The sequence below is a fragment of the Triticum aestivum genome, chromosome 7A (assembly GCF_018294505.1).
Source record: "Triticum aestivum cultivar Chinese Spring chromosome 7A, IWGSC CS RefSeq v2.1, whole genome shotgun sequence".
Lineage (NCBI taxonomy): Eukaryota > Viridiplantae > Streptophyta > Magnoliopsida > Poales > Poaceae > Triticum > Triticum aestivum.
In genome coordinates, this window is record NC_057812.1 from 94,383,444 (window position 1) to 94,455,532 (window position 72,089).

Genomic DNA, 72,089 nt, shown 5'->3' on the forward strand with positions numbered 1-72,089 from the left:
AGGAAGTCGTACTCGACGTGATCCAAATCACCGGAGATCCTAGCGCCAAACGGACGGCACCTCCGTGTTCAACACACGTACGGTCAGCGTGACGTCTCCTCCTTCTTGATCCAGCAAGGGGGGAGGAGAGGTTGATGAAGATCCAGCAGCACGACGGCGTGGTGGTGGATGCAGGGGTCACCGTAGCAGGGCTTCGCCGTTCTACTACGAGAGGGAGAGGTGTTGCAGGGGAAAGGGAGGCGCCAAGACTCAAGGGTGTGGCTGCCCCCTCCCTCCCCCCTTTATATAGGCCCCCTAGGGGGTGCGCCGGCCCTAGGAGATGGGATCTCCTGGGGGGGCGGCGGCCAAGGGGTGGAGTGCCCCCCAAGCCAGGTGGGGCGCCCCCCCCCCACCCTAGGGTTCCCAACCCTAGGCGCATGGGGTGGGCCAAGGGGGGCGCACCAGCCCATTATGGGCTGGTTCCCCTCCCCACTTTGTCCCATGGGGCCCTCCGGGATGGGTGGCCCCACCCGGTGGACCCCCGGGACCCTTCCGGTGGTCCTGGTACAATACCGGTGACCCCCGAAACTCTCCCGATGGCCGAAACTGCACTTCCTATATATAATTCTTCACCTCCGGACCATTCCGAAACTCCTCGTGACGTCCAGGATCTCATCCGGGACTCTGAACAACTTTAGGGTTACTGCATATTCATATCTCTACAACCCTAGCGTCACCGAACCTTAAGTGTGTAGACCCTACGGGTTCGGGAGACATGTAGACATGACCGAGATGGCTCTCCGGTCAATAACCAACAGCGGGATCTGGATACCCATGTTGGCTCCCACATGCTCCTCAATGATCTCATCGGATGAACCACGATGTCGAGGATTCAAGCAACCCCGTATACAATTCCCTTTGTCAATCGGTACGTTACTTGCCCGAGATTCGATCGTCGGTATCCCAATACCTCGTTCAATCTCGTTACCGGCAAGTCACTTTACTCGTATCGTAATGCATGATCCCGTGACCAGACACTTGGTCACTTTGAGCTCATTGTGATGATGCATTACCGAGTGGGCCCAGAGATATCTCTCCGTCATACGGAGTGATAAATCCCAGTCTTGATCCGTGTCAATCCAACAGACACTTTCGGAGATACCCGCAGTATACCTTTATAGTCACCCAGTTACGTTGTGACGTTTGGTACACCCAAAGCACTCCTACGGTATCCGGGAGTTACACGATCTCATGGTCTAAGGAAAAGATACTTGACATTGGAAAAACTCTAGCAAACGAACTATACGATCTTGTGCTATGTTTAGGATTGGGTCTTGTCCATCACACCATTCTCCTAATGATGTGATCTCGTTATCAATGACATCCCCATGTCCATAGCCAGGAAACCATGACTATCTGTTGATCAACGAGCTAGTCAACTAGAGGCTCACTAGGTACACATTGTGGTCTATGTATTCACACATGTATTACGATTTCCGGATAATAAAATTATAGCATGAATAATAGACAATTATCATGAACAAGAAAATATAATAATAATCCTTTTATTATTGCCTCTAGGGCATATTTCCAACAGTATCCCACTTGCACTAGAGTCAATAATCTAGTTACATTGTGATGAATCGAACACCCATGGAATTCTGGTGTTGATCATGTTTTGCTCTAGGGAGAGGTATAGTCAACGGATCTGCTACATTCAGGTCCGTATGTACTTTACAAATCTCTATGTCTCCATTTTGAACACTTTCATGAATGGAGTTGAAGCGACGCTTGATATGCCTGGTCTTCCTGTGAAACCTGGGCTCCTTGGCAAGGGCAATAGCTCTAGTGTTGTCACAGAAGAGAGTCATCGGGCCCGACGCATTGGGTATGACTCCTAGGTCGGTAATGAACTCCTTCACCCAGACTGCTTCGTGTGCTGCCTCCGAGGCTGCCATGTACTCCGCTTCACATGTAGATCCCACCACAACGCTTTGCTTGCAACTGCACCAGCTTACTGCCCCACCATTCAAAATATACACGTATCCGGTTTGTGACTTAGAGTCATCCAGATCTGTGTCGAAGCTAGCGTCGACGTAACCCTTTACGACGAGCTCTTCGTCATCTCCATAAACGAGAAACATTTCCTTAGTCCTTTTCAGGTACCTCAGGATATTCTTGACCGTTGTCCAGTGTTCCTTGCCGGGATTACTTTGGTACCTACCTACCAAACTTACGGCAAGATTTACATCAGGTCTGGTACACAGCATGGCATACATAATAGAACCTATGGCTGAGGCATAGGGGATGACACTCATGTCTTCTATATCTTCTGCCGTGGTCGGACATTGAGCTGAGCTCAATTTCACACCTTGCAACACAGGCAAGAACCCCTTCTTAGACTGATCCATATTGAACTTCTTCAATATCTTATCAAGGAATGTGCTTTGTGAAAGACCTATGAGGCGTCTTGATCTATCTCTATAGATCTTGATGCCTAATATATAAGCAGCTTCTCCAAGGTCCTTCATTGAAAAACTCTTATTCAAGTAGGCCTTAATGCTGTCCAAAAGTTCTATATCATTTCCCATCAAAAGTATGTGTAACGCCCCGAGACCGATGTGCCAGGTGTCGTTCAGTTATTCGCTGGTGTTGCCTTGTCATTGCTTGCGTCTCATGCATTGCATATCATGTCATCATGTGCATTTCATCTGCATACGTGTTCGTCTCATGCATCCGAGCATTTTCCCCGTTATCCGTTTTGCATTCCGGCGCTTCGTTCTCCTCCGGTGGTCATTTCTACCTTTCTTTCGTGTGTGGGCATTAAACATTTCTGGATTGGACCGAGACTTGTCATGCGGCCTTGGTTTACTACCGGTAGACCGCCTGTCAAGTTTCGTATCATTTGGACTTCGTTTGATACTCCAACGGTTAACCGAGGGACCGAGAAGGCCTCGTGTGTGTTGCAGCCTAACACCCCTCCAATTTGGCCCAAAACCCACCTTACTCTGCTCCATCATCTAGAGCGTTCGATCACGATCGCGTGGCCGCAAACCGCACCTCATTTGGACTCTCCTAGCTCCCTCTACCTATATATATATGTCTCCCTCCAAAATCCTCGCGCAGATCTAACCCAAGCTTCTTCCCACTCCGCCGCCGGACATGTCCGCGCCAGCCGGACGCGTCCAGCCTCCACCTCACGCTATCCAATCAGAAGCCGCCACATCGCCCCGCCGCCACTCTCCTCCAACCACAGCGCGCCATGTCAGCGCCCGCGCCGTCCCACTTCACCGTCGGCCCGCGGAGCCCATCCGGGGCCCGCGCGGGCCCAGTTTCGCCGCCGCCGCACAGGAGCGCACGGCTCCCCTTCGCCTTGCCGGATCGGGGCGCCGCCGCCGCCCCTTTGCCGGCCATCGCCGGAGCTTCGCCCAGCCGCTTCGCCAGGTCACCAGCCCCGCCATCCTCTTCCTCTCTGCTTCTCTCTCTCATGAGCGTCCTCTCTCTGTTCTCCCCAGGGGTCCTCGCCGGAGTCCCATGCCTCGTGCTCGTTGCCGAAGTGGACGGGTCTCGCCGGAGCTGCCGCCCTCTCGTCGTACCCGGCCTCCCCGTCGTCCTTGGGCGTCCTCCGCCCCAGATCCGGTTGCCCCGCCGCCGATCTACCCGTTTCCGGCGCCTCCCGCGCGCCCCCGGCCTTCGCAGCCCTCGCCGAAGTCCCTGTATCGCCGCGCCGCTGCCATGGCCACCACGGCTTCGAGCTCAGGAGGAGCACGACGGGGCTCTCGCTCACCTGTGCCTCGTGGGCCGGCCCATCTCTCCAGCTTCCCCGGCCCAGCTCCAGATCCGCGCCGCCCTTCCGGCCTGCCTTCTCTTCCTTCACGGGCCGCAGCCCAGGGATGAGACACCCCCAGCGCCCCGCCTCTTTTTTTCCTTCCTGCTGTTGGGCTAGTCCATTTCGGCCCGTGATGTTTTTTTTTCAGCGCCTGGGATTTTTCCTAATTATTCCAGAGATTGCCAGTTTTGCAAAATAGTCCCCCTAGTTCATGCATTTAATAACTCACTAATCGTGCATCGGATTAAAATGATTTATATATGAAACTTGTTCAGAATTTTGTGTAGATTAATAATATCCAACTTTCATCCATGTTTAAAATATTTAAAATGTTGTTTGCATTAATTTGCTCCTATGTCATGCTAAATGGTTTAATTCATAACTAAATAACCGTAACTCGGAATTTAATAAATTTTATATGTAATTGGGGTAGAATTTTGTCTAGTTTAATATGGTGCACTAATCTTGCATGCTTAACAACTCGAAAATTATGTTTAGGGCAGAACAGTACCAAATCTAATTTATGCTCATGAGGAGTTTCCGGATTTGTTGTTCGTTGCTCCCGGCCTCATTTAAACTTGCCTAGATAGGTAGTTTTGTTGTGCTTCACCCTCTTGCCATGTTTAACAACATTTAATATTGTTGGGTACATAAACGGGATCAAAATAAATAACTTATCGTGGTGTTCCGTCAATATTCAACTCGTTGCATATTTGAGCTCCACTTAATTTGTAGGATTGTTTGTGCACTTTGCCATGCCATGCATACTTAAACCGGACATGCATCATACTTGTTTGCGCATCATGCGATGATTATGTTGTGGTTGTTTACTATGTTGTCTGCTTCTTTCCGGTGTGCTTCTTCGGGTTGGTTCCGATAACGTCGTGTTGTGAGGATTCGTTCGTCTACGTTCCGTTTGTCTTCTTCATGGACTCGTTCTTCTTCCTTGCGGGATCTCAGGCAAGATGATCATACCCTCGAAATCACTACTATCTTTGCTATGCTAGTTTGCTCGCTCTTGCTATGCCAATGCTTCGATGCCTACCATTTGCTTGTCAGCCTTCCAATTGCCATGTCAAACCTCTAACCCACCATGTCCTAGCAAACCGTTGATTGGCTATGTTACCGCTTTGCTCAGCCCCTCTTATAGCGTTGTTAGTTGCAGGTGAAGATTGAAGTTTGTTCCTTGTTGGAACATGGAGATGTTGTTCCTTGTTGGAATATTGTTTACTTGTTGGGATATCACGATATATCTTATTTAATTAATGCATCTATATACTTGGTAAAGGGTGGAAGGCTCGGCCTTATGCCTGGTGTTTTGTTCCACTCTTGCCGCCCTAGTTTCCGTCATATCGGTGTTATGTTCCCGGATTTTGTGTCCCTTACGCGGTTGGGCTATTATGGGAACCCCTTGACAGTTCGCCTTAAGTAAAGCTCCTCCAGCAATGCCCAACATTGGTTTTACCATTTGCCACCTAGCCCTTTTCTTTTCCCTTGGGAGTCGCGCTCCCGAGGGTCATCATTATTTTACCCCCCCCCCCCGGCCAGTGCTCCTCTGAGTGTTGGTCCAACTGAGCGATGTCCGAGGCTACCAGGGGCAACTCTGGGCTGGCTTACCCGACGTCTGGCTCATCTGAGTGCGCCCTGAGAAAGAGATATGTGCAGCTCCTATCGGGATTTGCCGACACATTCGGGCGGTGTTGCTGGTTTAGTTTTACCCTGTCGAAATGTCTTGTTGTACCGGGATACCGAGTCTGATCGGAACGTCTCGGGTGGAGGTCTATTCCTTCTATGACCATGAGAGCTTGTGATGGGCTAAGTTGGGACACCCCTGCAGGGATTTGAACTTTCGAAAGCCGTGCCCACGGTTATGGGCAGATGGGAATTTGTTAACGTCTGGTTGTAGAAAACCTGAAGTTGACCTTAATTGAAATGAATCAACAGCGTGTGTAACCGTGATGGTCTCTTTCCGGCGGAGTCCGGGAAGTGAACACGGTTGTTGGAGTTATGCTTGACGTAGGTTGTCTAGGATCACTTCTTGATCATACTTTTATCGACCGTGCTTTGCCTTCTCTTCTCGCTCTCATTTGCGTATAGTTAGCCACCATATATGCTAGTCGCTTGCTGCAGCTCCACCTCATTACCTTACCCATAAGCTTAAATAGTCTTGATCGCGAGGGTGCGAGATTGCTGAGTCCCTGTGGCTCACAGATACTTCCAAAACCAGCTTGCAGGTGCCGATGAGTCCGTGCAGATGACGCAACCAAGCTCAGGAGGAGCTCGATGAAGATCTTGTCCTTTGTGTTGTTTCGTTCTAGTTGATCAGTAGTGGAGCCCAGTTGGGGTCGATCGGGGACCTTTGTCGCATTTGGGGTTCTTCTTTTATTTTGGTTCCGTAGTCGGACCTTGATTGTATTTGGATGATGTAATGCTTTATTCATGTATTGTGTGAAGTGGCGATTGTAAGCCAACTATGTATCTTTTCCTTATGTATTACATGGGTTGTGTGAAGATTACCTCACTTGCGACATTGCTTTCAATGCGGTTATGCCTCTAAGTCGTGCTTCGACACGTGGGAGATATAGCTGCATCGAGGGCGTTACAAGTTGGTATCAGTGCCTTCCCCGACCTTAGGAGCCCCACTGCTTGATCGAATTAGCGGACGAGTTGAGTCTAGAAAAATGTTTTGAGTCATTTAGGAATTATATATCGGAGAGTTTAGGAATTCTTTTTACTTCCCAGTCTCCTCATCGCTCTGGTAAGGCATCCTTACGTAGAGTTTTGACTCTTCTCTTCTCAAATTTCACTAAAAAAATTTAGGATCACGCGGGTATCTTGGAATCGTTCCGATGGTTTTATGATGAGAACATTGTCTTGGTGCCTCCTGTCAGGGGTTTTGTGGAAGTGTCCCGGGGAGTTGAGCTCTGAGGTGTTGTCATCATAATTTTATCGTTGCAATTCTGAAATACCTGAGATATTTTCGCCGACATCGAAAATCTCTTGTATGCAGTTCGTTGGTGAGATAACCTCGACGCCACCCAGTACTGGGGCGGGAGTTCGGGAGTATGGCCATAACTTGTATAACGGATGCTTTTCGAAGGTTGAGGTAGATGATTTCCGAAGGTTTCTTGGTTATGTGTTGAAGGATGGATACAGCTGGATGTAGGATTTGCTAGTTTGGGTGAGATATTATGCTTCCCCTGTATCCCCAACACCTGATTGCATAACCAGAAAATTTCGGGAGTTTCATAAGTGGGAATTCAAGTAGCTCTTAGGATATCTTTCCGACGGATGTATGATATGAAATTGGGGTTCGACGTCTAGTGGTCCGCCTATTCACGGTCGGTTTTACAGTGGTCTCGTTGTGTCTTAAAGAGTCCTTGGCTATGCGGACTCGGGGACGCTTCGTATGTCATGTGCACTGCCTTGTACATGATGGTGCTGTACGATCGAGCCCGTGTAGGCCCCACCACGAAAACTTCGGACGAAATCTCTATCATATGTTTGTTCCGGCTTATTTTGCAAGCCAATCCTTTGTTTTGTTTTTGAGATGTGGTTTTCGAGTTGCTTCAATGTCAAGTGTTGATTCCATACCTTTCCTAAACAGTGTTCTCATATTCCTATGTGGATACTAATACTTCATGATAATCGAGATTGCCTTGTCAATCCTTTTTCAACCGGCGTGTTTTCTCTTCAAGTGGATCCGATCATTTCAACATCAGCAAGATCAATTATCAGTCCTTCTCGACGTTGTTTGTTTCATCTGTCCTCAAGTTGCCTTTATTTTTCCCACCCACCCACCCCCTTTTTCTTCAAGGGTTCAGATTTCTTAATCACTATCCATCTTATTCATGTGAAGCCTCTTCTTTCTTTTCAATCAATATTCTTATCCGGTGATTCTCATGAAGATCCTAACGGAGCTTTCAGTTATCGTTCTTTGTTTCTTCTCTTCTCCGGTGGTTTCAAGTCAAGCTTTGTTGATCATATCCTTTCCTCGTTTTAATGTTTTCTCCTTCACCTCTCGCTATTCTATTGTTCCGGAGTGCTCAAGGTATCTCAGAAGATTTGTTTCCATTCTCAATCCTTTCAAGCTCTTTCAAGATTGTTATCTCAGTCAAGCCATGTAATTCAACCGGTGCAATCTCTCTCTTTAAATCTTTTTCAACAGTGTTTCTTTTGAGTGGGCCCTCACCCACAGGTCTTTTTCCAGGATCTTACCTGACTCTTCTTATTTTCCTGGAGCTATCCTCAGATTTCCTTTTGAACTTTGACGTAAGAATGAGTTATCATCAGTCAAATGTATTTCTCCAAGTTCTTTCAAATTCTTTTCATCATTGGCTCAACCTCTTCATTTGATTCTTACGGAGTGTCTAAATAATTCTTGGTGGTGTTTCTCGTTGTCATTCTCATCATTTGAAGACCGAAGAAGAGTTTCTCTTTAATCTTGCTCTATTCTCTTCAAGATTCGTGATTCTAGCTTGTTGTCATCCTCTCGTAATTGTTTTGATCGTGAGAATTCTTTTCCCCTTCCGGAGCAATTTAAGAGTCTTCTCAGTTTGTTATCCGGAGTACATCAAGTCAGGTTTATTCTTTCTCAGCTCTCAGTTATCATTCTCCGATCTTACCGGTGCAGCGTTCAAGTGATCTCTAATCGATCCATGATCTATTATATTAAATTCCATCTAAATTCTCTCAAGTACCTTCGTTCATTTGCTAATTCTTACCGGTGATGCACCCCTACTTCGATCATTTTCAATTCTTACGGTGGTCCGTTTAAGAGTTCTCTTCCTTGGTCACCATATCAATTTATTCGTTGTTTCAACCCTACCGGTGGTTCGTTCGATATTTTCTCAAGTTGGCGCCGTATCTATCCTAATCCTTTCTTCGAGAATAAGTAGTATGCCAAATCCGTTGATTGTCATCAATTTAATTGGTGAAGGATAAGCATAATGTAATTCTAATTCTTGTTCTATCCAAGTGGTTAATTCCCTATACCGGAGGCTCATCAAATTCTTGTTTCCATTTTTTCATCTTTCTTTACCGGAGTGCCAAGTTTTCTCTTTATCTCGTTGCTAAGCTTCATCTAATCATTGCAAGGCTTCAACCTTACTCTTCTCATCTTCCTTTCCGTTTGATCATTCTTTTGTTACCGGAGTTCGTCATGAAGGTTCTACATGATGGTTCATCAAGGATTTAATTCTTTCTCGAAGCGTTCATCGAGATTCTTTTCAAAGGAGCTCAAGCTTTCTTCATATTGTAATCCGGAGTGCTTTCTTTAGTCCGTATCATTGGAGTGGTATTATGTCATTCTTGATAATGGGAATTCATGTTTCATGATTAACATGTTGTCAAGAATGAGGTATTTTAAATCCACCAATCTATTCATTGGAGTTATCTTGGGCTATATTTCACCTAAAGCTTTCCTTTAAGGATTGTCGCTCTTATGGTGTTTATCAAGGATCCAAGTTCTTCATCTATCCTTCCCGGTGAAATTACTTTCTCGTCAATTGGTTCATATCAATCCAATTCTTTTTCCGTGAATGGCAGGTTGTCACCTCATAATTTTGAGATGTATTCCATAAGACCATATCAAGATTATTTTTTTCATTGTTGGTTTTCCAACAACTCCGTTCGACCCTTCTCTAAAAATGCCTTGTCGAGTTCTTTTGTGGCAGAAGTTGGCATTTTCTTCTCCATTCTTTTATTTCAATTATCTATATTCTATTTGTTTCTTCCGGAGGCATTGTGATGTTGCTCTCTTCAACTCATCTTCTTGTTTCCTCAGGATCATGTTTTTTTCCTTTGATTATCCGTTTAACCGGAGTGTTGTGTCATCTCTTCTAGTTCTTTTCGCCTTATCAAAGTTTTTCATCTCTTTTAAACCGGAGTGCTGTCCGAGATCTTTCTTACCCCTTGTTTCAATTCATTCAATAGTTACAGAGGCAGTGTATTGTGATTTCATCAAGTATCTTCTCATCTTATCAAGTTATTATTCAATTCCTTTTCTTTTCAACCGGAGTGTTGCCCGAATTTTGGTTTTTCCTTGATCCCCTTCCTTAACCGGAGTGTTTTTCTATATATATCTTCCCTTCAACCTCAAGGTTTCGCAATGCTCTTTGTCCCTCGTTTCTAACGGAGTGTTTTCGACCTAGTTCACCTTCGTTGCACTCTTTTCTTGAATTTTTTCAACCTCGCAAGGTCCTTGGTTTCACTCGTTTATCAAAGAAGCAACTTAGTGTACCTATTCTCTTTCTCCTCCGTTTTCCCTCCGGTGCCATTCTAGATCTCGGGACGAGATCCTCTCGTAGTGGTGGGTGTTGTAACGCCCCGAGACCGATGTGCCAGGTGTCGTTCAGTTATTCGCTGGTGTTGCCTTGTCATTGCTTGCGTGTCATGCATTGCATATCATGTCATCATGTGCATTTCATCTCCATACGTGTTCGTCTCATGCATCCGAGCATTTTCCCCGTTATCCGTCTTGCATTCCGGCGCTTCGTTCTCCTCCGGTGGTCATTTCTACCTTTCTTTCGTGTGTGGGTATTAAACATTTCTGGATTGGACCGAGACTTGTCATGCGGCCTTGGTTTACTACCGGTAGACCGCCTGTCAAGTTTCGTATCATTTGGACTTCGTTTGATACTCCAACGGTTAACCGAGGGACCGAGAAGGCCTCGTGTGTGTTGCAGCCCAACACCCCTCCAATTTGGCCCAAAACCCACCTTACTCTGCTCCATCATCTAGAGCATTCGATCACGATCGTGTGGCCGCAAACCGCACCTCATTTGGACTCTCCTAGCTCCCTCTACCTATATATATATGTGTGTGTCTCCCTCCGAAATCCTCGCGCAGATCTAACCCTAGCTTCTTCCCACTCCGCCGCCGGACATGTCCGCGCCCGCCGGACGCGTCCAGCCTCCACCTCACGCTATCCAATCAGAAGCCGCCAGATCGCCCCGCCGCCACTCTCCTCCAACCACAGCGCGCCATGTCAGCGCCCGCGCCGCCGCACTTCGCCGTCGGCCCGCGGAGCCCATCTGGGGCCCGCGCGGGCCCAGTTTCGCCGCCCCCGCACAGGAGCGCCCGGCTCCCCTTCGCCTTGCCGGATCGGCGTGCCGCCGCCGCCCCTTTGCCGGCCATCGCCGGAGCTTCGCCCAGCCGCTTCGCCAGGTCACCAGCCCCGCCATCCTCTTCCTCTCTGCTTCTCTCTCTCATGAGCGTCCTCTCTCTGTTCTCCCCAGGGGTCCTCGCCGGAGTCCCATGCCTCGTGCTCGTCGCCGGAGTGGACGGGTCTCGCCAGAGCTGCCGCCCTCTTGTCGAACCTGGCCTCCCCGTCGTCCTTGGGCGTCCTCCGCCCCAGATCCGGTTGCCCCGCCGCTGATCTACCCGTTTCCGGCGCCTCCCGCGCGCCCCCGGCCTTCGCAGCCCTCGCCGGAGTCCCTGTACCGCCGCGCCGCCGCCATGGCCATCCTCGGCTTCGAGCTCAGGAGGAGCACGACGGGGCTCTCGCTCACCTGTGCCTCATGGGCCGGCCCATCTCTCCAGCTTCCCCGGCCCAGCTCCAGATCCGCGCCGCCCTTCCGGCCTGCCTCCTCTTCCTTCACGGGCCGCAGCCCAGGGATGAGACACCCCCAGCGCCCCGCCTCTTTTTTTCCTTCCTGCTGTTGGGCTAGTCCATTTCGGCCCGTGATGTTTTTTTAGCGCCTGGGATTTTTCCTAATTATTCCAGAGATTGCCAGTTTTGCAAAATAGTCCCCCTAGTTCATGCATTTAATAACTCACTAACCGTGCATCGGATTAAAATGATTTATATATGAAACTTGTTCAGAATTTTGTGTAGATTAATAATATCCAACTTTCATCCATGTTTAAAATATTTAAAATGTTGTTTGCATTAATTTGCTCCTATGTCATGCTAAAATGGTTTAATTCATAACTAAATAACCGTAACTCGGAATTTAATAAATTTTATATGTAATTGGGGTAGAATTTTGTCTAGTTTAACATGGTGCACTCATCTTGCATGCTTAACAACTCTAAAATTATGTTTAAGGCAGAACAGTACCAAACCTAATTTATGCTCATGAGGAGTTTCCGGATTTGTTCTTCGTTGCTCCCGGCCTCATTTAAACTTGCCTAGATAGGTAGTTTTGTTGTGCTTCACCCTCTTGCCATGTTTAACAACATTTAATATTGTTGGGTACATAAACGGGATCAAACTAAATAACTTATCGTGGTGTTCCATCGATATGCAACTCGTTGCATATTTGAGCTCCACTTAATTTGTAGGATTGTTTGTGCACTTTGCCATGCCATGCATACTTAAACCGGACATGCATCATACTTGTTTGCGCATCATGCGATGATTATGTCGTGGTTGTTTACTATGTTGTCTGCTTCTTTCCGGTGTGCTTCTTCGGGTTGGTTCCGATAACGTCGTGTTGTGAGGATTCGTTCGTCTACGTTCCGTTTGTCTTCTTCATGGACTCGTTCTTCTTCCTTGCGGGATCTCAGGCAAGATGATCATACCCTCGAAATCACTACTATCTTTGCTATGCTAGTTTGCTCGCTCTTGCTATGCCAATGCTTCGATGCCTACCATTTGCTTGTCAGCCTCCCAATTGCCATGTCAAACCTCTAACCCACCATGTCCTAGCAAACCGTTGATTGGCTATGTTACCGCTTTGCTCAGCCCCTCTTATAGCGTTGTTAGTTGCAGGTGAAGATTGAAGTTTGTTCCTTGTTGGAACATGGAGATGTTGTTCCTTGTTGGAATATTGTTTACTTGTTGGGATATCACGATATATCTTATTTAATTAATGCATCTATATACTTGGTAAAGGGTGGAAGGCTCGGCCTTATGCCTGGTGTTTTGTTCCACTCTTGCCGCCCTAGTTTCCGTCATATCGGTGTTATGTTCCCGGATTTTGTGTCCCTTACGCGGTTGGGCTATTATGGGAACCCCTTGACAGTTCGCCTTAAGTAAAGCTCCTCCAGCAATGCCCAACATTGGTTTTACCATTTGCCACCTAGCCCTTTTCTTTTCCCTTGGGAGTCGCGCTCTCGAGGGTCATCATTATTTTACCCCCCCCGGGCCAGTGCTCCTCTGAGTGTTGGTCCAACTGAGCGATGTCCGAGGCTACCAGGGGCAACTCTGGGCTGGCTTACCCGACGTCTGGCTCATCTGAGTGTGCCTTGAGAAAGAGATATGTGCAGCTCCTATCGGGATTTGCCGACACATTCGGGCGGTGTTGCTGGTTTAGTTTTACCCTGTCGAAATATCTTGTTGTACCGGGATACCGAGTCTGATCGGAACGTCTCGGGTGGAGGTCTATTCCTTCTATGACCATGAGAGCTTGTGATGGGCTAAGTTGGGACACCCCTGCAGGGATTTGAACTTTCGAAAGTCGTGCCCACGGTTATGGGCAGATGGGAATTTGTTAACGTCTGGTTGTAGAAAACCTGAAGTTGACCTTAATTGAAATGAATCAACAGCGTGTGTAACCGTGATGGTCTCTTTCCGGCGGAGTCCGGGAAGTGAACACGGTTGTTGGAGTTATGCTTGACGTAGGTTGCTATAGGATCACTTCTTGATCATACTTTTATCGACCGTGCTTTGCCTTCTCTTCTCGCTCTCATTTGCGTATGTTAGCCACCATATATGCTAGTCGCTTGCTGCAGCTCCACCTCATTACCTTACCCATAAGCTTAAATAGTCTTGATCGCGAGGGTGCGAGATTGCTGAGTCCCTGTGGCTCACAGATACTTCCAAAACCAGCTTGCAGGTGCCGATGAGTCCGTGCAGATGACGCAACCAAGCTCAGGAGGAGCTCGATGAAGACCTTGTCCTTTGTGTTGTTTCGTTCTAGTTGATTAGTAGTGGAGCCCAGTTGGGGTCGATCGGGGACCTTTGTCGCATTTGGGGTTCTTCTTTTATTTTGGTTCCGTAGTCGGACCTTGATTGTATTTGGATGATGTAATGCTTTATTCATGTATTGTGTGAAGTGGCGATTGTAAGCCAACTATGTATCTTTTTCCTTATGTATTACATGGGTTGTGTGAAGATTACCTCACTTGCGACATTGCTTTCAATGCGGTTATGCCTCTAAGTCGTGCTTCGACACGTGGGAGATATAGCTGCATCGAGGGCGTTACAGTATGTCATCTACATATAATATGAGAAATGCTACAGAGCTCCCACTCACTTTCTTGTAAACGCAAGCTTCTCCATAAGTCTACATAAACCCAAACGCTTTGATCATCTCATCAAAGCGAATGTTCCAACTCCGAGATGCTTGCACCAGCCCATAGATTGAGCGTTGGAGCTTACACACCTTGTTAGCACTCTTAGGATCGACAAAACCTTTCGGCTGCATCATATACAATTCTTCCTTAAGAAAGCCGTTAAGGAATGCCATTTTGACGTCCATTTCCATATCTCATAATCATAGAATGTGGCAATTGCTAACATGATTCGGACGGACTTCAGCTTCGCTACGGGTGAGAAAGTCTCATTGTAGTCAACCCCTTGAACTTGTCGATAACCCTTAGCGACAAGTCGAGCCTTATAGATGGTCACATTACCATCCGCGTCTGTCTTCTTCTTAAAGATCCATTTATTTTCTATGGCTCGCCGATCTTCGGGCAAGTCAGTCAAAGTCCATACTTTGTTTTCATACATGGATTCTATCTCGGATTTCATGGCTTCTAGCCATTTGTCAGAATCTGGGCCCGCCATCGCTTCTTCATAGTTCGAAGGTTCACCGTTGTCCAACAACATGATTTCCAAGACAGGGTTGCTGTACCACTCTGGTGCGGAACGTGTCCTTGTGGACCTACGAAGTTCAGTAGGAGCTTGATCCGAAGTATCTTGATCATCATCATTAACTTTCTCTCTAATCGGTGCAGGCACCACAGGAACATTTCCCTGAGCTGCGCCACTTACCGGTTCAAGAGGTAATACTTCATCAAGTTCTACTTTCCTCCCACTTATTTCTTTCGAGAGAAACTCTTTCTCTAGAAAGGACCCATTCTTGGCAACAAAGATCTTGCCTTCGGATCTGAGGTAGAAGGTATACCCAACAGTTTCTTTTGGGTATCCTATGAAGACGCATTTTTCTGACTTGGGTTCGAGCTTTTCAGGTTGAAGTTTCTTGACATAAGCATCGCATCCCCAAAATTTTAGAAACGACAACTTAGGTTTCTTCCCAAACCATAATTCATACGGTGTCGTCTCAACGGATTTCGACGGAGCCCTATTTAAAGTGAATGCGGCAGTCTCTAAAGCATAGCCCCAAAATGATAGCGGTAAATCGGTAAGAGACATCATAGATCGCACCATATCTAATAGAGTGCGATTACGACGTTCGGACACACCATTACGCTGAGGTGTTCCAGGCGGCATTAGTTGTGAAACTATTCCACATTTTCTTAAGTGTGTGCCAAATTCGTGACTAAAGTATTCTCCCCCACGATCTGATCGCAAGAACTTGATTTTCCTGTCACGTTGATTCTCAACCTCACTCTGAAATTCCTTGAACTTTTCAAAGGTTTCAGACTTGTGTTTCATTAAGTAGACATACCCATATCTACTCAAGTCATCAGTGAGGGTGAGAACATAACGATAGCCACCACGAGCCTCAACACTCATTGGACCGCACACATCAGTATGTATGATTTCCAATAGGTTGGTTGCTCGCTCCATTGTTCCTGAGAACGGAGTCTTGGTCATCTTACCCATGAGGCATGGTTCGCACGTGTCAAATGATTCGTAATCAAGAGACTCTAAAAGTCCATCTGCATGGAGCTTCTTCATGCGTTTGACACCTATGTGACCAAGGCGGCAGTGCCACAAGTATGTGGGACTATCATTATCAACCTTACATCTTTTGGTATTCACACTATGAATATGTGTAGCATTACGCTCGAGATTCATTAAGAATAAACCATTCACCATAGGAGCGTGACCATAAAACATATCTCTCATATAAATAGAACAACCATTATTCTCGGATTTAAATGAGTAGCCATCTCGAATTAAACGAGATCCTGATACATTGTTCATGCTCAAAGCTGGTACTAAATAAAAATTATTGAGGTTTAAAACTAATACCGTGGGTAAATATAGAGGTAGCGTGCCGACGGCGGTCACATCGACCTTGGAACCATTCCCGACGCGCATCGTCACCTCGTTCTTCTCCAGTCTTCGTTTATTCCGCAGCTCCTGCTTTGAGTTACAAATGTGAGCAACCGCATCGGTATCAAATATCCAGGAGCTACTACGAATACTGGTAAGGTACACATCAATTACATGTATATCACATATACCTTTTGTGTTGCCGGCCTTCTTGTCCGCTAAGTATTTGGGGCAGTTCCGCTTCCAGTGACCACTTCCCTTGCAATAAAAGCACCCAGTCTCGGGCTTGGGTCCATTCTTTGGCTTCTTCCCGGCAGCTTGCTTACCGGGCGCGGCAACTCCCTTGTCGTCCTTCTTGAAGTTCTTTTTACCCTTGCCTTTCTTGAACTTGGTGGTTTTATTGACCATCAACACTTGATGTTCCTTTTTGACTTCTACCTCTACTGATTTTAGCATTGAAAATACCTCAGGAATGGTCTTTTCCATCCCCTGCATATTGAAGTTCATCACAAAGCTCTTGTAGCTCGGTAGAAGCGACTGAAGGATTCTGTCAATGACCGCGTCATCCGGGAGATTAACTCCCAGCTGAGTTAAGCGGTTATGTAATCCAGACATAGTGAGTATGTGCTCACTGACAGAACTATTTTCCTCCATCTTACAGCTGAAGAACTTGTCGGAGACTTCATATCTCTCGACCCGGGCATGAGCTTGAAAAACCATTTTCAGCTCTTCGAACATCTCATATGCTCCGTGTCTCTCAAAACGCTTTTGGAGCCCCGGTTCTAAGCTGTAAAGCATGCCGCACTGAACGAGGGAGTAGTCATCAGCACGTGTCTGCCAAGCGTTCATAACGTCTTGGTTCTGTGGGATGGGTGCATCACCTAGCGGTGCGTCTAAGACACAATCTTTCTTGGCAGCTATGAGGATGATCCTCAGGTTTCGGACCCAGTCCGTATAATTGCTGCCATCGTCTTTCAGCTTGGTTTTCTCTAGGAACGCGTTGAAGTTGAGGACAACGTGGGCCATTTGATCTACAAGACATATTGTAAAGATTTTAGACTAAGTTCATGATAATTAAGTTCATCTAATCAAATTATATAATGAACTCCCACTCAGATAGACATCCCTCCCATCATCTAAGTATAACATGATCCGAGTTAACTAGGACGTGTCCGATCATCACGTGAGACGGACTAGTCAACATCGGTGAACATCTTCATGTTGATCGTATCTTCTATACGACTCATGCTCGACCTTTCGGTTTTCTGTGTTCCGAGGCCATGTCTGTACATGCTAGGCTCGTCAAGTCAACCTAAGTGTTTGCATGTGTAAATCTGTCTTACACCCGTTGTATGTGAACGTTGGAATCTATCACACCCGATCATCACGTGGTGCTTCGAAACAACGAACTGTCGTAACGGTGCACAGTTAGGGGAAACACTTTCTTGAAATTATTATGAGGGATCATCTTATTTACTACCGTCGTTCTAAGTAAACAAGATGCAAAAACATGATAAACATCACATGCAATCAAATAATAATAGTGACATGATATGGCCAATATCACATGGTTAAAAATAGTTTAAAGGCTAATTAGGTATTTTTCTAATGCTTGTTTTTAGAGAAGTAGCAATAATGCCCCCAAATTGGCCTTTTGGACTTCAATCCTTAAGGCTAATGGTATGTACTGGATTAATGAATGGTTGGGCGATATCTGAAACTTCGAAACAACAACTTTGTTTATGCACCCCACAAAAAAATTGATTATGCAATTGTTACCAAAGACTTACCGAACTCTGTCTAAAACTTGGAGTCGTCTGCTTTTTAGTTGTGCCTGTGTGATTTTCATCAGGACTTCTTAATCATCAGTGGACTGTTTGGATTTTTTTTTCCAGGTTTACTGCATTAACTAGATCAATTCTCTTCTTCGCAATGTAATGTGGGAGCAACCCGTCCCATGACGAGGTTTTATGAAAAGAAAACAGACTTCTATTTATCAAGCTCAACATGAAGATGTTTTAGCATATGTATGTCTCAGTGTTTATAGACTTTTCTTTGTTCGAAATCACAATTATACATCCTTCAGATTTGTAAAGCGGCTCTTAACTCAAAACTAAGAAGAAAAGGAAGTTCATGCGAGAGCTCGAAAGTTTGATTGTTAGGAGGACCTATTCCAACAGGTACGAGAGCTTTTGTCGCAGGTCAACCCACCTGAACAAAGAATGCATAATAAACAATGATGATGAGTCAGATTATCACTCACTTTTTCTCTTGCAATTTTGCAAAAGAACCGCAAACCCCTGCAGGTTATCTATGCAGCACAGACGATGATGTAGACCGAAGAGACACAAATCAACCAAGAGGTTCAGCAACAATCTCGACACGTATACCATCTTAATGCAAGATTGGAAGAGGGAGAACACAAAACACAAATTGCCATGAGCATCGGTCATACATATTCCAGGCTTCACTCAGCAAAGCACATCAGCAATATTTGAAGATCTCAAAGTCAAAAGAGACCTACCTGCCTTTTTTTTTTTGAGGGAAAGACCTACCTGGCTCTGAAACCCGTTTTTGGAATGTGTTGTCCAAACCGCGGGGTGCTGAATTGCACTCTCTAGTTTCTTTTCTTGGCCTGCTGTACAGCTGTAATAAGAACCCGTTTTAGTCAATAAAGTTCCCGAGTGAAAGAAAAATTTTACAGTCAAACCCCCACGTCCCGTCCTGTTCGTCTCTCCCGTCCAAGACCCCGGCGGCCAAGCCCCAGCGCCCGGCCGCCCGCCCCTCGCCGTCCCTCTCCGCCGTGCCCCTGCCTCCGCCCCACTCCGTCCGTGGGCTCGGCAGGCGACGCCGGCGTCCAAGCCCCGGCGCCCGCGCCTCTCTCCGCCCCTCTCCGCCGTGCCCCTGATCCGCCTCGCTCCGCCCGCCCTCCCGTTCCCTGCCACGGCTCCCCTCCACCCTCGACCCCGCCTCCGCCGAGAGTAGGCCATCCCGTCAGCGACCGAGAACGGCGCCAGCGGGGCGTCTCAAGGCGAGCCTTCTCCACTATTTACTCCCCTCCCCCTCCTCATTTGCTTCTCTGGTATATTTCTGTTCCCCATTTCGGTAAAACCCTAGAAACTAGCACCTGAGGTTCATGTGAATTCGAAATCTCGGTTTTATTAAATAAACCGAACTTGCCGAGTAAACTGTGCATCTGGGCGGCTGTTTCTTGCTGGTATGTCTTTTATCATATTTGATTTTGCATCTTAAATATGTAGTGTGGAGCTTGTTTAGTGAAATATATAAGGCAAATCTGATTCATGATAAGCACGTGTTTATCACCCTAGAAACTAGCACCTGAGGTTCATGATTCTGGAGTGAGATTACAAGTAAGATAAAAGTGTATTTGCATTTTAAGATGAAATTCAAATAAATGTTATAATTCATAAATTTATATAGCCCTTAATTTTGTCTGTCCTTTTATGCAGCAAGCCCATTTTCCAGGTCAAGAAGCAAACACATACTTGCTTTATTATTCACTTATGTGCGGTCGTGCAAACTCTCTTATCATATTTGTTCCTTCACTTGACATAAAATTACCGAACCACCGTTGCTAGAAATTAGAAGAATCTCACATATTGTATGTAGAGCATGTATGATGAGTGTATTTTTAGAAGATCCATTAACATATCTTTCATGCCGGTCAAAGCGAAAAGGATTCAGATATTTAAAATATATGAATGAGGCAAATCATTTTTATATTAACACCCTTCAAGCCTTTGCAAAAGCTTTATCACTCATTAGCTTTCGACTTCTCAAAAGTGTATTGGCAGATGAATTATTGTCTCAGAGATCGGCAATCGATTATCATACTTTTAATCTCACTTCAGATCATAGTATTTATTTTGTCTGATAATAGCCATGTCACCATGTGTCACCTGTCTGGGCAAAGGAAATTGATGTCAGTTATTTTTGGCTTAAACTACTACAAGTACATGCTAATAACTTGTTTGGAGTTCTTTCTTAACCTTAATGGCTTCATTTGAGATCCCTGTTCTACCTTCATTGAGATGTTTAGCTGTAGATTGTAGGAGGTGTTCAATTTTGTCATATATTCTCACTAGCCTGATTGCAGAATTGTTCTTGTATTACTTGATTTGCTATTGGATAGAATATTTGGACTATGCCTCACCACCTAGAAATTAATCATGGACGTGCCTAGGGAAATAAATATAGATAAGTCACACAAATCATGAATGGTCTCATTTCTGCACATGAATTCAGATAGTCTTGGCACTTGTTTTCCAGAGCAGTTTTTCTGTTAGTCCCCTATCAACATTGTGCATCACATCATGCTTCACATTTATTAGTTGTAGACTCCCTTTTCTTACATTGTACCTACCATGCAGATAAATCTTTCCTCATGGCAAAGCCGGCCTATGCGACAAGCAGCCTCGTTTTAGGATATGCTTTATGCTCGAGCTTGCTTGCGATCATTAACAAGTACGCCATCACCAAGTTCAGTTACCCTGGCCTCCTCACTGCCCTACAATACTTGACATCCGTGGTTGGAGTTTGGAGCCTTGGGAAGCTCGGTTTCCTCTACCATGAGCCTTTCAACTTCCAGACTGCCAAAAAGTATGCGCCTGCTGCTCTTGTCTTCTACCTCGCCATATTCACCAACACCCACCTCCTGAAGCATGCCAATGTCGATACATTTATAGTGTTCAGATCCTTGACCCCTCTGCTGGTTGCTGTCGCTGACACCACCTTCCGAAAGCAGCCATGTCCTTCAAAGCTCACATTCTTGTCCCTGGTGATTATCTTAGGAGGCGCGGTTGGCTATGTGATGACAGATTCAGGGTTCACCCTCACGGCGTACTCGTGGGCAGTTGCTTATCTGATCACCATAACTACTGAAATGGTGTACATAAAGCACATGGTGACTAACCTGGGTCTCAGCACATGGGGCTTTGTGATCTACAACAATCTTCTTTCACTGCTAATGGCCCCCGTGTTTGGGGTTCTGACGGGTGAGCACCTGTCCATCTTCAGAGCCATTGAATCAAGGGGCCAAGGCTGGTTCGAACTTGACGCGTTTGTTGCTGTGTCACTGTCCTGCGTGTTCGGGGTGCTCATTAGCTTCTTTGGTTTCGCGGCAAGGAAAGCTGTCTCTGCCACGGCGTTTACAGTGACGGGGGTCGTCAACAAGTTCCTGACAGTTGCAATCAATGTTATGATCTGGGACAAGCACGCAAATGCATTTGGTTTGGTTTGCTTGCTCTTCACTCTGGCAGGTGGGATACTCTATCAGCAGTCTGTCAAAAGTAAAGGAAGTGCTCCAGCACATCGTGAGGCTGTAGCTAACAAAGGCCGTGGTGACGATGATGAAGCTGAGTTTGATCCGGAGAAGCAAAGCTTAGTTTCGTCTCCAAAGGACTCAGATGCCTGATACATGTTGTTTAGCAGGTACTCAGTTTTGTCCTTTTGTCTACAACAGACACCGAGTCTTCAAAACTTGTTATAACTATGTAATACAGACAATTCAGGACGTGTTTTGTTGTTGAAGGATGGCACACACTCACATCACAAGTTACACACTAGAATTATTTTTGTTCCCATCGTCTTATTCCCGGTTGTTTATGCAACTACTATTGTGTTGTTTACTAAAATCATCTGCCTTTTTTCATGAACATGTAGTCGTTTAGTGATGTCTATTGGCTCTCCTTATATAGAAGGGTTTCTGCTGTCTACAGCAGCAACAACTCTGTACACTGCATATTATTGGTAGAGAAATCACCTCAACAGTTTACAGCAGTATCGGTTAATCATTTGCAGCGTAAACCTCAGTCTTTTTGAGTTGATGGTTTTTCCGGCGATGTAGAATTGTTGAGTACTCTCTTTTACAATACTTTAGTCGCATAGTAATATTGCTTTTATGCTATCAGCTTCATGCATTGGTACTTTACTCCCATAGTATATCTCTTTGGTGGAGTGGCGGTGTACATAATTTTGAACATTTTATATATTTAGCTGCAGACCTGCAGTGAAGTGAGTTTCCTGGCTCTTAATACTATCTGGACAGCTGTCCAAATGAATAGACCATGACGACTAAGTTTACGTACCGAAAAAAGGTTTCCCCTGCTTTGCATTCCAAAACAACCAACACCGAATACAAATATCGCTGTGGCGAGCAGCACAACACACCAAAAGAAAAAGAAGAAGAAACAAAAGCCAACCACGGCAGCTTGGCAAAGCGCGGATGACCCGCCACCGCGGCGCCCACCGGATACAGACCACCACAGACCGAGGCTCCGAACCGCCGCGTACCAAGCAGCACCTCCAAGAAAGGATGCGATGCCGACGATGCTGCTGCCCGGACGAGTCCTCGGGTTTCCCCGTGCACGTGGAGGGAGGTGGGGGGTGGATACCATCGACACCCTCTAGGAAGGAATGGTGGCACCCGCAGGTGTCACCGCGTCGGGGCTGAAGCCGGCAGGGATTTCTCCCGCATTCCAACCCCAACCACCCAACCGGACGGAACCGACCCGCCAAACCGTCGCCCATCACCATGCGCCAACGCAGTAGCGCCGCCGCCCACGCCGCCTCACTACGAACACCACCACGAGGCCGAGAGGACCGGAGAGAAGCTCACCACGACGGGAGCAGCAACACCGACGCCGAGCGGGAGGGAACCACCTCCACCGCCGTCGTGCGGGAGGCCCGTGCCTCCGGCACCGTCGCGGTAGCCGTCCGGACGCGGCAGCGGGGCACCCCTGGCCCAGCCAGGCCCGAAGCGGGCCCGTTAAGCCCCGTCGGCTGCGATGCAATAGGCCGGTGTCGGCGCCGCCGACACCCAGCCACTCGTCGCGTCTCCCCCGCCTCCCAGAAGCCACGCCGGAGACCATCCCCGCCACCGGCCCGCCCAGGCCAAGATGGGGCCCGAAGGGCCCAGATCTGGGCCGAGCGGACGACGCTAGATCCTGCCGCCGCGCCGCGCCGCTGCCAACGGCGTCGCCGCTGCCTAGCTGCTCTCCTGCATGCGCCACGGAGCCCCGCCGCCGCCTAGATGCACCCCCGGAGCAGCTCCGCCCGCGTCGGAGAGCGACCGGGAGGGGAAGGGCCAGGAGGCCGCCGCCACCAGCAGCCCCGGGGCCAAGCCGGCCGCGGGCGCCGGCGACGACGGCGAGAAGGAAGGAGGGAGGGGGGCCTAGAGGAAGGAGGCCGGTCGCCCGCGGGGGGGTGGGGGGTGGGGGTGACGTGGTCGCGAGAGAGAGGGGGGAGGGGTGGCCTCACTAAGGGCATGTACAATGGTTGATAAGATAGTCTTATCTTAAGTTTTGCATGTAATTTAGAGATGACAAAGAAAAATGTCTACAATGGGTTATCTCTTAGCCTTATCTTTAATAACTAGCAATTCCTAAAAATATGGTGAGACATATTGGGCTAAGAGATCATCTCTTGTCTTATCTTAAATAAGAGAAGACAAGCCTCCTCTTATGAGTTCTCTCTCCTCCACCTCATTATTTATCCTACGTGGCACTTCTAAGATAGCATCATTGTACATGCCCTAAGTTTACATATGGGCTCCACTGCTCAGTTTCAATGGCAATGGGCGATGTTTGTAATCTCAGGCTCACAGATGATGGTGTGTCGATGGTTAGGATAGTTATTGTGCCCCCTAGCCCGCCAGGTTTGACGCTTCGGTGTGTTATTAGAGCATCTCCAACAGGCGCGCTAAACAGGCGCCGCGCCGCAAAATCCCCCGTTTTAGTGCGCGCGCAACCCGGCGGATGGCTCCAGTGGGCGCGCAATAACCGCACGCGCGTTATAAGCAGTTGGGCGCGCGCTAGGAAGCGGTACCTCGCGCGGTGTATTTGCGGCGCCCGCTTCCGCGCGCGGCACACACGACGCTCGCGTTGCGCTCTTCTTCTCCCCCTCCAAAGCCTCGCGCGCGCCGGCGCCGGCGACCCGCACCCATGGACGCACGTGCCGGCACCCCGCTCACCCCGTCCTATAGCCGCGACCCCCCCCCCCCCCCCGCCGCCGCCACAAACCCTAGCCCGGGTGGCGTTGGCCTCGCCTCCGCCGGAGCTCCTCCGACGAGCGGCCTCGCGCGCGGCCTCTTCATGCCGCCGCGGATGACCTCTGCGGCGGGTGGCGTCGCGCCGGCGCCGGCCCGAGCCGCCGCCCCTCCTCCTCAAAGCTCCCCAATGCGGCGCGGCCAAAGAAGGGCAAGACATCGACGAAGAAAAACAAGGCGGCGGACGGCTCCGGCACCTCCAAGGCAAAGAGGAAGAAGCTTGCGGGGCGTGTGACGGGCGCGGCGGCTGCCGAAGCGCCGGCAAGCTCACTCGTTGAGCCGGCGGCCGGCGCACACAACATGTTCGACGAAATGCCTCCAAGGTAAAAAAAAATTCTAACTTTTCATTTTTTTATTTTTTGAATGCATTCGTCACATATAGATAGCTTATTTGCATTGTGCAAAAAAATTTGTAGTCTCAATGATGATGCATACATGTCAACGATGGGTGTTGGCTCCAACAATTCGCATTGGTCTCAAACCAATGACATGCATTTTGAAGACCATGAGTTCGAGGTGGACGAGGAGGGTGAGGGCATTGTCGACGCACCAAAAGGAAGAGCGGGCAATTACACCAACGCCGATGACATCTTACTATGCAATACTTGGTTGCAAGTGTCGAGGGATCCATCTGTTGGAGGTGATGAAAGTAGAGATGCTTATTGGAACCGGATGAAGGAACACTTTGATGCTCGCAACGTGAGTAGAATTGACCGCTCCAACCGATCACTTAGGTCCCGATGGTCGACAATCAACTCGGATTGTCAAAGGTCGGCGGCCTGTCAAAAGGCGGTTGACAAGTTGAACCCAAGTGGCACAAATGAGGATGATAGAGTAAGTGCCATTTCATCTTACATGTTGGTGCTAAACTTGCTTTGTTTTGCTTGTTGTTGGTGCTAACTTGCTTTGTTTTCATGTAGTACAACATTGCGCAAAACTTGTTCAAAGAAGAGGAGAGGAAAACCAAGAAGGGGAAGATCAAGAAAGGAAGAGTATTTACTTTGCCTCATTGCTATGATGTGTTGAAGGATGATGAGAAATGGAAGAAGCGTGAATATTTGGATGATTTGCATTTGAGCGACAAACGGAAGCGAACAATTAAGTTGGATGATGATGATGATGAGGATGATGCATCAAGTGATGACGGCAAGAGAAGCCCCACACCCAACTCGGTTTCATACTCGAAGCCAAAGCGGTCGGATGGGTGCAAGAAAGACAAAACCGAAAAGAAAGAGGAAAGGAGATGATGAGCTCAAAAATGTTATGGAAACTATTGTGAAGGCAAGAAAAGAAGCCAACGAGGCGAGGAAAATGGCAAGGACCCAAGATGCCACGGCCGAGGAGAGAAGGTTGGCGGCCGAGGAGAGGAGGGTGGCGGCCGAGGAGAGGAAGGTGGCTTTGGAGGAGAGGAAGGTGAGCAATGAGGAGCGAACTAGATTGTTGGAATGGGAGAAGCACTTGTTCTTCTTGGACACAACTAACCTCAATGCGGCGCAAAAGGAGTATGTCAATCTTGCCCAACAAGAAGTCTTGATCCAAAAAAGAGCCATGGTTCGTGCAATGGGTGGCGGTGGCCTCGGCGCCATGGATGGCGGTGGCCTCGGCGCCATGGGTGCCATGGGTGGTTTTCGGAGGTACCGTGGGCAGTTTAGGTGCAATGGGAGGCATGGCTGGCTTTGGAGCACCCCCCGACGCTATGGCCACGACGGGAGACATGAGTTTTGCTTCTCTTATGGGAGACATGGGTGCACCTCCGCCCGCCATGGGCGGAATGTCTTTCGATGAGCCTCCTCGCACACATTCCCATGAAGATGCCGTTGAAGATCTTGCCAACATCGTCGGAGCTTCACGTGATGCGGAGCGCGATGAGGAGAGGGAGGAAGATTCATCTTCGGAGGCGGAAAAATCGTCTTCCGAAGATGAGGACGAGGACGAGGACGAGGACGAGGAATGATGTGTCTTTCCTTTGTGTATTGAACTTGATTTGCATTTTGAACTTGGCTGGATGAACTTGTGGGTATAATTTTAAACTTGTGAGCATGAACTTCATCAACTTGTTTGTGTGAAATTTTTATTGTGTTGAAAATGTTCATCATTTTGTGTTGAAAAATGCCATATGCAATGCACCGGCGAGTCGCGCGCGCTGCATTTTGGCGCGCTGCTGGAGCGACGCGCGCGCTGCATTTTAGCGCGGCCGCGCCAAACCAGCCGATGCGCGCGCAGTATATCTGTTTTTTTGCGCGTGGCGCGACCGGCGCCTGTTGGAGATGCTCTTAATGTGGATTATACATTCAGTAGAGATGATGTTCTCGTCAACAACGAGGCGCTTGTGACTTTGAAACTGCCATACAGACGATACCTGTGCCCGAACTTTGCACGACGTTGCGACTTTGTCAGCCTTGAATTAGTAGGTGATGCGTGAGTATGGTGTGAGTGACCGAGTGTTTTGCGTCCATGTTGTGCCTTGGTGTTTTCTCAAAAAGATGATGGTGTACTTCTTCGGGTCTTTTGTCATTTCAATTGTTCCAAGCAATAGAGCAAATTACACTTTATATCCCCTAGTTGTAACAATGTGACAACTTTTAGTACTATGTATGCTATGCTCACGCCGGAGCGTCGAAGGCAGATCGCGGAGGAGATGCACGCCTCGCCTCGCTGCCGGGCTGCCTCCGGACTCGCCGGAGCCGAAGGAGGAGGAGGAGGAGGAGGGAGAGCAGCTGCCGGAGCCGATGGAGGTGGCGGATCCAGAAGAGGACGAGGCGGAACAGCCTGCCCTGCGGTTCAACATAGAGGAGGCGGAGGCGGAGTTTGCCATCACCGAAGCGGCGGAGATGGCAGAGCAGCAGGCCATTTTGGAGTCCATTCAGTATGAGGGCCTATGTGGAAGCCAACCGGGAGTTCTTCTGGCAAGAGCGGGCGGGGACCGACGCGCTCTTCGTCGAACTCGACGCAGAGATAAAGGAGGAGGCCCCAGAGCTGTAGCTGCCGCACATGTACCCGGAGCCGGGTACGGAGATAGTCGACATCTCCAACAAGGAGTAGCTAGGTGATCTACGTAGTATGTTTTTTTTTTGCTAACTATCTACGTAGTATGTAGGTTTGTTTTCTTTGCATGCTTTTGTATGGATTTAAGAATTTTGTATGATATGTTCGGATGCAGTTGTGGTAATTGTCCGCCGGTGTTTGAGAGGTCATATTTATCATATGCGGTTGTAGATGCTCTAAAAAGGTTTTTTTTTTAAGTTCTCTATTTTTTTTATTTTTTTTTGCATTCTCTCCAAAACCGATAGTGCACGGCATGCGCACCCACGCAGCCCATTTTACCCGTGAGCCAACCGAAAAGCCGATCCAGTGAATCTAGACGCGATACCCAATTCCGCAAAAGCATCAACGATCCGTTCCACTGACCACAATACCCCACCCGTCAGCCCTCCCCCAACCCGGTGCCACTTCGCTATCAAACCCACTCCCTCCCGCTTCCCCACTCCGTCCAACCATGGCCGCCGCCGCCGCCGCCGCCACCCCTACCGCCCGCCTCTTCCTCCTCCACTCCAACCCGCCCTCCTCCCTCCCGTGCCCGAACCCCAGCCCCAGCTCCGCCCAGGCGCCCCGCCTCGCCCACCCGCGCCTCGCGCTCTCCCACCGCATGGCGGCGGCACCAGCGGCGATCGCCGGGCCCTCCGGCGACTCCGAGCGCGACCTGAGCGCGTCCGCGGTATCGGTAGAGGCATTTGGGGCCGTCGAATCCTCGGGCGATGGTGGGTTTGAGCGGGTTTAGCTTGAATTTGTACTCCCTCCGTTCCTAAATATTTGTCTTTTTAGAGATTTCAACGAGTGAATACATGGAGCAAAACGAGTGAGTCTACACTCTAAAATATGTCTATATACATCAGTATATGGTAGTCCATTTGAAATCTCTAAAAAGACATATTTAGGAACGGAGGGAGTGGGGCTTTGTGCTTGTTCTGGTGGAATTAGTGTGTGATGTTTGTCTTCTTGGTGTAGGTTTGGGGAGGAAGGAGCCGAGCGTGGCGACGATACTGACCAGCTTTGAGAATTCGTTCGACAATTATGGGGCTCTCAGCACGCCGCTGTACCAGACGGCCACCTTCAAGCAGGTAACTAGGGTTGCCAACAGACGGTGGCATCTGGCAACTGTGTAGAAGTAAATTCCACCAATGCATTCTCAATGTGCTTTATTGCTGTTTGAGAGCACATTGTTACTCCCTCCGTTCCGAATTACTTGTCTTAGATTTGTCTAGATACGGAGGTATCTAGCACTAAAATGAGTCTAGATACATCCGTATCTAGACAAATCCAAGAGAAGTAATTCGGAACGGATACATCCGTATCTAGACAAATCCAAGACAAGTAATTCGGAACGGAGGGAGTACTAGTTATGATGACGATATTTCATAGTAGTAGGCGGCGGCGGTGGTGCCAAGCCTAATCGGTTGGCAGTTTAGGGGTTTAGTTCCTTTCTATCGTTTGGAATTGAGTTCTCAAGCATGTCTGGAACCTTTTGGTTGGTAGTTTGATTGTTAATCATTTTGTAAGACAAATCTCAATCGCCTGGAAGTCTGAAGAATTCTAGTAGACTAGACTAGAGGAGACATTGTGCTTAAATGTTACCCACCATGTATACCGGTTGCTAAAATTTTAGTTGGCAAACCGAATTACCTAGTTGTAGTAATTCATCGTATCTTATCTTGATTTTGTTATTACATCTTTTTCTTGTTTGTCCCTCAACAATACTACGGTCTAATTACTGAATGAACTTGACACATTTTCCTTATCATCATATTTTTATTTATATAGGAATTGTAGTATGAAAATATCACTACTGTTAAATTGTCTTGGAACAGTTGTTATTCGGTTTGACTGAAGAACTATAGTGTATACCTAGTTTAGTCTGGCCCATAGTTTGCACCCTTGTTCCTAGTAGCTTACCCCTAAATGTTACTTTCCAGCCTTCAGCAACAGTTAATGGACCTTATGATTATACTAGGAGTGGCAACCCTACTCGTGATGTTCTCCAGAGGTCACTCTCAGTCTACTGCTTATTTTTATTTACTGTATGCAGTGTAAATATGTGCATTGTTCAGTGGTATTGATAAATTTTATCACACATTCAGCCTTATGGCTAAGCTCGAGAAGGCAGACCAAGCATTCTGCTTCACTAGTGGGATGGCATCACTGGCTGCAGTAACACACCTCCTTCAGGCTGGTAAGTGGCTGACATTTACTTTCTTACGATCGTATTTCAGGCCTATTATCGTTGTATGCACTTAATGAATTCATTGGCCAAACGCACAATTCTTAGGACAAGAAATAGTTGCTGGAGAGGACATATATGGTGGCTCTGATCGTCTGCTCTCACAAGTTGTCCCAAGAAATGGAATTGTAGTAAAGTTAGTTCTTCCTTTCTTTAGTGGAACCATTCTCTTGCTGTTTTTCTCTCGCTCACTTACAAGTATCATATGCATTGTGACATGATAGACGGGTCGATACAACTAAAATTAACGACGTGACTGCTGCAATCGGACCCTTGACTAGACTAGTTTGGCTTGAAAGTCCCACCAATCCTCGTCAACAAATTACTGATATAAAGGTAATGGTGTTGATGTATGCATTTCAATTATCATGAAGAATGCATATAAAGATTTGATTAATCCAGATACACACTCTTAGGTAACATTCTTACCCTCTCCAGTGTTTTTTGTACTTCACAGAAAATCTCAGAGATAGCTCATTCTCATGGTGCTCTTGTTTTGGTGGACAACAGTATCATGTCTCCAGTGCTATCCCGGTCTATAGAACTTGGAGCAGGTATAGAATCATTTAAGCACTTAACTGAAAACAACATCATATCATCTCATGCATATTATTTTAGTCTAATTCACGACAATCTATTGTCGTATGTGTAGATATTGTGATGCACTCAGCTACCAAATTTATAGCTGGACACAGTGATCTTATGGCTGGAATTCTTGCTGTAAAGGGTGAAAGGTCTGTTCTATGGGTCATCTTTGTCATCACTAATAACCACGCTGCCTCTTTTGAATGATAAATATTTTTCATCCTTGAATGTTTGTATAATATAATCATAGTTACGTGTCTGTGTCCCTGGTAAACGCTACTTCTTGCTACCATTTTTTTCCAAATAAACTCTGTATTACCTGTTCCCTGTTAATTACTGTGTGACATGAATGCTTCTGAGCTGCTGGCTTAAACACTAACAGGCTGTTTCTCTGTTTCTTACTGAATATGGCTACTAAATGCTCCTTCAAATTTATAGAGTTAATTGAAATAGCTATGATCTCTCAAATTAATACGTGTTCCAACTGCTAACAGCTTGGCTAAGGAGATTGCATTTCTACAAAACGCTGAAGGTTCTGGTTTGGCACCTTTTGATTGTTGGCTTTGCTTGAGAGGGATCAAAACCATGGCCTTACGGGTGGAAAAGCAACAGGTGGAACTTTGTTGTGATAAAATAACTTGTTTGCTGAACTACATATTGGTTTTTGAAATTTTTTGAGGGCTTCATAAAATGCTGCTAGCAACTTCGTATAGTTCTGATTCATTTCATTTGTTATGGACATTTTCTTAGGACGCTGATGTTGACTTTATTATTGGTAGGATAATGCCCAGAAGATTGCTGAATTCTTAGCTTCTCATCCAAGGGTCAAGCAAGTGAATTATGCTGGACTTCCTGATCATCCTGGCCGATCTTTACACTACTCTCAGGTGCTTACCGGTTTTCATGTTGGCTGCATTAAGCAGCTTTAGTGATTCTCCAGCCTTCAGGTCTTCCAGAACACTTTCTAATATGTTGTTCTTGCATTTGCTTCTTGTGCAGGCAAAGGGAGCGGGCTCTGTCCTCAGTTTCCAAACTGGTTCATTGTCTCTCTCAAAGCATGTTGTTGAGACGACCAAATACTTCAACGTAACAGTTAGCTTCGGTAAGCATTCTTTTGTACCTGCACGCCTCCACCCTCCTTCCAGGAATCACCTTACTACTGTATCCATTTTATCACCCAACATACTCCATTTAGAAAACCTCTACAAAGCTGATCCATTATCATACTAGTTTCTTCGAGGATTAGTTTCAGAGCCTTGTGCAGTTTTGCTCATTCTTGCTCACTGAATCTACATGCCGATGCAGGAAGTGTGAAGTCACTCATAAGCTTGCCCTGCTTCATGTCGCACGCGAGCATCCCTTCCTCGGTGCGAGAGGAACGTGGGTTGACTGATGATCTAGTACGGATATCGGTGGGCATTGAGGACGTGGATGACCTCATAGCTGATCTTGATTACGCGCTCAGGTCTGGTCCAGCATAGATCATACAAAATCTGGACTACGGCGCTTCGGGTTCTAGTTAATCAAGTTGTAGATGTGATATGCATTGGTGATTCATTTGTTAAGCTGCAACAGTAATAATAAACTTCTGCATGAGTATTTTCTGAAATGACAAGCCCGCGACTGTATGTGTTGTTCGTCACAGGCTTCAACAGAAAAACCCTGAGGCCAACTGACAAGTAACAACATGCATAAACTTCACAACATCAAAACTTGGTTCTGCCCATGTTCATTTTTCTTGGCTGCCATTGTGACGGCTTTGTAGCTCAAGTAGGAAGGACTGACATGACTGTTGGTTGATGGGGAGCAAAGGAGTGTGTAGTTGGTTCGTCGGATTGACCCGCGTAGGCGCTTGTGTATTTTGTATATGGTGTTTTTCGTCTGTGCAGGTGAGTGTGTATACATCTGGAGACTGGATTGTTCATGGTCATTGGTGTGCCGATGAAGAATAATGTGACCATCCTTTTGTAGTGTATCAAAGAACTGTGATGTTCTTGTGCAACATGTTTTGCCTCGTGTTCTCTGTGAACTGACTTGACTGACTTTTCTTGATCTGAATGAAATCGCGTACGAATATGATTTTCAGTTGGCCGCAGTTGATTTCTCTTACCAAATCCTTTTCCTTTTGTATAAGATTGGATTGTTTTCGTTTTTGTGAGTATTAGCTTGCAACCTCTCTAGACCGTCCTATTTGTGCGAGCAATTTATTTCACAACAATGCTAGTGCCTTTTGTGTCTTTGGCTCTTTGCAACATGCAACTGTACTTTCCTAAAGATAATTTGATACATTATACTAAAAAATACATCATCATTGTCCAACAGAAATCTCCACTTAACAACAGAAAGCTTGACTTAACAAAATAGATTTTACAACTAAAATACGTCAAAACAATAAAATAATAACATTAATAAAGAGAGTAAGTTCTACAAAGATCCTTAATATCTAATTGACCTATCTATTTGCGCGTGACTACGGACACATAGTGAAGTTCGACGGATCCCATGAACAACCTGCCACCTTTCCTCTCCACCACCTCGGTCGGCCTCACGCCCTTGGGTCCCCGCATCTCCTCAATTATTTTTCCGTCCGCATCGATCCTCAATGCTAGCAGGTGGCTATCAATGCCAAAGGGGAGCTCAGCCTTCTCACGGTGTAGTGCCACCCAGTATCCTCCTTTCTTGTCGGGCCTCACATTGTCTGGATAGCCAGGGAGGTCGGCGAATAGCTCCATGGTGCCCGCCTTGGAGCCCTTGATCCAGTATCGTAGCAGTTTACACGGCCCGGTCGATGAGATGATTAGATGTGTTCGATCAGCGCTGATGGCGAGGCCATTGGGGTAAGTGATGTCGGGCTGGAGCACGCCGGCCTTTCCTGTCCGTGGGTCATACCTTAGTAGCCGACCAGTCGAGTCTCCTGTTCTTGTCACCATCTCATGTTGTGACCTATTGTAGTTCCTGGAGCTGTCGGTGAAGTAGACCTCGCCGGTTACCTGGTCGATGTCCACCCCGTTGGTGAAGCGGAGAGGTACGCCATCAACCTCCGTGACAAGCACAGTTGCCTCCCCGCCGCCTGGCGCGACCCGCATGAGCCCCTTGTAGGCGTCGGCAATGTACAGGTACCCAGACTTGAGGTGGAACCGCAGACCGAGCGGCCGGCCGCAGTGGCCCTCGGTGACAGTCTCCGGGCGAAGGCGAGACGCCGTGCACGCCTCGCTGCTGTAGTCGGGGTTGTAGGTGTACGTTGACCAGCCGAGCTTGTGGCCGTTCCACTTCAGGACGCGGCCGTCGGACACGCCGCTGTACGGGCCGTGGCCTTTGGCGTCGAAGGCGACGCTCTCCGGGCCGCGCAGCAGTCCGCGTGGCAGCGGCAGGTGGCGCGTCCGCGTGGTGTCGATGCTGGGGACGTTGGCGGCGGCGGCGGTGCTAGGCAAGAAGAGCAGGAGCAGCACGGCTAGCGAGATCCCTCCTGCCGCTCGCCATTGTTGACTTGCTTCGCTAGCTGTTTCGAGAGCTTGTGTTTCTTTGATCGGACGTGTTGTGTGGTGTTGGCTCGATGGGGTGCCTCTGTTCTTATATAAACGCTGGAGGGGTCCGAGTCCCGGCAAGAGTCGGCCGTCCTCCTCGGCGACGGCGAGAGTACGAGTCCCTATCCGTGTCCTCGACTTATTCCGATTCTCGACCTGGTCCTTGCGAACACCGGCGATCTGGCTGCCTCGGTGCTGCTTTTTGTCCGTGTTTTTTTTCCTTTTTTCTCGTTGATGGAATTTTCTAACACAAAGTTTATCATCTTTCATGTTGAAGAAAATTGTTAAAATTTAACACAAAGCTTATTATTTTTGTTTTCAAAATGTTAAAATGTTTCATGGGCTGCATAGTAGAATAGTACTATATATTAAGTTCTTGGTATCTACTAAACATTTTTCGTATGTGAATAATATTTTAAAACTTGTGTGAACGTTTTGCTTGGCACACATTTATATTTTGTTCAAACTTGCATGGACACTTTTTTTTAAAGATGGTAGAACACATTTATCTCATGCAAAACACTTTATCTACTGAAACGGTTTTTTGAATTTACTTGAACAACTGTTGAACACACATGAACATTTTACTTCACACGCATGAACAACTTTCATAACTGATGCCGTGATACTTCAAAGATATTCATTTGCAAAAAACATATCTCAAAATCATTCATAATGATGTAAAATTCAGAATATTTTAACAAGCGTCATGAACATTTTTTAAATACATTAACATATTACATGCGCAGCAGAATATATTTTGAGGTATTTTGTTACACACTAACAATTTCTCTCCTATAAATTGTTTTGAGGAAAATTGCGTCAACATTTTATTTGGCATGCATGTATATTTTATTAAATTAACGACGTGGCTGCTGCAATTGGACCCTTGACTAGACTAGTTTGGCTTGAAAGTCCCACCAATCCTCGTCAACAAATTATTGATATAAAGGTAATAGTGTTGATGTATGCATTTCAATTATCATGAAGAATGTATATAAAGATTTGATTAATCCAGATACACACTCTTAGGTAACATTCTTACCCTCTCCAGTGTTTTTTGTACTTCACAGAAAATCTCAGAGATAGCTCATTCTCATGGTGCTCTTGTTTTGGTGGACAACAGTATCATGTCTCCAGTGCTATCCCGGCCTATAGAACTTGGAGCAGGTATAGAATCATTTAATCACTTAACTAAAAACAACACCATATCATCTCATGCATATTTTTATAGCAAGCCATGTGCATGAAGGGTTTTAATGGGGCATGGAGGAATCATGTGGATTTTTTTGTCCAGAAAGGTAGTGTCGGAATTAAGGTGAATGATGGCATTGGTCATTACTTTCAAACACATAAAGGCCTAAGACAAGGAGACCCGATGTCTCCTATTCCGTTCAACATTGTGGCAGACATGTTGACAGTTCTCATAGGTCAGACCAAGGAGAAAGGCCTAGTAGGTGGTCTTGTTCCCCATTTGGTAGATGGGGGCGTCTCCATTCTACAATATGTGGATGACACTATTATCTTCATGGAGCATGACCTTGCAAAAGCGAGGAATATGAAACTAGTGTTGTGCCTCTTTGAACAACTGTCTGGTCTAAACTTCCACAAGAGTGAATTGTTTTGCTTTGGTAGGGCCAAAGAAGACCAAGATAGCTATAGGCAATTGTTCGGTTGTGAATTGGGGTCACTACCGTTCAGCTATCCCGACCAACTGGAAATGTATCGAAGATCGATTCAAGAAGAAACTAAGCTGCCGGAAGGGTAAGCTTATGTCATATGGAGGACAACTAGTATTGATAAATTCAGTACTCACGAGTATGCCGATGTTCCTCCTATCCTTCTTTGAGGTGCCTAAAGGGGTACGAAGGAGACTTGACTTCTATCGATCTCGTTTTTTCTGGCAGTCAGACGAGGTTAAGACAAAGTATCGCTTGGCAAGATGGGATATTATTTGTCGACCAAAAGACCAGGGGGTCTTGGGATCGAGAACCTCGAGATTAAGAATAAATGCCTTTTGAGTAAGTGGTTATATAGGCTATCGCAGGATTCAGAGGGTATGTGGGCACAAATCCTGAGAAGTAAATACTTGCACTCCAAAACCCTCGCTCAGGTTACCGTAAGACCTAATGATTCACCATTTTGGAAGGGACTCATGAGAGTCAAAGAGACCTTCTTCCATAGGGTCAAGTTCATTGTTGGGGACGGAACAACAACAAGGTTTTGGGAGGACACATGGCTAGGCGATACACCGCTAGCTATCCAATATCCTTCCCTGTATCATATTGCTGAACATAAGGAGGATTACGTAGCAACAGTGTTGCAAACAGTTGCTTTGAATATTCAGTTCAGGAGGTCTCTAGTAGGGGAACCATGGAACTCCTGGCTACACTTAGTGCGGAGGTTGATGGACGTTCAACTCTTAGATTAGGGAGACACCCTGAGCTGGAAGCTAACGGGTAATGAGGTGTTTTCGGTCAAATCGATGTACTTAGACCTTATTAATTCTGGCCCAATCCCAAGATTGATACACATTTGGAAAGTTAAGGTTCCCCTGCGAATCAAAAATTTTATGTGGTTTGTTCACAAGCAGGTGGTCCTTACCAAAGATAACTTACTAAAGCGACGATGGGTAGGTAGTTCACGATGTTGCTTTTGTGTTCACGACAAAACAATTCAACATTTATTTATTGATTGCCCTCTCGCGAAATTACTTTGGCGGTCCATTCATATAGCCTTTAATATTATTCCTCCAGTTAGCATAGATGCATTGTCTGGGACGTGGCTAAATGGAGTGAATCCTGATATTGCGTCCAGTATTCAGATTGGAATATGCGCACTTCTTTGGGCTATATGAAACTGCAGGAACAATATGATTTTTAACAGACTTTCTATGATTAACTTCTTGCAGGTTATCTTCCGAGCTACGGCATGAATCCGTACGTGGTTGCTACTCACTCCTATGGGCACCAGGGAGCATTTGGATACTGGGTGCAAGTGGAGAGACAATGAGTTGGTTGGTGGGCTTCTTGTGGCTATCAGATTGGATCGCCCCGGCGGTCGCCCGAGCAAGATGACCCGGGGGGGGGGGTGCGGGTGAGTAGGTTGGCGGTTACTTTATTATTTGTACGATAATTCCTAAAAGATTACTGAATTCCTAGCTTCTCACCCGAGGGTCAACACTATTAGGAAATACCTTATAGGTAGAGGATTAACAATAGCTTGGGGTTAATGGGCCGCACTACTATTATTTAGCAGTAGCGCGATCTTAGTGAACATGCTGCAGGTGGCGATTAGTAGTAGCGCGACACTGCCAGACATGCACTACTACATGTGGGCCTCGCCATGCCCCCACGGGTTAGCCATAGCAGCAGTGCGGTCACGGCTCAACGCAATTGCTAAACACATTAGCAGTAGCATCGGCCCACGACCGGTGCTACTACTGTGGCCAGCCCGGGCTCAACTGCTCGTCCCCACTTACCAGCAGCGCTGGACTGGGATCTGCGCTACAACTAATGGGTTTAGTAGTAGCCTTATCCTCCCCATCCCGCTCATTCCTCACTCTCCCTGTCCTCACTCTCTCACCATCACGCCCCTCCTCCTCCTACCGTCGCCGTCGTCGTTGCCGCCATCCCCCGGCCTCGGTAAGCCCCCTCCTCCTCCTCCCTCCTCTAGCTGCCCTCCTCCCCTGCTCATCCCTGCTCTAGCCGCCCCTCCTCCTCCCTCCTCCTCTAGCCACCCGTCCTCCCTCCCCCATCCTCCATCCACAACCCCTCATCCCTCCCCCTCCTCCCTCCCCTGCTCCTCCCTCCTCTAGACACCCCTCCTCCATCCATAGCCCCTCCTCCCTCCCCCTCCTCCATCCACAACCCCTCACCCCCTCCTCCATCCACACAGCCCCTCCTCCCCCTCCTCCATGCACAACCCCTCCAACATTTAGATTATGGGTTAGTTGATACGTAACACTTTGATATGGTTTTTAGGGTTTAGAGTGAATTAGTAAAAATTTAGACATAGTTAATAGATTTAGTTGATATGTAACACTTTGATTTAGTATGCTTCTAGGGTTTAGTTGATAGCTTATAGGGTTTCACTAAGTCCTAAAATCGGCATAATAATAATTTTGTTCATATTGTGCAGAAATCAAGTATTTTTTGCCCCTGCATCGTCCCCATTGTCGTCTCCTTCACTGAACCCCTCCGACAACAAGGTGAGACCAGCCAAATCCCCATGTTTTTATGTCAATGATGATGTGTTGTGAATGTCAATGATGAACATGCATAGAGGTCCTATTATATGCAAGTTTTCATAGATGTTTTTATAGATATAGTAGTAGTAGATGAGTAGCTGTGACAATGTGAAGCTTTTTTTTGAAATGATAATTGATTTGGATAGCATTTCAAGTTTAAACTTTTCTGTATAAAATAGAACTTGACTTTGTTCATGCTTAAAAAAGAACATGTGTATGTCTATGGACATGTTGATCTTGAGCTGTTGTGTATATGGTTCCAAAGATAGCCACATTTGACTCTTTGTATTGCAGGGTAAATCCGAGTGGCCTATGTTTTGCCGGAGTGTTGATTCATTTCCGTTCCGGCAAATTTTAGGCGCTTGATATGTCCTATTTTAGCAAAGGTCATGCCGGAATTTTTCGTGAATTTTAGCATGACTTGTGCTAGAATATATAGGAAATATCTAGTGCCCAGGATTTGCCAGAAAGTGAATTAAACGACATTTTGGGTTGACTTTAGTCTGTCGGGGCTCCATACATGACGGTGAAAAAAACAGTGAGGGAGAGTGTCCACCATATATGAGAGAATAAGAATGCCGACTGTTGTCGTGGGGGTCGCTCTTCCTCTTCTTTCTCGTGATAAACCTTTTGGTAATGCACGGGAAGGAAGAGAAGAGCGACCATCACCGACGGTCAAAAAATCGGTGAGGGAGTGCCCACCATATATACGGTCGAAATATTAGAGAGGAAGAATCCCGACTATTGTCGTGGGGGGCGCTTCTTCTTCATTCGCAGGTGCTAGATATTTTTGTGTAATGCACTTTCGAATGAAAGGGGGAGTGACCATCACCGATGGTTGCAAATATCAGAGAGGAAGAATCCCGACCGTTGTTGTGGGGGTCGCTTCTCCTTCATTACCGTGTGCTAGACATTTTGGTGTAATGCACTCGGGAACGAATGGAGAAGCGACCATCACCGATGGCCGAATATATCAGAGAGGAAGTGCCCACCATATACACCACGTGAGATGAGAATTTCCAAGGAAAGACTCAATAGACCGAAAGTCAACCCATGGTGAATAGTGATTTGTGTGTTTAGTTCCTGGTAATTGTCGTTGATTTATAATCTTTGAATTTTGAACATAGAAAATGCCTGATGATGATAGGAATATAGGATCCCTGAGTGCGATTACTACTGCGGCGACTGGGGGATGTGCGATAGGCCTCACCTGCAAAATGGTAGGTTCTTCACCGTCAAGCTGGAAGAGACCTTCGATGTTTGTACGGTACACAACGACGAATATTTTTTCATAATTAATCATGATTTGTGCTTCTTTGCTTGAACGTGTAATTTTTGTTTTTTAAATTCGACTAGTACATCCCCTGCCATGTAAGACCGTATGTCTTGAAGAAGCTCGGTTTCCAAAAGAGTAAGAATATGGAGATGAGGAGAGCTCACCTCAGGACTAAACATGGTTATGCTTTTCGGGTTAAGCTCTACAATGCACTTAATCACTCACATTTTGGTTGCTCTAATTGGGAACTCTCTACAAGGCCTATGGATTTGAGGAGAATTTGCAAATAACCTTCGATATTCATACTGAAGATATTGAAAATAATATCAACATTTGGGTGGATGTGGATATGCCTCCAGTTCTTCCTATATGTGAGTTTGTCAAACAAATTTGTTTATTAATTTATATTTTTTTATTTAAAAACATTTGGTGTTCATCCCTACTAATTTTTTATCTATAATTGTTAGCTTATTTCTTATCTTCAAGAAATACTTGGAAGGATGTAGACAAGACATACTACAGCTATGTCTCCAAGCTAAATTGTGAGGAGAAAGAGTCTCTCGTCTCATTTATAGATGATGTTGATACTTTTAAGACCAATTATCTAATCAGCCCAAATTTTAGTGGATACGTGCCACTAGTCCACGAGTTGCATACATTCTTTTAAGTAAATTAGATTGATAACTACATATGTTACTATTATGTTCTTCAACATAAGCTCCTGAAGGAGGTTGTGCAACATGATGCTTACCGAAGGTCATATGAATATGGTTAGCTTACGACCGTTTCCACTGACAACCTACCAAAGTGCATACTCGATTTCTTTAAAATATGAAAGGCTCAATATCAAAGAACGGAGCAAAGTAATTAATGCACGTAGACAACCAATTGAAGTGTCGGGACCCTGATTCTAAGTCACACCGATCTAGTATGTAACACCTCATATCACTTTGCGGCCTCACACACGGCATCCCCACGGGTGTCGCCTTACCATGGCCGGGACCGTTTGCGCCTTTTGGCTCACGTATATGATAGTGTCGCTAGCATCCATATGACAGAGAACCCGGGCCGACATGGCTAGTCGTGAACCCAAAGTGGCACTAACCTATGGGGACATGCATACATGAATCACATCGAGCATGTCGGTCAACAACGTATGAATCCGGGCTGTAGCACTGGGCTAACAGGACTCTGGAAGTCACCGCGTGACATTTCCCCGAAGGGACAGCCATAGGAACAAAGTGGAACACATGCCGGCCAGTCAAGTGTTCTGAGCAGTAGTGCTGGGCTAGCAGGACTCCGGTGAACCGGGCTATAGCGGACTACTATGGCTCAAGGAAGCACTAGACTACATTTCCCCATAAGAGAGGCTGCCAAGGACAAACAACTAGATTGTCGGATCCCACACATAGCAATACACGTCACACGTACGCATAACATGCAAGTATGTGATGTACAACATGGCATCACAACATAACGCAACTCATATAGATAAAGGCTCAGAAGAGCCACATAGCATAAATACAAACAGGGGTCACATGACCCATCATTCAGAGCATACAAGCAACGGAAGCATTACATGTCTGAGTACAGACAACTACAAAAGAAAAAGGCCGAGAAGCCTGACTATCTACAAGTCCCTCCAAGGTACAAGATCGTAGCTGAGGTAACAAGCTACTCGTCGAAGTCCAAGCGGTACTACTAGTGAGACAGATGTCTCATCTGCAAAACATAAATAAAGCAAACGTGAGTACAAAGGTACTCAGCAAGACTTACATCAGATCCTATCATACATGCATTTGTATCAAGAAGGTAATGTGGGGTTTAGTTGCAGCAAGCCAGCTTTGACTCAGTGGCTATCCTGTTCTACGACAATGAGAAACTTCTTTGAGGTGAGGCAGCGCACACGAGTCCACTAATCACCACATCAATACACTACTATGGATTCATCCCCGTCTCTCCTACGAGAAGGCCATCCATAGCACTCACACTTGTCTTGAGCATTTTAGAGTATCCACTTTAAGTTGTCTATGTACCACGTAAGCATCCAAGAAGTCCATAACCGAGGACACGGCTATTCGAATAGATCATGATAACCCTGCAGGGGTGTACTTCTTCACACACGCTCTCACCACTTATCACCATATACCGTCATGTATCTCGGCAACCTTCAAGCGGAAGCCTGGCGAGGGTGTCGGCCATGACCTGACTAACCACGCAAGACTCTAGTCCAGGTTTATCACCTATTTGGGTTCCATCCGCAAGGAGATCCGGCCGGGGTGTCGCTCACGGCCCCAAACGATGTGAGCAGGGTTCCCAAGCCCACCATCCGGGTGCCACTTGGTACACCGTGCCACCTGTGCCTAGTCTGTCCCGAGCCCACCCTGCCGGGTGCCACTCGGTAGAAAAATAGCACTACCTACAAACACCAGAAACTATTTGCAACTCCTGGACAGAGATCAAGGCGGTTAATAAGTCGAGAGAGCTTGGAGTGCCCGGAGCCCAATGTGTGGTAGTAGCTAGTCATTGGACAACTTACACAGAACTCAGTTCTTAAGGACGGTCCCAATGAGACAACCCACCATGTACTCCTACATGGCCTCTCACCGCTACCTTTACCAAATCGTGTTCACACGCTTAACTCTCAGCACCAGAACATATCATAACACTCCAATTCATTCCCGATGAATCAGACCTGACACAACTCTAAGCAATAGCAGGCATGGCATGGTAGAACACAACATGGCTCAAACAACTCCTACACATGCTAGTGGGTTTCAACTATTTACTGTGGCAATGACAGGTCATGCAGAGGAATGGGTTCAACTACCGCAGCATAAAGTAGCAGTTGAATCGTTGTTGTCCTAATGCAATAAATGAGAGCAGGAGCGAGAGAGTAGGATTTATCGGAATGAACAAGGGGGGTTGCTTGCCTGGTAGATCAACAGGGGGCACTGCTCCACTGACAGGTACTCTCGAACACTTTCCGGAGCAGGACCTATCGAGAAGGAACGGTGTCGGAAATCAAACACAAGCATATGCAACATTATGATGCATGAACATGGCATGAGTATGTGATGTTGTTTGAGTTAATGCATCTAGCATTTATTTGGTTGAAGTCCATTTGAACCAAGGGTTCAAATACAACTACAAATTAAGTTCTTAAATATGCCATAAGTGTGTTTTCATATATACAGCATGTATAGGTTGGTTTGTCATGCATGAAAATGGTACAAATGGATAGATTGAATTTTTCTGATCATTTTTCATATATAAATTATTTCAATCTGAGCTACGGTTGAATTTCTATGAATTTTTGAAGTTTTGAATATATTCTGGAATTTCCTGATTAATTTTAAACCAGAAAATGAAAATTGCGTTAGCATGACGTCATGCCTGCGTCAGCGAGTCAACGTGGCTGACCGGGTCAAACCTGACGTGTGGGGTCCACACGTCAGTGTCATAGTTAGTTAACAGTGTTAATTAGATATTAAACTAATCCTAACAGAAACATTAGCAGGGCCGGGCCCCACCTGTCATTGACCCTGGGTGGTCAAACCCCAGGTCAACTGGGGGGTTAGACCGGTCAACCCCACCGGTGTTTAGCCGCCGGCGAGGCCGAACGCGGCGGAGGGGCTCGGGATCACCGTTCCGGTGACCAAAAGGACGACAAAGAGCACCGGGGCGTAGCCCGTGCTCTTCCGCATCTAATGGGGTAGATAGGAGGAGGTGGGGTGGCCGGAGCTCACCGGAGCGAGGCTCGCGGCGGCGCCGGAGCACGGCCAAGTGCGGGCGAGGGCTGCGGTGCATGGGGAGGCGAGCGGAGAGGCTCTATGGCCTCCTGGCATCACCAGGAGCACAGTGACACGCGCGGGTGCGGCTGGCTCGGCCCCTGGCCACGATGGCGCCATGGCCGGCGGCGAGGTGCTACGGCTTCGGTCGAAACAGCGGCTACGGTGATCAAGAGGCAAGGGGAAGAGGGGCAAACGACGATGGAGCTCACAGCGGTCGCAGAGGGCGTCGAAGCGGGCTCGGGGAAGGCCAGACGGTGACGTACGGGCACCGGCGATCTCGGGCGCTCGCGGTGGAAAACGGCGGCAACAAGGTCGAGGTAGGGCGTCCCCAGCCGCGCGGCTTGATGAAGACGAAGAAGGCGACAGGGCGGAGCTCTAGGACACAGCAGCGATGCGCGGGGAGCACAGTGGGCACAACTATGGCGAGCGGTGGCGACGGTAGTGCTCGGGCAAAACAGGAGAGGGAGCACCAGGGGAGAGGAGAGAGCTCGAGGGAGTGAGAGAGGGCCGAGGATGCGGCATCGTCGGGGCCTCCAGCAGCGAGCGGGGAAGCAGGAGGTGGCCGGCGCGTGCTCGCGCGCGCCGTCCTCCTGGCAGGAGGTAGGTGACGACTGGCGTCGGCCAGCTGGCTAGGCTGGCCTGCTGGGCCGTGGGCTGCCAGGTAGGAGGCCCAGGTAAGGGTTTTTCCTTTATTTGTTTTCTTTTCTATTTCTGACCTTTGTTTTGATTAATAAAAATACTAAATCAATTATTTTTTCTGTGACAATTTTTGCAGGGGCCTAAGGGATTATTCCAAAGCCCCTCACCAAAATTCAGAATTATTGGACAATATTATATATATATATATATAAAAATATTTATCCAACACAAATAATTACTGGATTAACTCCAAATGTCCAAAATAAATGTTTATGAGCTCCTGAAAATATTGGTTTGATTTTTACCTCTGACCAATATTTTCAGAGAGTAACATGAACATTTTCTTGGACCTTTTTGGAGAAATTTTTATCTGGATTATTTCCAGAAATGATTTCTGAGGGTTTCACAAATCCCCATTTCAAATTTAAATGGAATTTAAACATGATGCACAACTGACTAGCTGGTCTAGGTCATACCAGAACTAGGGATGTGACAACTCGCCCCCACTCGGAAGAATCTCGTCCCGAGATTCAGGAGTCGGCGGAAAGAAAGTGGGGTACTCAAGTCGAAGACGATCTTCACGCTCCCAAGTAGCTTCTCTCTCGGAATGATGAGACCACTGAACCTTGAGAAACTTGATGTTATGACGTCGAGTGACACGCTCTGCTTGATCAAGGATGCAGACAGGGTACTCCCGATAAGTGAGGTTATCTTGGAGATCAAGCGTTTCGTGGTCCACTCCGCGGATGGGATCCAAGAAGCAACACCTGAGTTGAGAGACGTGGAAGACATCATGAACTCGAGAAAGATGTGGGGGTAGTTCCAACTGGTAGGCAACCTCTCCTCATTTAGCGAGAATGAGAAAGGGACCAATGTAACGAGGAGCCAACTTGCCCTTGATACCGAATCGATGGGTACCCTTCAAAGGGGTAACCCGAAGGTAAGCTTTATCGCCAATTTCATAAGCCACTTCCTTATGACTATGGTCATACTGGCTCTTTTGACGAGATTGGGCTGTTTTCAAATTCCCACGAATGATGCGAACTTGTTCTTCTGCCTCCTGGATCATATCTGGTCCCAAGAATTGTCTTTCACCGGTTTCTGACCAGTTCAAAGGTGTTCGACATCTTCGTCCATACAGAACCTCAAAAGGAGCTTTCTTGAGGCTGGATTGGTAGCTGTTGTTATAAGCAAACTCGGCGAAGGGAAGACACTTCTCCCAATCCATACCGAATGAGATAACACAAGCTCTAAGCATGTCTTCGAGAATTTGGTTGACCCTTTCCACCTGACCACTTGATTGAGGGTGGAAAGCGGTACTGAAGGAAAGATGGGTGCCCATGGCAGTTTGGAAACTCTCCCAGAAATGAGAAGTGAAAAGACTACCACGGTCTGAATTGATCTCTAGTGGAACACCATGAAGTGACACTATTCGAGAAATATATAAGTCAGCGAGCTGACTAGCAGTGATACTCTCTCGAACAGGTAGGAAGTGAGCCACTTTGGAAAGACGATCAATGACTACGAAGATAGCATTATTCCCTCTCTTGGTCCTGGGAAAGCCGGTGATGAAGTCCATACCAACTTTATCCCATTTCCACTCAGGAATAGCTAAAGGTTGAAGGGTGCCAGCAGGTCTCTGATGCTCTGCCTTCACGCGACGACAAACGTCACAGTTAGCAATAAATTGAGCAATTTCTCTCTTCATCCTAGTCCACCAGAACCTCTGGCGTAGGTCCTGATACATCTTAGTACTACCGGGATGAATCGTGAGAGGAGATTCATGCGCCTCCTTAAGGATTAATTGTCGAAGATGTTGATTCTTGGGAACCACCAAGCGACTCTCAAAGAAAACAACACCACGATCATCTATAGAGAAACTACCACCAACTCCTTTGTTAATGTTTCTCTTGATCCGGGAAATTCCCGTATCCTGCTTCTGAGCAGAGATGATTTGATCCACAAGAGTAGGTTTCGCCACCAAGGTAGAAAGGAATCCGTGAGGAGCAAGGTGAAGGTTAAGTTTACATAATTCCTCATGGAGAAGTGGTTGGCCCTGCTGCAACATGAGATTGTTGCAATAGGACTTACGACTTAGCGCATCAGCCATGACATTCCCCTTGCCTGGGGTGTAGGTAATCCCTAAGTCGTAATCTGAGATCAACTCCAACCAACGTCTTTGCCTAAGGTTCAAATCTGGTTGGGTGAAGATATATTTGAGACTCTGGTGATCGGTGTAAATCTCGCAACGTTTACCAAGAAGGTAATGTCGCCAGGTCTTAAGTGCATAGACTACGTCTGCAAGCTCTAGATCATGTGTAGGATAATTCTCCTCATGTGGATGCAACTGTCGAGATGCATAGGCAATCACATGGCGATCTTGCATAAGAATGCAACCTAGTCCCTGTCGTGAGGCGTCACAATAGATAACAAAGTCCTTAGTGAAATCCGGTGGCACAAGTATGGGAGCAGAAGTCAAGGCGTCTTTTCAGTTCCTGAAAACTGTGCTCACACTGTGGGGACCACTCAAACTTTTTATCTTTCTTGAGAAGTTCCGTGAGAGGTTTGGCCACTTTGGAGAAGTTCTCAACGAATCGGCGACAATAACTGGCTAGACCAAGGAAACTCCTAACTTGCTTAACTGTTTCAGGCGGAGTCCAATCAAGAACGGCCTGAACTCTTTCGGGATTGACAGCAATGCCCTTACCAGAGATTACGTGGCCGAGATAGGTCACTTCTGGCAACCAAAATTCGCACTTGGAGAACTTGGCATAAAGGCGGTGCTCTCTGAGTTTTCCTAGCACAAGTCTAAGATGTTCGGCATGCTCTTCCTCGTTCTTCGAGTAAATAAGGATATCATCGAGGTAAACCACGACGAACTTATCTAAGTACTCCATGAAGATCGAGTTCATCAAGCGAGAGAAAGTAGCTGGAGCGTTGGTTAGACCAAAGGACATGACGGTGTACTCGTACTGACCATAACGAGTGACAAAAGCCGTCTTAGGAATGTCCCCATTTCTGATCTTGATTTGGTGGTAGCCTAACCTCAAATCCATCTTGGAAAAGACTGAGGATCCAGCGAGCTGATCATACAGGTCGTTGATCCTGGGGAGCGGATACTTGTTCTTTATCGTGACCAAATTAACGGGACGATAATCTACAACCATCCGGTCCGTACCATCCTTCTTCTTGACGAAGAGGACGGGGCAAGCCCAGGGAGAAGAACTAGGACGGATGAAACCCTTTTGCAAGGATTCATCGAGTTGTTTCTTAAGCTCAGCTAGTTCTAAGGGTGCCATCTTGTAAGGTCTCCTAGAGATTGGAGCGGTTCCTGGGATAAGATCTATGACAAATTCTACATCTCTGTCAGGTGGAATACCTGGCAGTTCCTCTGGAAAGATATCCGGAAAGTCACGGACTACCGGGATATCTTCAAGGTCAGGAAGAGGGTTGGCATTAAGAGAATAGAGTTGCCGCTTTGCAACTCTGGTGGAGACAGTGACTATCTTGCCAGATGGGTGTGTAAGCTGAACAGACCTAGTGTAACAATCAATCTTGGCATAATGAGCTTTCATCCAGTCCATACCCAAAATGATGTTAATATCCGTAGACTTGAGGGCTATAAGTGACGCAAGGAATACAAGTCTGTCAACAAGGATTTCATTACCATGGCTTACACTAGAAGTTTGCCATTTGGATCCAGGAGTTTGAATTACTAGTGGAGAGGGCATATCACAAAAGGATATGTTGTGCAAGCTGGCATAACTTTCGAAAATGAAGGAATGAGATGCTCCGGTATCAAACAGAACCGAAGCTGGATGACAATTTACAAGGAGTGTACCAAGAACGACATCCAGATCATCATGAGTGTCTTTAGCTGAGACGTGATGCACACATCCACGTTTAGTGGGAGCTGACTTGACACTAATCATCTTGCGTGATGGCTTACCACGGCCAACAGACTTCTCATGCTGGGGTGGAGCATAGTTGGTTTGAGAGCAGTCACGTGCATAGTGTCCTGGCTCTCCACATGTGAAACAAGCCCCTGAAGTAGGACGTGGACCCGTATTGACAAGCGGTCTACCGATAGGCCTGGGTGAATAACCGGGTGGAAGAGCGGAGTTCAGAACCCAAATCCGGCGCTTCTGCGAACTAGAACCGGAGAAAGAAACCAAATCACGGGTGTGCTTACGAGACTCCCCGTAAGTGAGCTGAGCTGTCTCTGCATTAATGGCCTTGTTCACAAGAGTCTGGAATGTATTGCAATGATGCAAGTGGAGATCACGACGTAACTTGGGGTTGAGACCCTCCCGGAACCTAGCCTGCTTCTTGGCATCCGTGGACACTTCTTCTCTAGCATAGCGAGCAAGGTTCTCAAACTCTCTACTATAAGCATCAACAGCCATCTTACCCTGTGTGAAACTATAGAACTCTTCTCTCTTGTGGTCAATGAGGGCTTGAGGAATGTGATGCTCGCGAAAAGCCTCAGTGAAATCCTTCCAGGTAGGTATCTGGCCAGCTGGAAGCATAGCCTCATAGTTCTGCCACCAAATACTAGCAGGACCTTCCAGATGATATGCAGCATAGGTGACCTTATCACTTTCAGCTACGTCCATAGAGCGCAGCTTGTGTGTGATACTATGTAGCCAGTCATCTGCATCGAGTGGTTCAATGGAATGATGGAAGGTAGGTGGTTTCAGACCGATGAAGTCATAGATGGACGCTGACTCTTTGCATTGATGTGCGGTGTTCTCCTCAATACGTGCCAACAAGCGGTTAGACTCTCGCTTGTTCTTCTCCATCTCTAACATGAACTCTGTCAATGAAGACTGGTCGGGAGGATCCTCATCCCTACCATCTCCGGGGTTCCGGCTACGAGCAACAGAACTTCGGTTAACCGGCAACATCCTGAAGAACGAAACCAAGGAAAACAAGGATGGATTCAGCATCAACTATAGGATGCAGAAGGTAGCACAAGAATTTAGTATCTCTCAAACTCCTAGGACAATTCCGGCAGCATAACGGCAGTAAAATGCTCGAAATGAGACATTCTGCCAAAGACGGGGTAGCACCATACTCAACATCATCACTTAAGGTTCTGGGATATTGCTAATTAGGCTACACTTGAGGTACTCAAACTGGGATATGACTCTGATCAACCAACCCTAAGAGACTATGGAGTAGTAACACGTGATCCTGATAGACGGAAGAGAAAGCCTAGTTCCTTAACCCCATAGGAAAGATAGGATGACTCAGATCAGAAGGCATGAGGCATAAGGAGTAAAAAGAGCCTTACGTTCCCTTCCACAATCAATTCCCCTATATAGCTAAAGAATTTCTAGACTCAACTTCGACTAGGTTGGCTTGGTAATCCTACAGGCAGTCAGGCTCTGATACCAAAGCTGTCGGGACCCTGATTCTAAGTCACACCGATCTAGCATGTAACACCTCATATCACTTTGCGGCCTCACGCACGGTATCCCCACGGGTGTCGCCTTACCATGGCCGGGACAGTTTGCGCCTTTTGGCTCATGTATATGATAGTGTCGCTAGCATCCATATGACAGAGAACCCGGGCCGACATGGCTAGTCGTGAACCCAAAGCGGCACAGACCTATGGAGACAGGCATACATGAATCACATCGAGCATGTCGGTCAACAGCGTATGAATCCGGGCTGTAGCACTGGGCTAACAGGACTCTGGAAGTCACCGCGTGACATTTCCCCGAAGGGACAGACATAGGAACGAAGTGGAACACATGCCGGCCAGTCAAGTGTTCTGAGCAGTAGTGCTGGGCTAGCAAGACTCCGGTGAACCGGGCTGTAGCGAACTACTATGGCTCAAGGAAGCACTAGACTACATTTCCCCATAAGAGAGGCTGCCAAGGACAAACAACTAGATTGTCGGATCCCACACATAGCAATACACGTCACACGTACGCATAACATGCAAGTATGTGATGTACAACATGGCATCACAACATAACGCAACTCATATAGATAAAGGCTCAGAAGAGCCACATAGCATAAATACAAACAGGGGTCACATGACCCATCATTCAGAGCATACAAGCAACAGAAGCATTACATGTCTGAGTACAGACAACTACAAAAGAAAAAGGCTGAGAAGCCTGACTATCTACAAGTCCCTTCAAGGTACAAGATCGTAGCTGAGGTAACAAGCTACTCGTCGAAGTCCAAGCGGTACTACTAGTGAGACAGATGTCTCATCTGCAAAACATAAATAAAGCAAACGTGAGTACAAAGGTACTCAGCAAGACTTACATCAGATCCTATCATACATGCATTTGTATCAAGAAGGTAATGTGGGGTTTAGTTGCAGCAAGCCAGCTTTGACTCAGTGGCTATCCTGTTCTACGACAATGAGAAACTTCTTTGAGGTGAGGCAGCGCACACGAGTCCACTAATCACCACATCAATACACTACTATGGATTCATCCCCGTCTCTCCTACGAGAAGGCCATCCATAGCACTCACACTTGTCTTGAGCATTTTAGAGTATCCACTTTAAGTTGTCTATGTACCACGTAAGCATCCAAGAAGTCCATAACCGAGGACACGCTATTCGAATAGATCATGATAACCCTGCAGGGGTGTACTTCATCACACACGCTCTCACCACTTATCACCATATACCCGTCATGTATCTTGGCAACCTTCAAGCAGAAGCCTGGCGAGGGTGTCAGCCACGACCGGACTAACCACGCAAGACTCTAGTCCAGGTTTATCACCTATTTGGGTTTCATCCGCAAGGAGATCCGGCCGGGGTGTCGCTCACGGCCCCAAACGATGTGAGCAGGGTTCCCAAGCCCACCATTCGGGTGCCACTTGGTACACCGTGCCACCTGTGCCTATTCTGTCCTGAGCCCATCCTGCCGGGTGCCACTCGGTAGAAAAATAGCACTACCTACAAACACCAGAAACTATTTGCAACTCCTGGACAGAGATCAAGGTGGTTAATAAGTCGAGAGAGCTTGGAGCGCCCGGAGCCCAATGTGTGGTAGTAGCTAGTCATTGGACAACTTTCATAGAACTCGGTTCTTAAGGACGGTCCCAATGAGACAACCCACCATGTACTCCTACATGGCCTCTCACCGCTACCTTTACCAAATCGTGTTCACACGCTTAACTCTCAGCACCAGAACATATCATAACACTCCAATTCATTCCCGATGAATCAGACCTGACACAACTCTAAGCAATAGCAGGCATGGCATCGTAGAAGCACAACATGGCTCAAACAACTCCTACACATGCTAGTGGGTTTCAACTATTTACTGTGGCAATGACAGGTCATGCAAAGGAATGGGTTCAACTACCGTAGCATAAGGTAGCAGTTGAATCGTTGTTGTCCTAATGCAATAAATGAGAGCAGGAGCGAGAGAGTAGGATTTTATCGGAATGAACAAGGGGGGGGGGTTGCTTGCCTGGTAGATCAATAGGGGGGCACTACTCCTCAGACAGGTACTCTCGAACACTCTTCGGAGCAGGACCTATCAAGAAGGAACGGTGTCGGAAATCAAACACAAGCATATGCAACATTATGATGCATGAACATGGCATGAGTATGTGATGTTGTTTGAGTTAATGCATCTAGCATTTATTTGGTTGAAGTCCATTTGAACCAAGGGTTCAAATACAACTCCAAATTAAGTTCTTAAATATGCCATAAGTGTGTTTTCATATATACAGCATGTATAGGTTAGTTTGTCATGCATGAAAATGGTACAGATGGATAGATTGAATTTTTCTGATCATTTTTCATATATAAATTATTTCAATCTGAGCTACGGTTGAATTTCTATGAATTTTTGAAGTTTTGAATATATTCTGGAATTTCCTGATTAATTTTAAACCTGAAAATGAAATATTGCGTCAGCATGACGTCATGCCCGCGTCAGCGAGTCAACGTGGCTGACCGGGTCAAACCTGACGTGTGGGGTCCACACGTCAGTGTCATAGTTAGTTAACAGTGTTAATTAGATATTAAACTAATCCTAACAGAAACATTAGCAGGGCCGGGCCCCACCTGTCATTGACCCTGGGTGGTCAAACCCCAGGTCAACTGGGGGGTTAGACCGGTCAACCCCACCGGCGTTTAGCCGCCGGCGAGGCCGAACGCGGCGGAGGGGCTCGGGATCACCGTTCCGGTGACCAAAAGGACGGCGGAGAGCACCGGGGCGTAGCCCGTGCTCTTCCGCATCTAGTGGGGTAGATAGGAGGAGGAGGGGTGGCCGGAGCTCACCGGAGCGAGGCTCGCGGCGGCGGCCGGAGCACGGCCAAGTGCGGACGAGGGCTGCGGTGCATGGGGAGGCGAGCGGAGAGGCTCTACGGCCTCCTGGCGTCACCAGGAGCATGGTGACACGCACGGGTGCGGCTGGCTCGGCCCCTGGCCAGGGTGGCGCCATGGCCGGCGGCGAGGTGCTACGGCTTCGGTCGAGGCGGCTGCGGTGATCAAGAGGCAAGGGGAAGAGGGGAAAACGACGATGGAGCTCACAGCGGTCGTAGAGGGCGTCGAAGCGGGCTCGGGGAAGGCCAGACGGCGACGTACGGGCGCCGGCGATCTCGGGTGCTCGCGGTGGAAAACGGCGGCAACAAGGTCGAGGTAGGGCGTCCCCAGCTGCGCGGCTTGACGAAGACGAAGAAGGCGACAGGGCGGAGCTCTAGGACACAACAGCGATGCGCGGGGAGCACAGTGGGCACGGCTATGGCGAGCGGCGGCGACGGCAGCGCTCGGGCAAACGGGAGAGGGAGCACCAGGGGAGAGGAGAGAGCTCGAGGGAGTGAGAGAGGGCCGAGGGGGATGCGTGGCGTCGTCGGGGGCCTCCAGCAGCGAGCGGGGAAGCAGGAGGTGGCCAGCGCGTGCTCGCGCGCGTCGGGCACACGCGCGCCGTCCTCCTGGCAGGAGGTAGGCGACGACTGGCGTCGGCCAGCTGGCTGGGCTGGCCTGCTGGGCCGCTGGGCTGCCAGGTAGGAGGCCCAGGTAAGGGTTTTTCCTTTATTTGTTTTCTTTTCTAATTTCTGACCTTTGTTTTAAATTAATAAAAATACTAAATCAATTAATTTTCTTCTGACAATTTTTGCAGGGGCCTAAGGGATTATTCCAAAGCCCCTCACCAAAATTCAGAATTATTGGACAATATTTCATATATATAAAAATATTTATCCAACGCAAATAATTACTGGGTTAACTCCAAATGTCCAAAATAAATGTTTATGAGCTCCAGAAAATATTGGTTTGATTTTTACCTCTGACCAATATTTTCAGAGAGTAACATGAACATTTTCCTGGACCTTTTTGGAGAAATTTTTATCTAGATTATTTCCAGAAATGATTTCCGAGGGTTTCACAAATCCCCATTTCAAATTTAAATGGAATTTAAACATGATGCACAACTGACTAGCTGGTCTAGGTCATACCAGAACTAGGGATGTGACATGAAGACAACATGAATGTGCGCAAGTCACAAGTTAGAGACAGGTGGATCTCCATTCTCCATTATGGAGATGTACCGGTTTACCTGTTTTATGCTATTTTACCTAAGAGAGAGGAGTAGGTCCTAGGTAGTAAGAACAATTGGCTAGTGTTGATTATGGCTATGATGATGATGATGAGTTGTTGTTATTATGATGATGATGAGTTATGTGCGAGAATGTGTTAGAATGATGAGTTGTTATATGACTCGTATATGATGATGAGGAGTAGTTATATGACTATGATGATGATGAGTTGTTATTATGATGATGAGTTGTTATTATTATGATGATGAGTTATTATATCATTGGGTGAAAGAAACAAGGATTAGATTCAAGTGGATGGATCCAAAATGACCAAGTTGGATTAGTAGGTCCCAGGTAGTTCACCCAATGATATAATAACACATCATCATCATAATGATATAAAAATCTTTAAATTCATACTGTATGAGAACTTGTATAATGATGTATAAATATAATATAAAAGAAAAGAGAAATGGAACACGAAAGAATAGTAGTAGCGCCGGGTTAGGGCGCGCTGCTAGTAATTAGCAGTAGCACGTGTTGGAACACACACTACTGCTAGCAGTAGCGGGGGCTTTACCAACACTACTGCTAAAAGTTAGCTGTAGTGCCCGCGCTACTGCCAGGCAAAAACCCCTCGCTACTGCTAGGGTTTTTCCTAGTAGTGCAAGCAAGTAAATTATGCTGGACTTCTTGATCATGTGGGCCATCTTTACACTACTCCCAGGTGCTTGTCAATCTTTAGTTTAGCTGCATTAAGGAGCATAAGTGATCATCAGTTTGTCATAGGGCCTCCAGTTTCAGGTCTTCCAGAACACTTTCTAATGCGTTTTTTCTTCCATTTGCTTCCTCTACAGGCAAAGGAAATGGACTCTATCATTAGTTTCTTAACCGGTTCATTGTCAGCATTTTGTCGAGACAACCAACTACTTCAACGTAACAGTTAGCTTCAGTAAGCATTCTTATGTACATGTTCCACCCTCCTTTCAGAGTCACCTTGGCCTTGCACATGTATCCATTTTATTACCAAACTTATTCCATTTAGAAAACCTCTACAAAGCATGTCCATTCAAAATAACACTGCTGATCATTCATGTACCTTTTTTCGATAAAAGGACATTTTTATTGACACAAAATGTAGCATCAAGCGAATACAAACACGACGAGCATCACTCGGCCTCTGCATAACTAAGATGCACATAGCCAAACAAAAACAAATTGAAGAAGATTAAAAGAACGACAAATCAGCAATAGTAGGATCATATAGGGCCGACGATATGCCTATGTCGAAGGAGCTGGCGCGTCAATCCTGAGATTATGCTGCCACCCATGCTCGGTGAAGACCTCCCTGGCCACCCGCTCCAACCGCTACACACTGCCTTGAATAGTGGTTGATACTCCGTTCGGTGTAGCGTAGACCACGTATGAAGTGTTGGGGAACGTAGCATGCAATTTCAAAAAATTTCCTACAATCACGCAAGATCTATCTAGGACATGCATAGCAATGAGATGGGGAGAGTGTGTCCACGTACCTTCGTAGACCGAAAGCGGAAGCGTTAGTTTAACGCGATTGATGTAGTCGAACGTCTTCACGATCCAACCGATCCAAGTACCAAACGTACGGCACCTCCGTGTTCAGCAGACGTTCAGTTCGATGACGTCCCTCGAACTCTTGATCTAGTAGAGGGCCGAGAGAGAGTTCCGTGCTACCTCTTGAGCACTGCGTTGGATTTCCCCAAAGAGGAAGGGATGATGCAGCAAAGTAGCGTAAGTATTTCCCTCAGTTTTTGAGAACCAAGGTATCAATCCAGTAGGAGGCTACGCTCGAGTCCCTCCTACCTACACAAAAACAATAGCTCAACGCAACCAACGCGCTTAGGGGTTGTCAATCCCTTCACGGTCACTTACGAAAGTGAGATCTGATAGAGACGATAAATAATATTTTTGGTATTTTTGGTATAGAGATGCAAAGTAAATAAAGTAAAAGCAAAGCAATAATAAAGTGATGGAGATTGATATGATGAGAAAGAGACCCGGGGGCCATAGGTTTCACTAGTGGCTTCTGTCAAGAGCATAAGTATTCTATGGTGGGTGAACAAATTACTGTTGAGCAATTGACAGAATTGAGCATAGTTATGAGAATATCTAGGTATGATCATGTATATACGCATCACGTCCGAGACAAGTAGACCGAAACGATTCTGCATCTACTACTATTACTCCACTCGTCGACCGCTATCCAGCATGCATCTAGAGTATTAAGTTAAAAACAGAGTAATGCCTTAAGCAAGATGACATGATGTAGAGGGATAGTTTCATGCAATATGGTAAAAACCCCATCTTGTTATCCTTGATGGCAATGATACAATACGTGCCTTGCTGCCCCTTTTGTCACTGGGAAAGGACACCGCAAGATCGAACCCAAAGCGAAGCACTTCTCCCATGGCAAGAACAACCAATCTAGTAGGCCAAACCAAACTGATAATTCGAAGAGACTTGCAAAGATAACCAATCATACATAAAAGAATTCAGAGAAGATTCAAATATTATTCATAGATAGACTTGATCATAAACCCACAATTCATCGGTCTCAACAAACACACCGCAAAAAGAAGATTACATCGAATAGATCTCCACAAGAGAGGGGGAGAACATTGTATTGAGATCCAAAAAGAGAGAAGAAGCCATATAGCTACTAGCTATGGACCCGTAGGTCTGAAGTAAACTACTCACACTTCATCGGAGGGGCTTGGATGATGATGTAGAAGCCCTCCGTGATTGATGCCCCCTCCGGCGGAGCTTCGGAACAGGCCCCAAGATGGGATCTCCTGGATACAGAAAGTTGCGGCAGTGGAATTAGGTTTTTGGCTCTGTCCCTGATTGTTTGGGGGTACGTGGATATATATAGGAGGAAGAAGTACGTCGGTGGAGCTTCGAGGGGCCCACGAGGCAGGGGGCGCGCCCTAGGGGGCCCTCCACCCTCATGACCACCTCGTGGCTTTCCTAATGGAGGGTCCATGTCTCCTAGATCTTATCTGATGAGAAAATCACGTTTCCGAAGGTTTCATTCCGTTTGGACTCCGTTTGATATTCCTTTTCTTCGAAACCCTAAAACAGGCAAAAAACAACAATTCTGGGCTGGGCCTCCGGTTAATAGGTTAGTCCCAAAAATAATATAAAAGTGGATAATAAAGCCCAATAATGTCTAAAACAGTAGATAATATAGCATGGAGCAATAAAAAATTTATAGATACGTTGGAGACGTATCAAGCATCCCCAAGCTTAATTCCTGCTCGTCCTCGAGTAGGTAAATGATAAAAACAGAATTTTTGATGCGGAGTGCTACTTGGCATAATTTTAATGTAATTCTTCTTAATTGTGGTATGAATATTCAGATCCAAAAGATTCAAGACAAAAGTTCATATTGACATAAAAATGATAATACTTCAAGCATACTAACTAAGCAATTATGTCTTCTCAAAATAACATGGCCAAAGAAAGTTGATCTCTACAAAATCATATAGTTTAGTCATGTTTCATTTTCGTCACACAAGAATGCTATCATCATGCACAACGCCGATGACAAGCCAAGCAATTGTTTCATACTTTAGTAATCTCAAACCTATAAACTTTCACGCAATATATGAGCGCGAGCCATGGACATAGCACTATGGGTGGAATAGAATATAATGGAGGGGGGGGGGGGTTATGTGGAGAAGACAAAAAGGAGAAAGTCTCAGATCAACGAGGCTAATCAATGGGCTATGGAGATGCCCACTGATTGATGTTAATGCAAGGAGTAGGGATTGCCATGCAACGGATGCACTAGAGCTATAAATGTATGAAAGCTCAACAAAAGAAACTAGTGGGTGTGCATCCAACTTGCTTGCTCATGAGGACCTAGGGAACTTGAGGAGGCCCATTGTTGGAATATACAAGCGAAGTTCTATAATGAAAAATTCCCACTAGTATATGAAAGTGATAACATGAGAGACTCTCTACTATGAAGATCATGGTGCTACTTTGAAGCACAAGTGTGGTAAAAGGATAGTAACATTGTCCCTTCTCTCTTTTTCTCTCATTTTTTTGGGCCTTCTCTTTTTTATGGCCTTTTTATTTATTTATTCCTCACTTGGGACAATGCTCTAATAATGATGATCATCACACTTCTATTTATTTACAACTCAATGATTACAACTCGATACTAGAAAAAAGATGACTCTATATGAATGCCTCTGGCGGTGTACCGGGATATGCAATGAACCAAGAGTGACATGTATGAAATAATTATGAACGGTGGCTTTGCCACAAATACTATGCCAACTACATGATCATGCTAAGCAATATGACAATGATGAGTGTGTCATGATGAACGGAATGATGGAAAGTTGCATGGCAATATATCTCGGAATGGCTATGGAAATGCCATAGTAGGTAGGTATGGTGGCTGTTTTGAGGAAGATATAAGGAGGTTTATGTGTGAAAGAGCGTATCATATCACGGGGTTTGGATGCACCAGCGAAGTTTGCGCCAACTCTCAATGTGAGAAAGGGCAATGCACGGTACTGAAGAGGCTAGCAAGGATGGAAGGGTGAGAGTGCGTATTAATCCATGGACTCAACATTAGTCATAAAGAACTCACATACTTATTGCAAAAATCTACAAGTCATCGAAAACCTCGACATTACGCGCATGCTCCTAGGAGGATAGATTGGTAGGAAAAGACCATCGCTCGTCCCCGACCGCCATTCATAAGGAGGACAATCAAATAACACCTCATGTTTCAAATTTGTTGCATAACGTTTACCATACATGCATGCTACAGGACTTGCAAACTTCAACAAAAGTATTTCTCAATTTCACAACTACTCAACTAGCATGACTTTGATATTATTACCTCCATATCTCAAAACAATCATCAAGCATCAAACTTTTCTTAGTATTCAACACACTCATACGAAAGTTTTGTTATTAATCTTGCATACCAAGCATATTAGGATTTTAAGCAAATTACCATGCTATTAAGACTCTCAAAATAATCTGAGTGAAGCATGAGAGATCAATAGTTTATATAAAACAAATCCACCATCGTGCTCTAAAAGATATAAGTGAAGCACTAGAGCAAAACTATAAAGCTCAAAAGATATAAGTGAAGCACATAGAGTATTCTATCAAATTCCAAATCATATATGGCTATCTCAAAAGGTGTGTACAGCAAGGATGATTGTGGTAGAATAACAATAAAAAACTCAAATCATAAAAGATGCTCCAAGCAAAACACATATCATGTGGTGAATAAAAATATAGCTCCAAGTAAAGTTACCGATAGAAGTAGACGAAAGAGGGGATGCCTTCCGGGGCATCCCCAAGCTTTGGATTTTAGGTGTCCTTAGATTATCTTGGGGGTTCCATGGGCATCCCCAAGCTTATGATCTTGCCACTCTTTGTTTCATAATCCATCAAATCTTTACCCAAAACTTGAAAACTTCACAACACAAAACTTAAAGTAGAAAACTCGCGAGCTCCGTTAGCGAAAGAAAACAAAAGACCACTTCAAGGTACTGTAATGAACTCATTCTTTATTTATATTGGTGTTATACCTACTTTATTCCAACTTCTCTATGAATTATAAACTATTTTACTAGCCATAGATTCATCAAAATAAGCAAACAACACACGAAAAACAGAATCTGTCAGAAACAGAACAGTCTGTAGTTATCTGTAGCTAGCGCAAGATCTGGAACCCCAAAAATTCTAAAATAAATTGCTGGAAGTGAGGAATTTATATATTAATCATCTTCAAAAATAATTAACTAAATATCACTTTCCAAATAAAAATGACAGCAGTTCTCATGAGTGCTAAAGTTTCTGTTTTTTACAGCAAGTTCAACAAGACTTTCCCCAAGTCTTCCCAACGGTTCTACTTGGCACAAACACTAATTAAACACAAAAAAAACAACCAAAACAGAGTCTAGATAATTTATTTATTACTAAACAGGAGCAAAAATCAAGGAATAAAAATAAAATTGGGTTGCCTCCCAACAAGCGCTATCATTTAACGCCCCTAGCTAGGCATAACAAGCAAGAATAGATCTAGGTATTGCCATATTTGGTTTTCAACTTTTTAGCGGAATGAAGCTCGAATCCGGGAGGTTCTTTATGTTTCCCTTCATATTCTGAAATCTTTAGATCAAATGAATCCAACCGCTTATTGCAAAGGGTAATCAACATATTCATGCGGTGAATATTTCCACTAATGTTCTTAAGAGGTTCAAGAGATTTCTGCAAGATTTTAGTAACTTCACAATTTTTTTCAAAAACTTGTGTCTCTTCCTGAGTAGGATGAGGCCCCTTTTGTTGAGGTAGTGTTCCCACTATACCTTCTATAATTTCAAGTGCAATATGGGGATCGATTTCAATAAAATTGCCTTTGGTAACGCAATCCAAGAGTTGTTATGAGACAAATTTAATCCAACATAAAAATTGCGAAACAAAATTCTCAGATTTATTTCAGAGGTACAATTATGATGAGATTCCATTATTCTCAACTAGGCATCTTTTAAGTTTTCTCCTAACCTTTGTTTAAAGTGAAAGATTTCGAACTCAGGGGTCAAAGGAGAAGATAAGGGACTAGCCATGACGACAAGCAAACAAACTAACACACGAGCAAACAAAAAGGCAAACGGAGAAAGAGAGGGAGGAAGGATAGAGAGAGAGAGGGCGAATAAAACGGCAAGGGTGAAGTGGGGGAGATGAAAACGAGAGGCAAATGGCAAATAATGTAATGCGGGAGATAGGGATTGTGATGGGTATTTGGTATGTTGACTTTTGCGCAGACTCCCCGACAACGGCGCTAGAAATTCTTCTTGCTACCTCTTGAGCATTGCGTTGGATTTCCCCGAAGAGGAAGGGATGATGCAGCAAAGTTGCGTAAGTATTTCCCTTAGTTTTTGAGAACCAAGGTATCAATCCAGTAGGAGGCTACGCTCGAGTCCCTCGTACCTACACAAAAACAATAGCTCAACGCAACCAACACGCTTAGGGGTTGTCAATCCCTTCACGGTCACTTACGAAAGTGAGATCTGATAGAGATGATAAATAATATTTTTGGTATTTTTGGTATAGAGATGCAAAGTAAATAAAGTAAAAGCAAAGTAAAAGCAAAGCAATAATAAAGTGATGGAGATTGATATGATGAGAAAGAGACCCGGGGGCCATAGGTTTCACTAGTGGCTTCTGTCAAGAGCATAAGTATTCTACGGTGGGTGAACAAATTACTGTTGAGAAATTGACAGAATTGAGAATAGTTATGAGAATATCTAGGTATGATCATGTATATAGGCATCACGTCCGAGACAAGTAGACCGAAACGATTCTGCATCTACTACTATTACTCCACTCATCGACCGCTATCCAGCATGCATCTAGAGTATTAAGTTAAAAACAGAGTAACGCCTTAAGCAAGATGACATGATGTAGAGGGATAGTTTCATGCAATATGATAAAAACCCCATCTTGTTATCCTCGATGGCAACAATACAATACGTGCCTTGCTGCCCCTTCTGTCACTAGGAAAGGACACCGCAAGATCGAACCCAAAGCTAAGTACTTCTCCCATAGCAAGAACAACCAATCTAGTAGGCCAAACCAAACTGATAATTCGAAGAGACTTGCAAAGATAACCAATCATACATAAAATAATTCAGAAAAGATCCAAATATTATTCATAGATAGACTTGATCATAAACCCACAATTCATCGGTCTCAACAAACACACCACAAAAAGAAGATTACATCGAATAGATCTCCACAAGAGAGGGGGAGAACATTGTATTGAGATCCAAAAAGAGAGAAGAAGCCACCTAGCTACTAGCTATGGACCCGTAGGTCTGAAGTAAACTACTCACACTTCATCGGAGGGGCTTGGATGATGATGTAGAAGCCCTTCGTGATCGATGCCCCCTCTGGCGGAGCTCCGGAACAGGCCCCAAGATGGAATCTCGTGGATACAGAAAGTTGCGGCGGTGGAATTAGGTTTTTGGCTCTGTCCTCGATCGTTTGGGGGTACGTGAATATATATAGGAGGAAGAAGTACGTCGGTGGAGCATCGAGGGGCCCACGAGGCAGGGGGGCGCGCCCTAGGGGGGGGAGCGCCCTCTACCCTCGTGACCACCTCGTGGCTTTCTTGACGGAGGGTCCAAGTCTCCTAGATCTTATCTGATGAGAAAATCATGTTTCCGAAGGTTTCATTCCATTTGGACTCCGTTTGATATTCCTTTTCTTCGAAACCCTAAAACAGGCAAAAAACAACAATTTTGGGCTGGGCCTTCGGTTAATAGGTTAGCCCCAAAAATAATATAAAAGTGGATAATAAAGCCCAATAATGTCTAAAACAGTAGATAATATAGCATGGAGCAATCAAAAATTATAGATACGTTGGAGACGTATCATTCCGTCAGCACAACGGAGTAGTGATGGTGATGTGATCCGCGTAGGGCTTTACCTAAGCACTATGACGCTATGACCGGAGGAGTAAACTCTGGAGGGGGGCACCACACACGATTAAGAGAATAACTTGTGTGCCTTTGGGGTGTCCCCTCCCTCGTATATAAAGGAGGGGAGGAGGAGGCCGGTGGCCAGGAGGAGGCGCACCAAGGGGGGGGAGTCCTACTAGGACTCCACTCCTAGTAGAACTCACCCCGTTCCTTCCAACGGAGAGGGGAACGGGGCAAGGGGGGAGAGGGAGAAGGAAGGGGGGGGGCGCCCCCACCCCTTGTCCAATTCAGATTGTGTAGGGGGAGGCGTGTGATACGTCTCCAACGTATCTACTTTTCCTAACGCCTTTCCTCTTGTTTTGGACTCTAATTTGCATAATTTGAATGAAACTAATCCCGGACTGACGCTGTTTTCAGCTGAACTACCATGGTGTTGTTTTTGCGCAGAAATAAAAGTTCTCGGAATGGAACAAAACTTTGCGAGGAATTTTTATATAATAAATAAGAATTCTGGAGCCAAGACCTACCGGAGAGGGGCACTGACGACCCACAAGTATAGGGGATCTATCGTAGTCCTTTCGATAAGTAAGAGTGTCGAACCCAACGAGGAGCAGAAGGAAATGATAAGCGGTTTCTAGCAAGGTATTCTCTGCAAGTACTGAAATAAGTGGTAACAGATAGTTTTGTGATAGGATAATTTGTAACGAGCAACAAGTAACAATAGTAAATAAAGTGCAGCAAGGTGGCCCAATCCTTTTTGTAGCAAAGGACAAGCCTGGACAAACTCTTATATAGAGAAAAGTGCTCCCGAGGACACATGGGAATATCGTCAAGCTAGTTTTCATCACGTTCATATGATTCATGTTCGGTACTTTGATAATTTGGTATGTGGGTAGACCGGTGCTTGGGTACTGTCCTTACTTGGACAAGCATCCCACTTATGATTGACCTCTATTGCAAGCATCCGCAACTACAACAAAAGTATTAAGGTAAACCTAACTATAGCATGAAACATATGGGTCCAAATCAACCCCTTATGAAGCAACACATAAACTAGGGTTTAAGCTTCTGTCACTCTAGCAACCCATCATCTACTTATTACTTCCCAACGCCTTCCTCTAGGCCCAAATAATGGTGAAGTGTTATGTAGTCGACGTTCACATAACACCACTAGAGGAGAGACAACATACATCTCATCAAAATATCGAACGAATACCAAATTCACATGACTACTAATAGCAAGACTTCTCCCATGTCCTCAGGAACAAACGTAACTACTCACAAAGCATAATCATGTTCGTAATCAGAGGGGTATTAATATGCATATAGGATCTGAACATATGATCTTCCACCAAATAAACCAACTAGCATGAACTACAAGGAGTAATTAACACTACTAGCAACCTACTAGTACCAATCCCGGACTTGGAGACAAGAATTGGATACAAGAGATGAACTAGGGTTTTGAGAGGAGATGGTGCTGGTGAAGATGTTGGTGGAGATTGCCCTCTCCCGATGAGAGGAACGTTGGTGATGATGATGGCAATGATTCCCCCCCGGAGGGAAGTTTCCCCGGCAGAACAGCTCTGCCGGAGCCCTAGATTGGATCCGCCAAGGTTCCGCCTCATGGCGGCGGAGTTTCGTCCGAGGAGATGGCTTATGATTTTTTCCTCATCGAAAGACTCCATATAGCAAAAGATGGCCATCGGAGGGCCACCAAGGGGCCCACGAGGTAGGGGGCGTGCCCAGGGGGGTAGGGCGCACCCCCCACCCTCGTGGGTAGGGTGTGGCCCCCTGGTGAACTTCTTGCGCTCAGTATTTTTTATATATTCTGAAAACGTCTTCCGTGAAGTTTCAGGACTTTTGGAGCTGTGCAGAATAGGTCTCTAATATTTGCTCCTTTTCCAGCCCAGAATCCCAGCTGCCAGCATTCTCCCTCTTTATGTAAACCTTGTAAAATAAGAGAGAATAGGCATACGTATTGTGAAATAATGTGTAATAACAGCCCATAATGCAATAAATATCGATATAAAAGCATGATGCAAAATGGACATATCAACGCCCCCAAGCTTAGACCTCGCTTGTCCTCAAGCGAAAGACGAAATAGAAAAATATGTCCACATGTTTAGAGATAGAGGTGTTGATAAAAGTAAAATACGGACATGAGGGCATCATGATCATTCTTAGAACAACAACTTATATAATTCTTGTCGTATGATTTCTTATACTAGAGTAATAATTCAATCACAATTTCAAGTATGAATCGTAAACTTCATTGAAAACTAACAAACTATAATCTCAGTCATTGGAGCAATTGCAATTTATCATAACATAGGAAAGAGTCAATATATAAGAGCTTTTCAGCAAGGCCACATACTCAACTATCATATCGTCTTTCACAATTGCTGACACTCACGCAATACTTATGGGTATGGAGTTTTAACCGGACACAGAGAAAGATAGGGGCTTATAGTTTTGCTTCCCAACGTTTTACCTCAAGGGTAATGTCAACAATAATAGTTGATGAAATCTCACATCCAATTAGCCATATATACCAGGATCTTTCCAACATACTGTGCTTGCCAAAGGATAAAATGTAAAAAGGAAGGATGAAGATCACCATGACTCTTATGCAAGGTAGGAGATAAAAGTAAAAGATAGGCCCTTCGCAGAGGGAAACAGATGTTGTCATGCGCTTTTATGGTTGGATGCACAAAATCTTAATGCGAAAGAACGTCACTTTATATTGCCACTTGTGATATGGACCTTTATTATGCAGTCTGTTGCTTTTATTTCTTCCATTTCACACGATCGTATAAAGCTTATTTTCTCCCACACAAATAAGTCATACATATTTAGAGAGAAATTTTTATTGCTTGCACCGTGTTGACACCAGATTTTGGCATGATCACGAATCCAGATTCATATGCAAAAGTTAGAGGCAACACTTCGCGGGCCGACCCTGAGTGAGAAAGTATTCGGCCTTTGCCGGTTGAATGAAACCTTGCCGGGGTAAAACCTTGCCGGCGTGGAAAGCTTGCCGGCGGAGAAGCTTGCCGGTGTGTAATCTTGCCGAGGGAAAGACCTTACCGGGGAGGAAAGCTTGCCGGAGGAAAAGCTTGCCGGGCGAAGACCTCGCCGGGGCTGAAAAGCTTGCCGGGAAAAAGCTTGCTGGGGTGGAAACTGTCAAGGCCAATCCGACCAGAAGCTGAAGATGGGCTCAAATGATTATCTAGATGGACTCAAATGGAGAAGTGATCTACATGAAAGAGTTTCGTATTATTGATATGAACATCTTTGAAATTTGGGTCATCGCCGTCCGATTTTATCTCGAAGGCCGAAACTATGCTCAAAGTACCAAGATCTTATATTCAAAGTACAATTTAGCCGATTTAGCCCCCAAGACAACCTCAAATGAAAAAAATGATCTACACGGGTTGTCTTCGTCTCGTTGAAACGATCAATTTTGTTATAAAAATTGTTCAAATCCGAGTTCGTATGCAAAAGTTAGAGCAATCGGAGTGCAGCCCTGTCACGAGGCGAGATGTGGCGCGCCCCACGAGACACATGTCTGACGGGTAGCGCGAGGGAATAACCTGGGCTGCGAGACCGATCTGACCCTCAAGATGATCTCTGATAAAAAAACCTTCAACATGAAAGTTGTTTGTCTCGTCGAAACGGTTAAGATTGCTTTTGAGCTTGTTTTCATCTGAGGTTGTTTACCACCGCAAAAAAGAGCCGCAAGGTGCAGCCAGTTTAAACCGAACAGTTTTGAAAAGTTCGGATAAACCAGTCCGAATTTGACTAGGGTTTTGGACGTGAATTGATGTAATTTTCTTGTAAGAAAAGCCTAGATAAATTCTTTGCTTGTACGGGAAGTCCAGCCACCTCTTATATATGTTGGGGGTGACGGCCGATTGAACAACACACAATCAAACGAATCAATATACTACTTTTTCATCTACGTTTTATCTCTCCACCGTTTTTCTCTCTCGTTCTTCGCTGTTCTTCGTGTTTGAGAGCCGCGAATTCCGAGGCTCTAGGGGCGAGCGAATCGACCTAGGGCAGCCCATAGCCGCCGCAATCCCTGACGGGGTCCCTCCCGGGTGCACGGGGTTTCGGGTCTGCAAAAGCGCCCGCCGACTGTCTTGCGTATCGCGCTATTGGTCGGGTCTCCTTCGACATGAGCTGCAGTGCATCACCCCCGGCGTCGAGGGTACACGTGACGTGTTCATGTGTCAACACACTTTTTGGCGACTCCGCTGGGGAACGAAGATCAATCGTCATCATCCACCATGTCTGATATTCCCAAGCCATCTGAGGTAGACGCCGATAACATCATTAAGCCCAGTCTTGATGAGATATCGGCCGATCATCACCAAGTTTATGAGGAGTACAAGAAGGCGCGCGAGGAGAAGGACTTGCAGGAGTTCCTTGCAAAGTTCAAGAAGGATCGCCAAGGCAACATCACTCCGATTGAAGAAATCAAGTTCCCTCCTCTTCAAGCCGAGCAGGTTAAACCCTCTGTAAGTACTGCCTTTTCTCCTGAGCAGTGGGCTGAGATTGAAAGTCGTATTGCTGATGGTAACAGTCTAGTCTACCAAACTTTCATAGAAAATACTAATGCTCAGAAGAATACATCTCAATCGTCTAGTGGTAATGATGGTGTAGCTGCTAGTGTGCAAAACCCTAATCTGGCTTTACCTATTGCATCGACGCCTCCCGTGCCGATGACTTATTATCCTACCCAAACAAATCAGATTGTGACTGCACCCATCAACCCTATTATGAGCATGCTAGGTTCGGTGGCAACGCCGAACCAAACCCTACCTATAGCTACAACCACTCGACCACTACCAAATTATGGGTCAACATACATGCCATAATTCCTACCTGTAGCTAGTAACCCTAATCCTCTTATGCCACTACCACAAGCTTCATCGTCCACTATGGATGATGGTCTAGCTAATCTTAGAGAAGAGATGGCTAAGATGCTTCGAGAGAATTTTGGAGTTGAGTTACCTCGGAATCGGATTTACCAAAAGCCGTACCCCAAGTACTTTGATGCTATCCAGTGCCCTCCAGGATATAAAATTCCAGATTTTGTTAAGTTTAATGGAGAAGGCACAAAAACCACATGGGAGCATGTTAGTCAGTATTTAGCACAATTGGGTGAGGCAGGCTCATTGAATGAATTGAAAGTGCGTTTATTTCCTTTATCATTAACTGGTACCGCATTTTCATGGTTTTCTTCTTTACCCCATGGTTCCATTCGGGTTTGGTCGCAGCTAGAGCAGAAGTTTCATGATCACTTTTATAGCAGTGACATGAACTCAAGCTGTCACATCTAACATCGGTTAAACAGAAGCATGATGAATCAGTCTCCGATTACGTCAAGAGATTAAGATAAACAAAAAACCGGTGTTTTAGTTTGGTGATAACCGAGAGGGACTTGGCAGACCTAGTGCTGAGTGGTTTGAGAACTCCCATTAGATAAAAGCTAGAAGGCTACGAGTTCTTAAATATCAACCAAGTCTTACAAAGGGCTTTGGCTCAGGAAAGTCGAAGCAAAGACCTCAGAGAAGTGCATAGATACAAAGCCGATCGTCCAAAGATGAATATGGTGGAATATGATAGTGATCACTCGGACGATGAGGGTGATGTTTTTTCTACTGAATTTGTTTGGCCATCTAAGGCCAAACCCTTTACTTGCAATGATCTGAAACCGATTCATAAGAATCGTGATGAAGAGATGAAGTTTACTTTTAACATTGCTAAGTGTGATAAAATATTTGATGCTTTGCTACAGGCTAAGATTATTAGAATATCTCATACTTTACCGCCGTTTGAGGAGCTGAAATGGCGCGCTTATTGCAAATATCATAATTCTTTTTCTCATGCTACTAACGATTGCAATGTTTTTCGACGGCAGATACAATCGGCCATTAATGACGGACGATTGAACTTTTCTAAGATGCAAGTTGATAAACAACCTTTTCCAATGAATACCATGGATCTAGAGGGAAAGAAGTTACTCATTCGGCTGGAGGTTGCCGAATCTGCTAATAAAGCTAATGTCATTGTTGGTGAGCCCAGGAAAGACAAGGAGGGCGACAAGGTCTTGGGGAGACAGGTTGTGCTTGATAGGCAACCATGTGGCAAGGAGACAATCAAAATCACCATCAAAAATCCTACACTCGGGGGGCAACCGCAAGCGCAAGAAAATACTCGTGTTAAATTTGTCAAGCCCAAAAGTCCAGAAGTTGGCAAGTGGAAGACGAATGAAGCTAAAGTGCAGCGCAAGAAAATCAAGCCAACTTTTGATATGTTGCTGTCCAAGCCAATCATGCAGCCGGTTCTAGCTCTAACCAGTCACTAAATTTGAAGCGCTCAAGGTCACCTCCTCGGGAAGAATTTCAGCATCATGCAAGGCCATATGGGTCATGGGCGCCGGGACCATGGGTAGCGTCTCTCCCCTATGTACCATATTACATGGGAGACTTCAATGGAGGATGGTGGCAGCCCCCAATGGCCCCTTATGCTTTTCATTCGGGTTGGGAAGAACAAAGGAGGCCCGTTTGTGAGAGACTTTCTTATCCCACACGAGTCCGTTTGAACAATAGTGTCAATCAGCCAGTGCAAGATAATCAAAAAAGGGTCGGCAAGCAAGAATGGCCTGTTAAGTCGCCAAGTACTGTAATGGTCGAGTCAAGCAAAGGCAAGGAAAAAACCGATGCCGACTCACTCATCTTGGGCACCGAAACATTCGCCATACAACTGCCGATTATGCATAATGATTAGACTGAGCCGATACTTGCTTTTGCACCAAAGTACTCGGCTAATGACCTTGAAGGAAACACCAGCCAAGTAAAGATGAGAGATCCTAAATACACTCAGCCAAAGTGGTGTCCTCCAGGGTTGATAAAAACACAAAAGAGGAAACTACAGAGGTTAAGGAGTCAAGAGATGACAAAACAAGAAGCCGAGAAGCAAAGGGATAAGTTGTTCAATGACACTCGGCCCATGGTGCCTAAAAAACAAGTGTGGAGGCCTAAGCAAATACAAGATGCAGTTGCTTCTACATCTATCACAGCAGCACCTGCGCCACCAAAGGAGGACGATGCGACAGCTATTACATCGTCTGCGACACTTCTTACTTCTCGTTCACTTGGACAAATTTCAGAATCGGTGGATGCACTTGAAGAAGAGGATGATATGTTGGACTATGAGTCTACGCCGATTCATGAAGGTATGGATATCAATATGGTGTATTACTTACCTGCCGAGTTTCGAGCTGTAGATGAGGAAGGGGAGGTGGCTCAGCTGGATTTTGGCCCTAAAAATGCAATATTCGAGAAACCAAAAGACCCAGTAACGCATCTGAAACCGTTGTATCTCAGAGGTTATATCAATGGATCACCGCTCACTCGGATGCTTGTTGATGGTGGTGCTGTGGTGAATCTTATGCCGTATTCGGTATTCAAAAAATTGGGGCTGCATGATGAAGAGTTGATAAAGACCAACATGGTGCTCAATGGATTTGAAGGCAAAGAGAAAACTGAAGCCAAAGATGTGATGTATGTGGAGCTCACAGTGGGAAGTAAAAACTTTGGCTACCGCATTCTTTGTCGCTGAGGTGCAAGGTAACTACAATGTCATACTAGGCCGTGCAAACCAGTGCGTGCCATCCACTATGCACCAGTTTTTGATCCAGTGGGTTGATGATGAAGTGGAAGTCATTCATGCGGATAACTCGGCCTGTATTGCTTTGGCCGAGGCATCGGTGGATTGGCAACACCCAAATGCTACTTGCTTGACGGGACGTGACTTGTCAGAATTCGATTTTCTCAGCGCAACCAAGAATGGTTTCGTGCCCATCTCTTTAAAGACGACCGAATGCAATCGGCTCCAAGGTATGATATGTTTAAATGGATCCTAACTCAGAGTGGTTACAAAAGCGACTTGTAGAATATCGGTCCAATGAGAACGATATGTATGAGTCCATAGAAGAGTTAGATGATATGGATAAATTAGAACAAGGTTTTACATCGGCCGATCCATTAGAAGAGATAGATATAGGAGATGGTTCAACTCCTAGGCCGACATTTGTAAATGCAAATTTAAGAGCCGATCATAAAGCTAAGTTGATCGAGCTGTTGAAAGAATATGTCTGTTGCTTTGCGTGGGAATATCATGAGATGCCAGGTTTAAGCCGAGAGCTAGTGGAGCATCGGTTACCTATAAAGGCTGGTTTTAGACCATATAAACAATTGGCCAGAAAGTTTAATCCAAAAACATATGACCGGATCAAGGAAGAGATCGGTCGTTTGCTTAAAGCTAATTTTATTAGACCTTGCAGGTATGCCGAGTGGATTTCTAACATTGTCCCAGTGGAAAAGAAAGGATCCGGCAAGTTGAGAGTATGCATTGACTTCAGAGATTTGAATAGGGCTACACCCAAAGATGAGTATCCCATGCCAATAGCCGATATGCTTATTAATGATGCTTCTGGGCATAAAGTTATTAGCTTTCTTGATGGTAATGCCGAGTATAATCAAATTTTTATGGCCGGAGAGGACATGTCCAAAACAGCTTTCCGATGCCCTGGTTTCCTTGGTTTATTCGAATGGACAATGATGACATTCGGATTAAAAAATGCTGGCGCCACATATCAAAGGGCTATGAATTTGATTTTTCATGATTTACTCGGTGTCATACTTGAAGTTTATATTGATGATATTGTTGTCAAATCGGATGTTTTTGAATCCCACTTGGCCGATTTGCGTTTAGCTTTTGAAAGAATGAAAAAGTATGGACTGAAGATGAATCCTTTGAAGTGTGCATTCGGTGTGTCGGCTGGTAAGTTTTTGGGTTTCATTATCCATGAAGATGGCATAGAGATTGATCGCAAAAAGATAGAGGCCATACAGAAAGTGGAAGCTCCAAGATGCAAGAGAGATATGCAAAAGTTCCTTGGCAAGGTCAATTACTTGAGGAGGTTCATAGCTAATTTGTCAGGGAAGGTTGATGCGTTTACTCCTATCCTTCGGTTAAAGAATGATGCTGATTTCACTTGGGGGAAAAAACAGCAAGAAGCATTTGATATGATCAAGAATTATTTGTGCACTCCTTCGGTGATGAAAGCACCCAAGCATAGGGAACCCTTCAGGCTTTACATTGCAGCAGAAGAAGGAGTTATTGGTGCTGTTTTGACTCTAGAAACCGAGGGAAAAGAGCATGCTATTACATATTTGAGCAGACACTTGTTGGACGCCGAGACAAGGTATACATTTATTGAGAAACTATGTCTATGCTTATATTATGCTTGCACAAAATTGAGACATTATTTAGTGCCGAGTGCTTGTATAGTAGCTTGTCAAACTGATGTCATTAAATACATGTTGCATAGGCCAATTCTTAGTGGTATAATTGGCAAGTGGGCTTATGCTTTGATTGAATATGATTTGGCTTATGAATCTCTAAAATTCATGAAAGGCCAAATCGTTGCTAAATTTATTGTTGAACATCGGATTGATGACAAGTATGACATTGATATAAACCTTGTCTCATTAGTATCGTGGATATTATATTTTGATGGTTCAGTTTGTAGCAATGGCCAAGGTGTTGGTATTGTTTACATATCTCCTCATGGTGCTGTTTTTGAAGCCTCATGCCGCTTAGAATATTTTTGCACAAATAATCAAGCCGAATATGAAGCATTGTTATTCGGTTTAGAGATGTTGCTTGCTATAGGTGTTACACATATTGAGGCTTATGGTGATTCGTTACTAGTGGTGCAGCAAATATCCAAAGTCTTTCAGTGTTTGGACGAATCACATAATGTTTATCTTAATAAATGTCTAGATGTAATTTCTACTTTGGATTGTTTTAGCATTGCTCATATATCTAGACATGACAATTGGAAAGCAAATGAGTTGGCACAACAGGCATCCGGCTACCATGTTGATCATGGCGTGTTTCATATTTCTGAAAAGCCGATGTCTAGTCTTGCCGACGTAGGGGAGGCCGAACCGGAGCCCACCGTTTCGGCCAGTAATGAAATATTCAATGCAGGAGAAAGTCAAGACTAGAGGAAACCCATTGTTGATTATTTGTGTGATCCTAGTAGAAGGGTGGACAGGGCTGTTCGGCGGATGGCTTTCAAGTATACAATGAGAGATGATGATCTCTATCGCCGAACGGTTGATGATGTTCTTCTAAAGTGCTTGGACGAGGACCAAGCGAGAGTTGCTATGGGGGAGGTCCATGAAGGTATTTGTGGCACTCATCAATCGGCTCCCAAGATGAAATGGTTGCTACGACGTGCTGGATTTTATTGGCCGACTATGATTAATGATTGCTTCAGATATTACAAAGGGTGTGAAGCTTGTCAAAAATTTGGTGATATTCAGTTGGCTCCTGCTGCTATGTTACATCCCATTATCAAGCCGTGGCCTTTCAGAGGATGGGGTTTAGACTTTATTGGACAAATTCATCCGTCTTCCTCAAAGGGGCATCGGTTCGTATTGGTGGCAACCGATTATTTCACTAAATGGTCTGAAGCAGTACCTCTCAAGAACATGACACATACGGAGGTGATTAAATTCATAACCGAGCACATTATTCATAGATTCGGCATTCCTCAAACATTGACTACAGATCAAGGCTCCTCTTTCATGTCACACCAAGTTAGAGAATTTGCCGAATCTTATAACATAAAATTG

The 72,089-nt window shown here is 45.7% G+C and overlaps 3 protein-coding genes across 4 annotated transcripts; 2 read left to right on the forward strand and 1 right to left on the reverse strand.

Moving 5' to 3' along the window:
- Positions 1–18,623: 18,623 nt before the first annotated feature.
- Positions 18,624–21,616, forward strand: LOC123150655 (GDP-fucose transporter 1). 2 transcript variants are annotated; one of them, XM_044570487.1, is made up of 2 exons: positions 18,624–19,158; positions 20,333–21,529. In XM_044570487.1, the coding sequence occupies exon 2, from the start codon at positions 20,347–20,349 to the stop codon at positions 21,373–21,375; it is 1,029 nt and encodes a 342-aa protein (XP_044426422.1). In that variant the 5' UTR covers positions 18,624–19,158; positions 20,333–20,346; the 3' UTR covers positions 21,376–21,529. The 2 variants fall into 2 exon arrangements, with proteins under 2 accessions (XP_044426422.1, XP_044426421.1); XM_044570486.1 differs by having other exon boundaries at positions 18,629–18,972; positions 20,333–21,616.
- Positions 21,617–27,418: 5,802 nt separating this feature from the next.
- On the forward strand, positions 27,419–31,475 carry LOC123150324 (cystathionine beta-lyase, chloroplastic). Its single transcript, XM_044570182.1, has 12 exons — positions 27,419–27,764; positions 28,012–28,124; positions 28,977–29,047; positions 29,142–29,233; positions 29,330–29,417; positions 29,506–29,617; positions 29,739–29,835; positions 29,934–30,015; positions 30,361–30,478; positions 30,646–30,753; positions 30,866–30,968; positions 31,172–31,475. The coding sequence occupies exons 1-12, from the start codon at positions 27,503–27,505 to the stop codon at positions 31,345–31,347; spliced, it is 1,422 nt and encodes a 473-aa protein (XP_044426117.1). The 5' UTR covers positions 27,419–27,502; the 3' UTR covers positions 31,348–31,475.
- A 723-nt stretch (positions 31,476–32,198) lies between these two features.
- On the reverse strand, positions 32,199–33,660 carry LOC123153097 (protein STRICTOSIDINE SYNTHASE-LIKE 10-like). Its single transcript, XM_044572384.1, has one exon. It carries the CDS (start codon positions 33,658–33,660, stop codon positions 32,323–32,325), a length of 1,338 nt encoding a protein of 445 aa, XP_044428319.1. The 3' UTR covers positions 32,199–32,322.
- Positions 33,661–72,089: the final 38,429 nt, after the last annotated feature.

What these genes read in the sequence shown, in the direction of transcription:
- LOC123153097 (XM_044572384.1), bottom strand. Translation starts at nt 33,660, where the DNA reads ATGAAAGATGATAAACTTTGTGTTAGAAAATTCCATCAACGAGAAAAA.
- LOC123150324 (XM_044570182.1), top strand. Translation starts at nt 27,503, where the DNA reads ATGGCCGCCGCCGCCGCCGCCGCCACCCCTACCGCCCGCCTCTTCCTC. An exon ending in CGTCGAATCCTCGGGCGATG is followed by an intron (nt 27,765 to 28,011) that starts GTGGGTTTGAGC and finishes TTCTTGGTGTAG; the next exon opens with GTTTGGGGAGGAAGGAGCCG. An exon ending in GATCTTTACACTACTCTCAG is followed by an intron (nt 30,754 to 30,865) that starts GTGCTTACCGGT and finishes CTTCTTGTGCAG; the next exon opens with GCAAAGGGAGCGGGCTCTGT.
- LOC123150655 (XM_044570487.1), top strand. Translation starts at nt 20,347, where the DNA reads ATGGCAAAGCCGGCCTATGCGACAAGCAGCCTCGTTTTAGGATATGCT.